The 54,950-nt window shown below is 34.4% G+C and overlaps 1 protein-coding gene across 1 annotated transcript; it reads right to left on the reverse strand.

Annotated features, from left to right (window-relative positions):
* Nucleotides 1-18,946: 18,946 nt before the first annotated feature.
* Nucleotides 18,947-43,029, reverse strand: LOC138331851 (uncharacterized). Its single transcript, XM_069279677.1, has 2 exons — nt 42,470-43,029; nt 18,947-25,841 (listed from the first exon to the last, which is right to left on the reverse strand). Exon 2 carries the CDS (start codon nt 25,822-25,824, stop codon nt 23,779-23,781), a length of 2,046 nt encoding a protein of 681 aa, XP_069135778.1. The 5' UTR covers nt 25,825-25,841; nt 42,470-43,029; the 3' UTR covers nt 18,947-23,778.
* Between the last annotated feature and the right edge of the window lie 11,921 nt (nt 43,030-54,950).

The raw sequence follows: 54,950 nt of genomic DNA on the forward strand, positions 1-54,950 counted from the left end.
GATATCGGGTTCTTCCATAGAATTATCGGATGTCGAAGATAATCCTACCCTTTCTTTTTTTCTTTGGAGAATATCATTAGATGTAACCGATTCATGCTCCCTGGCGTTTCATTTGCTAATAATCAACGGATTTAATCAATGATTTCTTGCTTGAAACAGACTTTTTATAAAGGGTATTGTCGACCTCGAGTAGACCGCTACAGCATCATTGTACATTATGGAGCTCTTGAAGTCCTTTAACAATGTATACCATGTACATCATGACAGTGGAAAACAGCAGAGCGTCACAAACACACGACAAACATACGTCCTGCAGATGGCCGTTTGTGCTCAACATTTTAATCAGAATGCCAATCTCAGCGATTTAATATATTAACAAGTGTATGATGTGACACTTGTTCCTATTTCCGATTGATTTTATATTTGTTGTATGATATGTGCATATATCGAAATAAAGAAAGTTTAAGCTAAAATACTGGTATTCCAACATACCAACACATGGTTAATTAAACATTCAAGCTCTGAAAACTGAGTCCAATTCAACGTCAAGACAACCTTTTGTTCAATGGACACGTCCTATAAAGTAAAATTGTATTAACACGAACGGAAAGCTAATTTTGCCATTAATTTCCACTATTGTAAACCACCTTTATTTTGCGTAGGTGTATATTCGCGAATTTCAGGATCATGATGAATTCTCGAAAATTTATAGACGCGAATTATTCTGTGCACAATTGAACTAAAAAGTAAATCTATTCAATTTTGAATCTGTGAGTCCCCGTGAAAATAGTTTAAAACGGAAATTTCGTAATTGACTAGCCGCGAAAGACAGTATTTTACAGTATTCTTACTGGCTATGACATAGTCACGTGGAGATCAATATTTTCCATAAACACTCAATATTTCTCAATCTCTAGAATCACCAAGACACTTGAAAAAGGTGATTGAGATCTGATCTTTTGTTCTTCTTCCTAAGTTGCTTTCACTTTCTTATTTGAAAGTTCTTTACCTAAATGCTTAGTAATTTAAATCATTCGAACCAGTTATTGACTTTCTTTGAACGATATTTGAATGCTACTTATGACAAATCGAATTTATACTTTACAATAACTGTTTTATTTAAGAATATGGTAAGTAAAGCAAACCAGAGTCATGACAATGACCCTAGTCAAAATATTATCATTCATTAAAATTTTGTAGTTGTCAGTTTTCTATAATTATTTTTTATCATTTTTCACTCTTGTTTTATAGTGCCCAAATGATTGATAACGTAAAATTTAATAGCTATTCAAATGGATATATATGCAAAAGAGATACTATTATTTAAATTCTTAAACATTTTATTATATATTAGCTTGTTCTTTCTTCGTATACAGACAATGCAAATTCAGCAATCGCGTCACGTCACTCTACCCGGAACTTAATGTACATAACTATAAAAATAAACGGACAGATAATTATCCGGGTACATCATATCGGCAAGTTGATGTCTTCATGCATTGATTTTGTCAAGTAATGTTCTTTTGATAGAACCACGCTGATACGGATGCTTCCTTACCTGCTCGCATGATCAACTTCTATTGTCGCTTTGTTATGATTAAAGGCTTGAGGAGTATCGTCTTAATTATTGATTGTCCAAAACAGTCTCTTGTTTGTCAAAGAAAATGGAAACCTGAAACAGAGATCAAGAGAAACCTCAAAGAGAATACGGTATCTAAGATACATATCCAGCGATTTTGATCAATCAATCTTGATACGCGAGGAAACGTGCAAAAAAACTAGCTTTCATTCCACTGAAAGTCGTGTTAGGTCAATAGGCAATTAGCACGTGTATTAAGATCATTTAAGAAGACTTTTGATTAAATGACTGATAGTATCAAAGTTAAAGACGTTGTATTCACATCATCAGAAATCTATTTTTATTTTAGACGCCTTACGGTCTTTTTGTTTGGTATTTGTAACGGACGAACTTCTCTGAATGAGGACATTTTCAGTAGAAACAACGTATGACGATTTAGCAGCTGAAAATAAGCCTTAAACTGGCGACGACAAACATAGAAATAAATATCTAATATTGCATTAATAAATATGTCTTTTATTTTAGGTTTTATTTTTCTCTTTAAGAAGCCAACAATATAATGTATGTGTTAAGACGGGGTAAGCCATTTTATAGAAATAATTTTTATCAGTTGTAATATCAATGCAGTGGGGTGATGAATATCTGCAATTAACAAATATTGACATATCGTAATAGATATTGGCATTGTATTTACAAGAAGAGGCCATTCGGTACAACATTGAGATGTAGACTCTGATCCGACCTACAGTAGCTGGGATCTGATCACAGCTGCTACACCTTGCATTAATTTTGAATTGAGAGACGGTATAATCTAACAATTTAATAGAGGAAGTTAAAACAAAAGTAGAGCTGTAGCGCTGAAAAACATGTTCTTGTCTTCATTGTTAGCAATTGGATTTACCACTTATACTTTCGGGTCATTTTTTTTACCCATTTCCTTCAATGTTAGCAGTAGAATTGACAGCTTATACTTTTGGGCAATTTCATTTCATCCATTCATTCATGCTTTGCAACCTTTATCCGTTGTCCATTTTTGGCTCACAGATTTTGGTAGCATTTGACTTTGAATTTGATGTTCGTGGAAGAGGAAGCATTTTCATCAAATGTTTTTCGTAATATGGATATTACTATTGTTTAACCTATTATTTAATGATTTAACTAATTATAAGGGATTCTTTAAAGATGAAAATGTATCCCAAATACTATAAATCAAATTGACTTATTTTTTAGACGAACTTAATTTCGTGTTTTGATGCCTAACGTTTTTATGGTGATTTTTATGATGGTATATATGTCGGCTGCCGTGTTAATTGAAAACTCGACTGAGTTACTAAAATGCTGACATAATGCGATGGCAGAGATATGCCAGCATAGATTTTCTTTCTCCATTCTGGGAGTATTCTTGTTCTGATAGACATGTGTTAGGAACAATTTGGCGAGTTATTTTCGCGGTTTCCAACCGATCGCGCGATACGCCGTATTTAATCTCACGCGAGAATATGTCGTTTTATAATGGCTGCTAAGTCCTGCCACAAGGCATCATATATAAAATTATGTTGTTTTCCATACTATGTAATTTACGAAACAACGTTAGATTATGGTTTGTGGTAGAATCCTTTATTACTGACACTGGTGATAAACGTACGACATATATTACGTGTTATTGATCCTTACGGCATCCCAATGGTGGGTCTTTGTAATTTTGTCTTTAAGGAAAGATTTTCTTTTCTGCTTCATTAAACTTTATGGATACCACCCCGCTGTCTCGGTGAAGTAAGATGAAGCTTTTCTAATCTAAATTATTGATGTTTGTAGCGAATGTCTTTTGTTCGTTCTCGTTAATCTCGCTGGTATACCTGTAGGAATCAATGCCATTATAAAACAGACCAAAGTGAACGGTTCAGAATCCCATCGAGTCAGGCTATCTATGGTTACAAGCTGTAGTATTATAACATCATTTTACCTGGCGGTCTTAAAGACCATAAATAAAGGGCATATTGATTACAATATTCTGTTAGGGCAGACTTCGCGACATTTTCACAAATCAATATTTTTATGAAGTATATGACGGTCTGGTTCGGATCAATTTGAAAAGGCTTGATTTGTTATGGAAATAACTCGGTCTTTTAGTACATCCGGGTACATTGTTATGTCGGTATAATACACAGCAGTCTTCCGGTTTTATCCGTAGCAGGCTTGGAGCAATCTGCAATTACACCTTGTGCATAATAGATCTCTAGCTTTAGACTATAAAAATGCATTTTAGAATTATGTGTTTTGTTTCTTTGTGCAGTATATCAATAACAATGATTTCACGAGGGGGCTTTCGTTGCGAACAAAATCACAAGAAGATAAATATTCTCAAAGAGATTTTTCATATCATGCATAATTAGAATCGCTTTTGGGAATATGTGCAATCATATGGATCCTATCAAACAAATGGTTTGAAGTTTATAATATACAGATAGAAGTCATATGAAAAATTGTTTCAAAATATCGAATATTTCTCGTGTATTGTATTTCTATATGTCTATCATTCCGTTATAGTGACCTATTAGAAAATGTTTGAAGCGCTTACATATTTATTTAAAACAGATCAAAACTGTTCTATGGGTTTCCAATACCATCATTGTTAGTTCGGTTTTTCAAACTTTTATGCAATGGGACTTTGACATATCTGTCCAACATTCCATCAACGTTTATCTTCAGTTGAAGTTAGACATTTACGAAGTTTTGATAATTTCAGCTACGAATTATCGGTAGACAATTGCGATTGATGTATAGATAAAAGTTTATCAGCATTGAAAGAGAATCAATAACTTAACTGCATACATGGTTCTGTTTCAGAGCTTGTCACAACAATGGCCCTGGCTTACTTCTTCATCATAGTGAACCCATCAGACATAAAGCGAACAACTTAGTATGGCTAGTATTTGGTTGTCTCATAGATACTGAATATCGCGCAAGATGTCAGGATATCAATGCTAAAGCAATTCAATATGTTTAATATTCATAATATTCAACTATATATAGTGTTTTATAGATATATTAATTACTGCTGAATATTCATGAAATCTTATTAAAATTGATCAATATGTATATCTTTTACTAATCCAATATAATTACTATAGTTTTAATATAATTACTATAGTTTTAATACAAGCTTCTGGTGGGACAGCCAAATTGGTTTGCTAGTTCGCTGTGTGGAATCCCTACCACAGGATAAAAAAAAATTGTGTTGTATATTGCAAAAGCTGTTATCACATATGATGAATGTTGACAAATATACTAATATAATGGCTCTTAACAATAAATTGTCATCTTTGTTATATGGCCATTTCAATTCACAGGTGGCTTTCATGTGGAGCAAGCATCTTTCACGTTTCATTAGAGCAACATATGTTGCTACTGATGTACATATGTAGGGTTCTTTGAATTTTTTTTTTCATTTTTACATACTTGTTAGACCTATTTAAAGTTTAATCGACTCCAATAAACTTGGTCATTTGCATCGTTGAAGAATCTTCCATGGATAATAGCTGTACATGATGTATTATTGTCAACATTAGACAACTCCCTGTGTTTGTGTAATATTTAAGATCTAACGACGGAAGATAATATCCCGAAGCCTCAGTAAATCTAACCATAAATAATACCTAATTGTGTTTATTGTTATAAGTATGAGTGTTATAACATACGTCTTAGTAACAAACAAACAATTGCCACTATATATATTCCCCTGTTACCACGCCGGCGTACCATTGTCGTTAGAATTCGGTAATCACGTTGTTTATAGGCCCACGTGATATGTATATTACCCGACGGAACAGTCATTCAACGCTAATTCTGTAAAACGTTACACCCAATAGAGAAATGACTACGTTACAAACACATATCATGTCATAGACTACAACCCCGGGGAGGTATTGATAACTTCCTCGAAAGTGAACCCGGTAGTCCTCGTTATACAATGGAAATATAGTTGTTATTAACACAATTACAATCGATCATTGGCTGCGAGGACGCGTAAGGTCTGGGCCGTCCAATATCGAAAACAGCCGACTAGACACGATCTATTCCGACAATGGCCGATCAGTTCCGATCAATGATGCATTTGCCTGGGATTACCATTTCATGATTAAACACATTTGTGGGTCGATTGAGGAGTTTATTGAGTATGTATGTAATCCATGAAATACGATTGGATCCATGAGTCCCGACACTTTTTCGCGTTATTTTCAGAAAACAATTATCTTTCACGAGGCTAATTCAATTTCTGCGATAAGATAATAACTTGTCATATTCGTTCGTCTGACCGGCATGGAAACTGGTCAATGATTCGACGCCTTTTCTATCACTGCTTTATATTAACAACAAAGACTGAGAGTTATGGGGAAATCCGGACACTGATATGAATTCCGTGTTGAGAGCACGTGCTAATGTTCTATTTTATAATAAGATCATCGTCAATTAATACTTAACAAAGTGAGATCTTATCTTGCTACTGTAACCCAGATCTAATTTTCTGTGTTTGAGATGTTTGTATCTCCCTTACACCAATAAATATTTAATAAATAATGAATGTCTACTGTGTACTATGAAGGATAAATTAATTTTGGGAAAAGACACATTCTGTTTAAGGAGACAGTAGAGGTGCTATTGAATGTTAGAGTGTAAATATGGATAAGGAAGATACACCTGATGTATATTAATTGTTACCGTAGTGAAGATATGTGAAGTCTGTTATGTCTAGGTATAATGGTTATGTTGATGTTTAACATCTTTGATATGTATAGTAAACTCGTGTGTCTGTGCTTTGAACTAAATATATATGATGTGTATAATATTTCTCCTGACAACCTCCTTAATCCATTTCATTAACTTGTCACGATCATCTTAAGTGATATCTCCTCTAACCCATTACCTTTTTCATTCCGTACTTGTGTGCTATATATACATTTGTATGTGTGTTTCTCTAATATATATGAATTTAATTACCCTCAAGTGTGTATCCGGAATTGCCTTTTAATGTTAGTATCTACTATTCCGAAATTTTTCTCCGGCCATCACTCGCAATTGTTTTGTACCTGTGACAGTTGAAATTAATTGTTGAACAAGAAAGACGTGTTTTTAAATCACTGCCATATATAAGCGAGTCCCCACATTGAAATACGACACTTGACCTCGCCTTGCCTTGTTTCAGCTTTAAAATTGCTTCCCTTACCATTATTACATTCGTCCCTTCCCTCGTAATTTCATTCCTCTCCACATCTCCCCTCTTCACACGTCCTCTCTCCAATAAAACCCTCCATTGGAACGAACACGCAAACACTTTACACCAATAATTTCAGTAATGACCGCTAGGTCGTGTCCACATGTGGTCAAGGAGTAGCTTGACTCGAGGCACGCAAACCAGTAATTTGAATCCAAACAAATTCAAATATTCTATTTATGATTCCCTTGTTCTTAATGGCGGCGAGTCTTTCGATGGCTTCACAACAGACGAGCTTGATAAACTGGTTTTGAAATAAGAAAAAAAGTTAATTTCGCTGTTGTCCGCATTGAACGCAACTTGATTGTGTAAGAAGACCCACAACCTATAATACCCTTTTAACTTGATGTTGGGGATTTAGATGTTGATGTACCTCGCAAATAATTCATTTCTCGGATTTACATAATTTATTGAAAACAATAAATATTGATATGAATAATTCGAGAAAACGAATCGTTTCATTTATGAGAACTGGGTTTTTTATTTCAGTTTTCAAAGTATCTTATATATATTACTGTAAAACCAACTTTAATTTTCGCGAATTTCGCGTTTGAAGTGAATTCGCGCAAGTTTTTCTCCGCAAAATACCATCTACATCATATTTATTGATATGACTTCCCATTCAGTTCCTCAATCTGCGAATTTTAATCTTCACGAACTATCTTGTTGTGAAATCGCGAATTTTAAAAGCCACGAAAGGACGTTGGTTTACAGTATTACATATATTCTTAAGCTTACAATGCTTTCAACTCAACTTTCATGCAATCCTCACCAGGTCTTTGAGTACTATCACGCTACAACACTGATTATTTCTATGACCAACACTGTCCAGTATGATTGACCAAATGCACTCGCCATTTGAAGCCATATGAGAAATTGTACATTTTTATCATGGCGACACAAAACAGCCGAATGTACACGCCGGCACTCTCGACGTGTATTGAAAAAGAAAATACTTAATATAATTTGTCCAGAAGTAAATTTCAGGGAAATTACATTTCCATGTCTGCTGTGGCTCATTAATTGACGCGCGGACATTTTTGCACCAATATAATCATAATGACCACCACGTGCGATGCACATGAAGTTCTCGGTTTTGACCAGGCTAATGGCAATTTGGTATTTCTCAAGAGGGTTTCATTTTCACGAATGATTTTACTGTAATCTGAATTACACTTCTTTTAATGGTCAAGAAATCAACACCGTCCCCCATTCACCAACAACAGGAAAACTATTGTGAGATTGAAGACATTTTGTTTGATTCCTTACAATGATTCACTGCGTGATAAACCATCTTACAAGTCTGTTTGTAATAAGTTGTACAAATTCGTTTTCTCTTGTTGATATTTCTATGTCATTAATTGTATTAAATCTATCAGTTTCGTTTATATTAACACAATTGTTGATTTTAGACTTAGACGGCGGGATACACAAAGTTATCACCAGATGCATTTTTACTTTATATCCAATATGTTTCTATCACTATATTTATCTCTGTGTCTAATCAGTTGACTAAGTTGGTAATCTCTTCACATATCACATGCCTATAAAACGTCGACTGAATAAGAAATACATACTTTTATAACTACAAATTATACATTGTATATATACTCTCCGCATGGAAGGCACTGGGTTATCCAGGTTCCAGTTTCACGAACAATTTGTAATGTTTTCCTTTTTTCCTAAGTTTTAATTGTGGAATTTCTTTGCGTTCATGTATTTCCATGAAACTGGACCTAGGTGGAGACACACCAGAACATAGAAAATGCGGTTGTTGCTGAGCATGGGACGACTGGTTCTGCAATTAGCAGTATAACCTAACTAACCACTGGTGTCCTTCGTGATGTCATTGACAGTATGCTTCAGTGAGATAAAATGTAACACTGTAAAATAAGATATAATAAAAATATTGGTAATGATACAAGTGAAGTAGTGACGACAAACGTTTTATATAGTGAGAAAACCAATGGGATTTGTAATATAAAGTAATGCAAAGTGGAAACTCGTGAATAAAGCAATGAAAGATTGAAACCTGTTCTAAGACTCCTCTTAAGTGTAAGCGTCCATCTACGACAGGAAACATACAGATAATGTAACATCTATCTCAAAGGCAAGCTATTTTATAAATATATATTTACACTGTTTTAGTCATACAGAAACGAAATCGAAATCAAATATTTATCAATAAGTTTATAAAACGGCGAACAGATCAGCAAAATGTTCTAGATGGAGAAGGTATATTCTGCCATTTTGTCAAGGGTCAACATGTATGTGATGAATGGAGATGTCTCCACTGGTAGATCAGATCTAGAATCTAATTAAACATGACAAATGGAACGAAGATGTGGCATGTCAAAGACTCAAATGACAACAGGTCGACAGGTTAAAGGATCACATACCAAGTGATCTGACCACATGTCTTGACCACCACGCGTTGCAGTAATCAGGGAACTGGTATGATATGGAAAACTAATGACCAATGGTGACAAGTCAGGATACTGGACAGGGGTCATTATCACCCACTGCAGTAGTCTAGGAAACAAATTAGCCGTGTGGTCAGTTCAATCCGAGTGGTCAGTTTTAATTTTCTTACTGTCTAGTACGACATCAAGAATTATCTGTTGATTGGATTCTATTTATGTATAATGACTGACTGCAATGTGAATAATTTGTTTCAAATACAATACGTTCGATTAACTAGAAACAGTAGTAGGCACATGGCTTTCAGACCAAAAATATCAAACACAAAAATCACGTCAACGGAGGTACATTTTTGCCTGTCCACTATAATGCATTATAATGCGTCCCTGTACAAATTAATTATTAATTCCGAGTTTTGCTTGCACCACTCTTACAATTCGTTATATTGGTCTAGCTTCACGAGTATTCCTTAACTTTAAGGATTGTCCTTAACTAAAATTCCCTGCATTACAAAAGGAAAAAGGGACGAAAATTTTAAAGAACCGTTTTTTTCTGGCAAAAAACTTTAATGCGTTCCTATAGAAAATGTTAAGTAAGGGAATTACTTAAACCTAAATAATGTTCGGGAAACTTATAAAACTCAATTTTTTTTATGAAATTGGTTTCATAAACCGTAACTCTCTATCTCAATACACCTTACCTTCTTTACAAATCATGTTTTAAAATATATGCGAACGCTAAGTTATGTCCTTTCAAAGCATGAACAATATTCCAAAATTAGATTATACTTTTTCAGGCCGCCAACAATTGTATGATTTAATGCCAAATGGCAATAAAATGCAACGTAGAACGAAAAATGACACATTCAATTTCAATTTCTAGAATTTTAAAACTTAAAAAGATAAGACACGAAATAAAAATTCAAAAACAATTCGGATCAGGGGATTTGTGGAACTCTTGATCAACAGACGGGAGGTAATTATTGTCCCGAAAGACAAATATTGCTGTTTTTTAGTGTAACACATAACAATAACGTCTCAGAATATAACTAGTTTATGACGTGTGGTGCCGGTGTAAATTGTTTAGTTATGAATTAGGTCATCAAAATTTGGCGAGCACTCCCCAAAGACGTATAACTACACCCAAGATTTATAATCTAGAACTAACCTTAATAACAAATGTTGTTCTGACTTCATCTTATAGGAGACGCCAAATATCGCTCGTGGAAGGCGTGAATTGTTTGTGTTCCTGTCAAAAATGAAACGGACACGGCTATCTGCCAATCAAAATTATTGATCCGTGGCAGGAAATGGCATTTTAGAATTAGTTATTTTTTCATCGTAATCAATGATGTATGATATTAAATTCATCTGGTCTGTATCAAAATGTTGGCTTGACATCAAAAAATCATATCGTCTTCTAAAGATAACACGAACTGATCAAACTTGTTACTTTTCAATATATGTTCATTTCACAAAGATGATAACTTTCTACATCTCCCCTTGATGGTGACAGGCAGGTTTGTTAGGTTATATTTTAACATGTTTGAATTAGTTTTATTGATTTTATTGATACAATTGGAGTAACCAGCAGCATAGTAGACAATCAGTGATTTGATTTGCGAGTTTCGTAGAGGAAAAAGTGGAAGTTTGATACTATCTAAAAAAACGTTTTCAGCTTTTAGGGAATTTTCGTACAATATCCTTACATTTTGCGATTATTTCATTGTCTTTATCGACTAAACACCAACATCTCACTTTTTTTGTATTTAGTGATGCCCCTTTTCACCACTAAGTAGTCGCTTTACTTCAAGACCAAATCAATATTTCTCCCTTCTTCAATATAACGTTGTCCTCCTAATGGCGTATTTAACGCTCACTGACTACGGAAGTCTGGTAATTCCGACCATTTTTGGCGCCCCCACATAAAATATATTCACATGTAGTAGTCTTCACAGCATTATCTGAACATTTACTGTTCCAAGGTTTGATGTCTGTCCCTTGTGCGTGACAAATCTGGTAACCATAACATCCCTTGTGGCTACTTTCTTGGCTCCAAACACTAAAATGAATACAAAGAAAATCCTAACTACCCATTCCCGGTGTCATTACAAGGACCGGAAGTGCCGACATGCTGATGTGTCCGCAATGTTACGTTTAGCTAAAACGGTAATATAAATCGGTACTTGAGTTAGTCTCAGATGAACGCTATGTTAGACTACAAGGTGATAAGATGTAGCCGTGTTTTATAATTTGTTGTTTAGTTAACCGCTGCGGTTTTTACTGAATGTCTCCTTGGTTTTCAATGTCTATTTAGGTGCTTGTGGTACTGCGGATATATTGTCTGGTTACGATAATCTTTATCACCATTTTAAATTTCTACCATGAATACTTAACGTTCAGCAGAATGAAGACCTGAGCAGATTACAAAACCAAAAGCCTCCATCACAGAGACGAACCTTTTACTGAAGTCCAATTCGTGGTCGGATATGTCGAATAAACGTTATTAGGCCATGGGCTAGAAGGGTCCCACATGACCCCACCTCCCCAAAACCTACGAACCAATATTTTTCGTAACCCTTTTGTCCCACTGATCACAAATCACAATGTTAACATTGCATTAGTTGGGATGAACTTCCGGTTATGACGTCATCAAGATGGCCGCCATCTGGAATTTCACTAAAAAATGAAAAATAGTCATAAAATCGACATTTTTCAGCTGAAGACAAATGAGATATCGAAATGACCACAATAGAACAACAGATACATATCAGAACCAAATAATCCAATATATGTAGTGAAGTCTACGCAGAAAATAAAACAATAGGATTTTTAGCTAAAAATTGGTGATTTTTTCAACATATTTTTCATATTTGGCTTGATGCAGCAAAAATGTTTCCCAACAGTAATCTATTATTTCTAATCAGTTTTTTGACCACTTATCAATCAGTGTTAACAAAAACAACAACAAAAAACTATGCTAACATTGTATAAATTACGGTTATGACGTCATCAAGCTGGCCGCCATCTCGAATTTTACAAAATAATGAAAATAGTCATAACATTGACATTTTTCAACTGAAGTAGAAAAAATAGGTATCAAAATGACTACAATAGAACAAAAAATACATATCAGGACCAAATTACCCAATATCTATAGTGATTTGTACGCAGGAAATGAAAAGATACGATTTTAAGCTAAAAGATGGTGATTTTTCAGCAATTTTTTCATATTTGGCTTGACGCAGCTTAAATGTTTCCCAACGATATGTTATTATATCATCAATCAATAAAAACAACAAACAAAAACAAAAAATATATAGAAATGCAAAAGAGAATTATTGTTATACCCTCATTAGGTTTACAAAGCATCACCGAGTGCGTATTATGGGCATATGCTAGGCCTATTTTTCGAACTGCTGACACCACAGTTTCCTGGTGTATTATAATTTCCTCAAATAGAACATTGCCTATTGACGATTTATAAGTAAAAAAAAATAATGTAAAGCTGACAGATTATCGAGGTGGGACAAGTCACAGTTTCACATAATCCATTTTCATGTTTGAAATTTTGGAGATTATAAAAAATATTTATTACAACACAATACCTACTGATAGCGTAACAAATGTAACTTAAGCTAAGCCTGTGTTTCCGTTAATATCATTAACAGTTTCCAAAACGTTTGTGTCTTTGAAAATAAGCAGATTCGTTGTTTATTTCCTATGCATAGCATAAGCAAAATGTCAGATGATTACTACAGTGTCACATATTTCTTTCACTGGTTCTTATTGATATCCATTATTATTATTATCCACTGAAGAGACTCGGCATGTCTGGTAAATGGTAGTCCAAACAGAGTAATCGAGATATCAGTATTAAATTCGTGGAAAGCCAGAGCGTCGTCTTCAACGTCGATGAGCTGATGTGACACTACCTTACCACTGTTGTTCTAGCCAGTCATCTTTCATGACCCATATATGGCCAGAGTTCATATCAGGAGCAACAGGTTCAGAGATGTGGGGTCTCCCTCAGATTCTTACATATCGTATATGCTGTTTCAGACTTCTCCGGCATTACTGAAATTACACCAGATCCACATTCTTCGAATGGTGGTATTGGTTCTCCTTAGCACATAGCTCCGTATTACGTACCATTCATCAAACTTGTGGACCCTCGTTCGACCATAAATGGCACAAGTGATATCACCGAGGTCAAATGTTAAATGTTTTTCATTGGTATGACTTTTCCCACTCCCTTGAAGGCGCTGGTTGTGTCACATCTGGTGTATGCGTAAAGAGACCATTGAAGACTCTCCAGAAAGAAGTTCTCTACAGTGCTTTCCAGACTTGGCAAATAGTGGAACTTCACTGGAGACCTCATTTATGACCTCAAAGAATCCACTTGTGTCATCTATGGTCAATGCGGGTTCACAAGAATGAGGAATTGTGCTTCATACGAATTGAGGAGAACCAGCTCAACTCTTTGTAGAATGTGGATCTGGTGTCTTTTCCATCATGCCGGGGAAGTCTGGAAAATCATATACGATATGTGAATCATTAGGTTGGAAACAGGAAGAGCTCCCACATCCCTTAAACCGATGTTTCCTATGTTAATTCTTGCCATTGACAGTTGACAAGTTAGAACCACGATGGTAATACGGTATTGTAATATTACATCAGCTCATCAGCTCATCGCCATCGAGGACAGAGATCAAGTAAAAGAAATATGTAACACTGTAGTAACCATTTGACATTTCCTTACGTATACACAGGAAATAATAATGGATGTGCTCATTCTAAAAGACGCAAATCGTTTCGAAAAGTGTCATGGTTTTATGGAATGACAGGCTTACCTCAGTTTTAATTTGATACCATATAGCTTTTAGTTGGCATTCGCTGTAATAATTCAGTTTGAGGCGCTACTGGTCTACAAAATTTCGAAAATGAAAATGGATTATTTTAAGTCCCACTTAGATAACAATCATATGCCCTGTATACGCATCCGATGATGTTTTGTAAACCAAATGATGGTATAACAATAATTCTCTTTTGCATTTCTATAAATTGTTGTTGTTGTTCTTACTGATTGACAATAATAATTTGTTGTTGGAAAACATTTTTGCTGCGTCAAGCCAAATATGAAAAAATACTGAAAGATTACCATTTTTTTCATTTCCTGCGTACAAATCACTAAATATATAGGATTATTTGGTCCTGATATGTATTTTGATACCTCATTTGTCTACTTCAGTTGAAAAATGTCAATGTAATGACTATTTTTTTACTTTATAGTGAAATTAGAAATGGCGGCCATTTTGATGACTTCATAACCGGAATTTACACAATGTTAACATTGGTTTTTGTTGTTTTTATTATTTAAACTGATTGATAAGTGGTCAAAAACTGATTAAAAATAATAGATTGCTGATGGAAAACATTTTTGCTTCGTCAAGCCAAATATGAAGAATTTGTTAAAAAAAATACCATTTTTTAATTAAAAATACGTTTTTTTTCCTGCGTAGAATTCACTACATATATTTGATTATTTGATACTGATATGTATTTATTGTTCTATTGTGGTCATTCGTCTACTCCCGTTGTAAAATGTCAATGTTTTGACTACTTTTCATTTTTTAGTAAAATTGGAGATGGCGGCCATCTTGACGACGTCATAACCGTAAGTTCATTCCAACTTATCCAATGTTAACATTTTGATTTGTGATCAATGGGTCATAAGGATTAAGAAAAAATATTTGTTCGAGGGTGGGGGGATGCATGTGGGACCCTCCTAGCCCATGGCCTATATATATATATATATATATATATCCCATCCTTTAACAGTCTAGTTACATATGTTTTATTAATAACTATCATAATTGACATATACATTTGAAGTAGCTTTTTGTCATTACTGAATCAGCGTATAAATAATATGACTATATAGTTATGATAGCATCGTAGGCAAAACTCCTTATCCAAATGTTTTTTTCAATAATGCAAATGCAACGGTACTTTCAGTAGGCATTGTAAAAAAAATGAGAAAATAATGAGTCCACAAACAGCAATGTCTATTAGAATAGATTACGTAATTATAAGACATAGTTTTAAAGCACATAATGAAATATCAGATGCGACTGTTAGATGTAGTGATGTAAACTTTGGGAATCAGCTGCAAAACGACAGATCGAGTATAACTTGAAATTTTAGATAATCCTCGGAAGGGGAATATCAATTGTGAGTTTACACCAGCCATAAGAATGTGATAAAGATATTGTAAAGTGCTTTTATTTCGCGGTGTTTAAATCTCACGTTTTCGGATCTGGAACTTATTCGTGGAGTCTAAAATTCGCACAACACCCGTGTTTGGAATATAGCCAACTATCTATTAGATTTTGCTGGTGTTTGGATTCGCGCTTTGAAAGTTTAAATACATATTTTAATGCTATATTATGACATAGATATTATTTGGACTGTGGTATTTTTTAGCATTATTTCTTATATATAAATTACACCGATTGTTTGGTTTGTGAAACCATATACATTATACATTTAAACACTAAAAAGCAGGCTATCAGATCACGAAACTTAGACTTATGTTTGACCAGTCACAGTTGATGTATCAAAACCATACGTCATTTTTATTGGCTTAGCAAAAACATAAGTCTAAGACTGTTTTATAATCCAGTCTAGTGTTTAATGTTGCTGTTTTGATCTTCGTTTAGCTTATTAGCGTAAAATTATTACAATACCTCCAGAAAAAAATGCTTTCAGTATAATTATATTTCTTTTATATTCAGGCAATGTTTTATCAGGAGTCTGTAATTAGATTTTACTCTCATGTGATGTAGAATTATATTTTTAGTTTGGTTACAAAACACGACGATAATTGATAAACAGATTTCAAGGTCAGCTATCCAATCACCAGGTGCATTGTCGGCTGTCATTAAACATATGAACAAATCGTAAGTGAGAAACAAGACTTAATGTCCGCAATCTTGCATCAAATGATACTTGTGATACAGTCTTTAATGTTCAAGCTTATTAAATGAGATTTCTACTCATGCAATTTCATGCCTAGTTATAGTCTGCTTAACACATAAGACACGACAATACTACATTACATCTATACTGTTGTAGAAGTACTTTGGAATTTGAATTAAGTAATCAAATTGTTTAGTCTTTTACATCGGATATTATCTTGCATTGATGCCAAATCCATTTATTGAAATCAAAAATTATCTTGAACCTAAAACAACATTCAATCATTTCTTACGTTTGTTATCATCTGTTTCATTTTTCATTGCGCGTTGAATACGTATTACTATGAATGCCATTCTACTGGTGAGCTGCCATAAACCAGCTGTGCATTGGTATTTTCCTCCGGGACCTCTGGCTTTCTTTTATGAAAAAAAAGGTTCATAGATAACCATTATTTTATGTGATATGCATTAAGAAAAATAGCAACATTAACCATACAGCTATGATATATCTCTTATCAAAATTCAATTAATATTTTAGGTTGAATAAAATCTGTTTGAAATAGACGCATTTTCGGGTCGGCATTTATATTGACCCCACTGCCATTTCCAGCTGATCTATTTTCACGTTCTCGTATGTAAGCAACTTTACACTGTCCGGTATTACGGTTGCCATGGTAATATCATTAATACGAAAGCATAGTTTTTCTTGCATCCAATTATTCGAAACGGGCGTGATCTGAAGTTTAAATATACATGGATTATTAACCCATAGTATTTATGAAAAAGTGTAAAATCACTTTGAACAAAATCTAGGGTTTTCGTGAGATCGGGAGTTATATGGGATCAAAAGAACGTCTCGCATGTAAGATAATCATTTATATGTTAGTTCATGTAGAACAAAAATACGTTTACAAATGTAAGATGTAACGCCATTCACTAGATGTTGTATTGTCTTTTGTTTTCTTTTTTTTTTTTTTTTGCTATTGACAAAAATTAAAAAAATAAATCAATGTATATACAGGTGTAGCTTACCCTTACAAAGATCAGAGAATACCAGAAACAAATCTACTGACTCCATGTTCTATGTCTAAACGATCTGTGAGAAGGTTTTATATAAATGATATTGTGATATTTCTGGAACTATATTGAATTTATCACATTGACGGTTACCCTGTAGCAGGTGTCATTCAGCTGAGATGCAATCAACATCCCTCTGGTTGCTAGGCGATGTTCGATGTTTAAAGAGGCGAGACCCAAGGCACTGTCATTATTTTACGGCAAAGCATGGCATGGTATCATTTAGCAGTTTTGATTGAAGGCGTTCTGTTCTGTCGACATATTTCTTTGGTTGTTTTCACCTGTCTCTGTCGAAGTTAGCAATGAGATGTTGCTTAGCATCACCCTAACCTTTCACACGAACCTTTGCTGCTGATATTATCTCTAATGGACGCAATGTCGGAATCGCCCAAATGATGATAAAAATTGATGTTCCATTTCAATGGTGCCACCTATGTACGGTGATAAGACACGACTTCGGCCTTTGTCTAATTCTTCTCTTGATCATTTGATTGACGACTACTTTGTCCGCACCAATGATAAGCTGTTCCAAAATGACCACAACAACAGTTCTTTGTTTTTCCTCGTATTAATCATCGGGGTGTTTGTTTTATCTGACCATTAACGTATATATTAAAAACGTGCACATTGAAGACGTTCAAGTGAGGAACACTATAGCAACTACTTTATTTCGTCTGATGAATAAGTTTTAGATAAAGCACCTTACAAGAATGGCTATGTAATATGAAATATATTAAACGAGTTCAATAATTTGATATGTTATGAACCTTTAGACGAGTGGCATATCAAATTCTTTAACCAGTTTCATAAATTTCATTGTCAGGAGTGTAAGATTACATTAATCACATAACTACTATTTATAGAAATATAGGCAAAACTTTCAATTTTGTTTCTGGCGAAATCAGGCTCAAATTTTTAAACGCGTGTCTTACGATATTTATGATATGGCCGTATTACATGGCTGAATAGGCCAGTTATGTAATAAAAAGTGTTCTATGTGTTCTAATGTACATGATTGCCCCAATGTAGCCACCTGACTGTTCTTTGAAATTACAATTATGCAAATGCCGTCGATAAAGCAATGATCGTTCACTATTTCAAAGCACCTAGGTTTATGTTTTGTAAGGCTTATTACAAAATAAACTGTTTAAATGGTTGACTTTGTTAGGCAGTTTTTTTCAGTAACGCGTCAGAATTTGCTTTAATGTCGGTATCGATAATGTTTGTTTATATTTCCCCTTTATCAACTGATATAGATTCTAGTTTGATTCACATGATTAACCATATCGATTACGAATATCTTAATATGATATATATAAAAAGAAAAAAAATCTGTTTTGTAATTTCAGCCCAGTCAAAGGAACACCCAGAGTTTGGGGAATCAGTGATGACTAATAAAACTAAAATTAATAAAATCATATACTTTATCATTATAGTCACATCAAAAGACCACATGTTTAGTAAGGCAACTTTTCCAGAGTTCCAAGTAACCAATTTTGATGCAATTCAGTCTGTGCATAAAGACCACCTGGCTATAAAGACATTTTTATCTGTCGCTTAGGTGGTCTTTATAGACAGGTTTGACCGTACTTCAAAAACAACAACATTCACACAAATATAAGTTAAACATTGCATACACTTTATTAGCACTTGTCACTTCCATTTATCGTAGACATTCAACTTATGACGATAACCTGCTGAACAATAAATAAAGCTCTAGGCCTATACATACACATCGTGTACAAAAAACGGATTAAAACAATAAATAACATCTCACACACTTTCCTATATTAATCATATTCATATTTGATCTACATTCATCCTCCATGGTCTATGGGTTACTATCACTGTCGTCATATCCACCCCCGGGCTATGTCTTAGCAAAACTGAATGCTCTGTGTGCAACAAGAGATGAAACGGTAATCTAATAATGCTACACTGCGTGGCTTTAAAGTAGGGCTTAACTGTCTCTGTAGTCTTCAAAAAAGTCTCTGCAAGCCTGTAATTGGCCAGAAGTTTGTTTTTCTCCTAAACTACCATTACTTTTGCTATGACATGTTCTAGGGTTGGATATAATGACAGTGATAGTAAACCTTGGAGTATTATGGATGCCCTGCTGTTCTCCTTCGGACAACAAAGGTGTTATTAATGATTTTTTTTTTTTGACAAAAAGGAGTAATAACATAATATTGTAGCATACCCCCTTAAATAATATATTACACATATAAATATCCATATAAAAATGTGTGCAGATGTTATCTTTTCATTATGTATCAAATTTTGATTTATTCTAAATAAACTTAATATAAATGCATTACATAAAAATAATACATATACTCTTTTATTCATCATAAACGGGAATAGTTTATGTGTTTATCATCATGAAAACAGGATTTCAGGCTATGAAATTCTAGTAATGAAAATTAAAAAGTTAAAACAAAAGTTCTATACCATATCGAGATATGTCTAGAAAACACTACAGAGCTCAGTTATCAGTTGATACCAAAGAGTAAATTCACATGCAACGAAATGACGCATGGAACTGCAACCTTACATACATATAAACACTATTGCACTCTCATTATAATATATATTACAAAAATAATTATGGAATTGTTACACTTGTTTTCGGCGGGAATAAACACGCTATATGGCCAATCAATGGAAGTCTGGAAATCAAAAATAATATAAGTTGATTTTTTGTGAGTTTTATATGAATAATGATACATATAAAATTGTGAGGCACTGTAGATTACACATATGATCAAGCCTATTTTGAATACATCAAATAATTCAATTGATTAATCAATCAATTTTTGTCATTGTACTACATAGTGGGATCTTTTATTGTTCATTAACACAAATGTGAGAACGCAAAGCGTATATAAAACACGGGTGGAGTATGCCTACACCGTCTTACATGCCGTGTACAAAAAACACAAACATCCTACATTTTCTGGGTTATTTTACAAGATAGAAGGCTATGTTTCTCTGGTGGTGTAGCATATTGAGTGATTGAAAATTCTAAGTACTGTAACAACATTTCCATTTTTGTACTTTTTTGTTATTGATTGGTCGATATACTAACCAATTTACACATGTTGTTTAATCACCAAAACAAATTGATCAAATCGATATCTTCAGCATAATTTACTGCCAAAATTTCTCTCAGTCGTTCATTCGTTCGGTTTTTGTTTTGTTTTTGTTACGTTTGAAATCGTGATTAAAAAAAAATTTAAACTGCTCTCAGGTAAATCCTTACACGGGTTGTTTAGTACATGTCTGCATTTGTGATGATTTAATTACGTTTGCAGGGCAATTACACGAGAAATACCTGATAATATCAGAACGTCATGTCAATTACCTAATGATTATCTGGTGTATGACTATAACATTGTCAGAAATAGCATTGTATTGATATAGAAAGAGAGATATAAATTAAAGTGTTAAGAATAGATCAATTATGTCAAAAAATCTTAAAGCATACATCATGTCTTATGATTCAGGTCATTGTTATTTTACCGTTTCAAAACACTCACAGAAGGACTTATAATGTTATACTTTAATCGATCAATTATCTCCCCCCTTAAAACTGTTGGCGCAAAAAATGCATCAATACAACGTTTACAACACAACTATTTTATCTGATGCACAGGAAACTGACGAGTAAGACAAAGTGAATAAAGATATTTCGTTACAAATATTTTTGACTAAAAGAATCTAAAAATAAAATTGAAAAAAAAATCCCCCTTGGCATGCAATTCCAATTACATTGCATTAGAAATCAGACACGATGGTCACATGATAATCTCCGAAACCGAAATACCGTTAAGCACATCCGGAAATTAGTCTTTGTGCTCCCACGTGTGACGGGAATTGACGACAAGATTAAACCTCCGCCCATTTCCTGTCACTGTGTCTTAATCTTCTCCGGTGTGTAGTGGTATAAATTGGGTGACAATGTCTCTATCATTTCGATCAAAATAGATACTGTATTTGTAGTTGAGCAGACGTTAAATGTTCGTATCCAATGGCAACGAATAATGTCGGTATAATCACAAATAGTTATTTTATAAATATAACCGATTTCATGTTTAGCTTATAATAATTTTAAATGGATGACTTATCTGGCATAAATTCAATATGTCGTTTTATTGCCCTATTATATAGGCATTTAGCCGATTGGCTCACGTCCTACACAAAGCATCTAACAAGACGCTGCCAGTGCAATGTCTTGATTAAAAGACTAAGAGACCAGCAGAATGATAAGGACTACTCAGGCATATACAATGTACACAAATTAATGTAGCTACAAAAATGCATATTATATCAAAAAGTTACACTTTTGCTGACATTAAAAAACGAATTAATTCCGTTTTCAATTAATATTCATTTTATAGAGCAAGTACATAAATCAAAGGCTGTGCTTACTAAAACTCAAAATGAGTCATGTTGTGCTGTTGTGTAAAGAACATTAAGATAATTTCAATGTTAGGTACTATACACCATATGCAAGTATATAGAGAAAGATACTATGTAACATTACCTAACAAAACAAAACAATACAGAAATGCGAAAGGCCTCGGTATCATAGCAGTTTCCTATAGACTGTAGTAGGTATCGGTATGTTTTATCTACTTCATCAATGGCAAGGGATTTTGACAATTTTTATTCCATTACACGCGTTCATATTCAAAAAAAAAAAAATCCCCATGGCGTTAGTAATGTACCATAATGTCTGCAACCCAATATGAAACATAACCCCTTTGCCTTTTCTTCGTAACAGAGAAGCGATCGATATCAGAGGCGTTCTGTGATCTGGTCTGACCTGGCTTTCACTTGGCACTGCCCATTGTCCAACAGAAACCACACAAGTTCTGCTTCCATTAGACTAACAATGCCCCGATACTCAAGACCATAACATGGTATCAAAGAGCTGCTGGGATTCACAACATTATCTTGATATTCTCTTTCGATAGCAATGAACATTTGGAGTGTGAGTAGTGTCGACAATTTACCAGCAGTGTATTAGGAAAACATAATGGCTTCAGATTGACTAGACAATGTTTCATAATGTTATATTTCAGAAGTGAGGAAAAACATGGAAATCTGATGACGTTTTCTTGTACCATCCATTAATATGACAAGAATCTAGATTCAGAGTGTTCACGAATGATAATAAGCCTAATGATTTAAGTCATATCGCAGAAAGCATATTCCAATCATCTAAATAATATCTAAGGGTGATGGAGAAAAAATTCTGAAAATTAGAAGAATGAAACGTTTTTCCTGAAAATATGTTTTTTAAGAAGTATTGGTAGTAGACAAAATAGTGAAATTATTTATAATACATAATACAACTGTCTTAACTAATAAGAATATTCTAAAGGTATATCGATGAAACTGAAATTGAATGATACCTTTTAAATACATTACGAAGTTTTACAATCATTAATATACATTTTGGCTTAGCTTAGCTTTGAAGTTTAAGTTTGACAAAACATTATCAATGTATATGTACATATACATGTGTATAGACACTCATTCTTTTTAAAAATGTCGTTGGTTTGAAAATACACAAAACAAACATTGAAATATTGCCTTCATATAAATAGACATGATCTTTTCATAATTATTTTTCTAAACCTGTCAATGATCAAGTGATTATTGCAGCCACAACAAAAATCTACTTCCGGTATGGAGGCGTGTAACTAGGGAGTTAAACGTCTCAAGTTGCAATGAACAGGAAACGGACAAATCTCGTCATACACGAGACTTCATATCGATTGCCTTGTAAACCAAAAAAGACGACGTTTTGATTACACTATCAAATCTATTTAAACCAAAACAGGAAGTAACTAGTATCATATGACGATTTACAGGTTGATCTCCATGGAAACAGACGCAAGCGACATTTTGATTACAGTATCGTGCACAAACAGACAATTTTCATCAGAAAAAATGAAGTTTGTCCATGTCAAAAGAAAAAAAATTGAAAATAAAACCCGATATTACATTCTACAGCTTGCACACAAATACCTATGCATTTTTCAGAATAAAACGGTACTTACATTTCTATAAAATATACATACAAAATAACAAAATGTTCATGGCAAATATTTTAACCAAAAACAAGATATTATTTTACAATCCATCTATAAACATTCATAAAGAAACATGTTCTTTTAATAAATGTAAAAGTAAAAGTAATTATATGATAACTAGATACCACCTATAGAAATATATAACTATTTCTGAAATTAAATAATAATATAATGTGTTGCTAAGCAACATCATAATTAAATCTTATTATGGCGATGAATAAATTATTGAAAGTCGTGCATTTTATCATATAAAATGTATATCTGAAAGTGCATTCAATTGGATTTACTTGATATTAAAATACATGTATCATTATAATTTTTATTCACACAAAATATATGGGAATTGTCATTTGAAATACCATGATAAATACAAAAGAGTAATAAATAATGATACAAATGGTACTGAATGAGATGACGCGCTATTATGTTCATCACTAATTACTTCCCCTTTATTCAAATTTCCGGAATTTTTCGTTTTTGAATCATCCGTTTTATCGTGTATGTTATATGTTGGAGTTGGAATACCATCCCTCATTAAGGAAGGTTTTGGTAAGTCCTCCCCAGGTAGGGACGACGCCTCTAACATTTTATTTGCCTCTGATATTGCTGGAGGCACTGTTGTGGTAGGAAAGGGGATGTCCTTACAGGTTTCCTCTTGTGGATTAAGCTGTAAATGCATGTACGCCGAGCGTATTGAGGCGTCGTAGTACGACCATGCGTACATATCACACTGACTGGATTGTAAGACCAGGGCCTCAGACGGCTTCAGTGACGTAAACGCCAGACACTTTGAATCGTAAAGATTATCCAGGTTTACAAGGATAAGTAGTTTCTCCCAATATCGACCTTTGAAAGATGCAACACACATGAAATTCAATGCTTCTTGTTGATTACGACACCTATTGAATTCCATTCGAATCAATGATGAATTTTTACAGTCCTGATACATCTGCCCTCTACACATAGTGGAGCCTTGAATCCGCGCAAGGTAACTATGTACAGATTTTAGATGACATGACGTAGGCATAAGCGTCCGAGAGACCGGGAGTATCGGTTTTATTGCGTTTGGTGACGATCGGTATCGATCACCAATAGGTTCGTCGTCAGGTTCAAACCTTTCGGGGCTGCAGATTGATTTTCCAGGAGTGTCATCGTTGAGAGGCCAAACAAAACTTTGACTTATTGAAAAGCCAATCACTGATGGACTTACACGTTTTAAATCCAGACAGGTATACCGCGGACGACAACCGTTTTCAAACTGTGATACCGTCGTATATACCCGTTCTTTTGAAGGAGGCGAATCTGGAAACGCTACGCATTTGAAATGGCCAATAGATCCAATTTGCATAACCGATTCAGAGATGTTGATATGTTCTGGTCGTGATGCTCCAAGATACCATTCGCCTCTAAATCGTCTCGGAAACGAACAAATCGGTAACGGTTCATCTACCTTACATTTTCCACATGATTTGTGACACTGGTCCCGGATGTAAGACATACATGGTTTACGTGAGCATTGAGAGTATTCATCCCCACATAGCTCCATCTGGACTACTTTTTCAAGATAAAGAGTAAAGAACTGAACATTGTGATTTGAAGGCGCATCTTCCGGGCATATCAGATCAGTGAAAAGTTCCACTTTGAAATTTTTCCCTATCCTTCGACGAGGAAACCGCAGACACCATATATTTCCGGTTTCGTCTTTTCGAACCACCACAAACAGATAGTTGCCCTGTACCCAGTGTGTAACGCAGATGGTTTTCTGTAAGATTTCAGTGGATAGAAAACTAGTACATTCATGTTTCCTAAAATCAAATACCATCCCTTCTCCTCCCAAACAATCACTTTCGAATCGCATTGGAAGGTCCATGAAGTTACACCCATGGTCATTCCCGGCTCGATCGACAATTTTCATGTTGTAGCCAGCATTTAATGGGCATGGCGCGAAATCCGACATTAGATTGGTGTATGATATCACTATCCATGGGTCCAAAACGAGGTTATTCTCATTACACAGTGACGGCGATTTGGTCGACTGACCAGCAGACTGTCGAAACTGCAAGATAGACTTGCTTCGCTCGAGGATTTCTAAACACTTAAACTGCATCGTGTCGTCATCGACGAAATATTTCAAAATGAATTTGTTCATATCTGCTACTTCTTCACATTTATACACAGTTCGTTCGGTGATGTATTCGCTTGGTAACTGTTGCCGGGTGAATGTCACTTCGGTGTTTGTGAAGAGGACGTTTGTCCTCTCTGGTGTACTCACTGTTACCCTGGTGTGCCATTGTATATCCCGGAAGATGTATGGAAAAACACAGTCCGCATGCGCAGAACAAATAAAAGTCAGGACCAAAATAATGTAGACATGGGACATAGTGTTTGCCATTTTGTTGTATCGTTACTCTGAAAAGATACGAAAAATTCATTAAAATTAATACTTAAGAACAACTAACACTGATTTTAGCAAACTAGTGTTTTGAAACCTAAGAATTCGAAACAAATTGAAAACAGTGTAACATTTATGAAACTGCAAATGCATGTTTTATTTGCATCATAAAATTTAATCTTCGCCAGGATACAGACTTACATATTCAATGGTAATAATTCACGTACCACGTGATACCCGATAACGTTTGTGCGGGACTACTGTATGTATTGGTGATGGAATTATCTTAAAAGATTTTTATTTCCCGTCCTTATGTCATTTTAGTGGGAAGATTTAAAATAGTTACCTTCCATCACCACTGGAGACACTAGTCCCGTACAAACGTTATCGGGTATCATTTGGTTCGTGAACTAGTCCCATTACATGGCAATGTATCCGACAGTGTAGTTGTAGAGCCTTTCCTTTACTAGGTTGTATAATCTACCGGGGAATTGGTTCAAAATGTATGGTGTAATTGATAACTCTATTTTATTTCATTGTCTGATTGATTGATCCAATATTTATTACTGTCCATGTTCATCCCTAACAATGATCATAGGGCTTAACAAAGGCATACAATGACACAGAAAGTGTTAAAGATAGAAACTAAAATCATTTTAGGTGTATCATATAGTGTTAACGATAACTTAGAACATATTCTGTATTTACATTGAATTCAGTTGAGTTGAAAGCTACTTTCATAAAAATACATCTTTAACACTCTTCAATATGGTGTTTACTTTGTTATAAAGAGTTTTCTGTGTTTCCTTCCTTTTTTGTTGGGGAGGGGTGTGCGGTCGGCTATACACTGTAGCTGCTTTGAATGTTAATAGAAACAAACACATTTTCGTCACAAAAGCGTTAATCGTTTGTTAGTATATCTATGTCCTTACAACATCTATTTAAGGACGGTTTTCGCTGTATACAATGTGTTGTGTGTCTGAATGTTGGGCGGCTGCGGTATGTTCGTCTTATGTCTCTGTGCAATACTTGAAAACCTTGTCCATTTTATCAGTGACAGTAGAAATTCGTTAGATATATAATTACATGTAACATGTGTGTCGGATCCTTTTGTACTCTTGATTTAAGTCATATAACATCATTCAGTGAACATTATTGTATTTATTGATACGCCGTGCATTATCAAGGTCAAAGATTTGTTATATGTTGTATAAAGTATAGTACATTTAACGGCATTTTAAGATTAATGGCATGTTCCATACAGGATAACTACATGTATATATTGTAATGAAATAACAGTGCTGGTTTAAATTTTTGTAACAAAGATTTGTAAGGCAGTAAACACAATATCGAAGACTATATTGAAGAACTATCGGTAAACTATAGCAAGCCAGTATTGCTATATGATTTTTAAAGAAACATGTTCAATACAAAATAATTACATGTTTTAATGAAATAACAGTACCGGCTTTACTTTTTGTACCAAACATTTGTAAGGTAGTCAACATAATATTGAAGACCTATCGGTTAAGTATAACAAGCCAATGGTGTTGTCACACGCCGCCATATTGTACGGTTTGATGAGGCATGACTGACTATGATCACATCATCAGCTGTAACATCTGCATTGTATTTAACTGTCGATACGGCTCGCCGTAAAACGGGCACGTCTCTAGAGACAATGCAATTCATGTGCACGACCTCTGCATGATTGGTCGTGGTGCTCTCTCTGATAGCAATTCTAATATTAAATTTAAAGTTCCGTTCAGTACACGTACTGGTTTTCCTTAGATATAAGTGAAAACCTACTAACTATTTGGGTAGGTCTGGCTGATTTCTTTTATTGAAAACAAAGTTTTTAAAATGAAGTTTATGTAAATAATTTATCCTAATGGTTTCAAACATGATAAGCCTGATGTTCATTACAAATTGATGTACATTTTACACTGATGTTAATTAAAATATTTGTCATTTTTACCTACATTGTAAAGTAATATGTGTCAATGATAATTGTGAGTACGTACTGCAGTGTTTTTCGTGGCACCATTTCAATAAGTTCGTGTATTTAAAAGAATTTAACACATAAAGTGCAATTAGCATTGAGTTTGCCAATGTGACGGGAAAATGAGCATTGTATATACATTCAGTACTAGTATATTCTATCGAAGTCAAAGAATATTGTTCATCATATGGCTCAACAGCTCACTTCAGACCATACCAAATGTACCTAATTTATAACTACAACCTTCATTAAAGCCTACATCTATATGAAAATGGTGATGCTCAAAATTCTAATAGGTGCAACTCCATCGACAATTCAGTTAAGGAGTAACATATGATATGACTTACTAACATTTCGTATACATGTATGTAATATGTGACCATGGCATCATCCTCGGTATCCGAGGGGTTATTATCACTCTCGTTATATTCATCCCTGGACTTTATTATAGTGAATGTGAAGGCATTTCGGGGAAAAACCTGACCAATCATACTACAAAGTCTTCCGTTAGATATTACAGAGAACGACGTCCAATTACAAAGTCATACAATATACCGTTATACGATTCGTTTGGTGCACATCAAAGAACCCAACTAGCCTTTCAGTTTTGCTATGGCGTAGTCCAGGGGTGGATATAACGACAATGATTGTAACCCCTTAAATTCGAAGATGTCACGGCATGACATTACAGAAGCCTACTTCTGTATTAGAATTGCAATAAAACAAACGATAGGGCTATAAGCATTGTTGTGATGCCTCAAAATGGTTAAACCCCGTGGATTTTCTGTGTATTATTTACATCATGTAAGGAAACATACATAAACAAAATGTTGGTAGAATTACACAATGTCTACATTCTCACTATCCAGACAAGATTTAGGTAAGAGGCTTTCCCTAGTTTAAATAACATTACAAGTTCGGTGGTAAGGCTCAAACATACACATCACAGTTTGAAATCAAAACGCGGCTCTAAAGCTTAACATAACGTTCCATATGGTTGTGTACTATGTTTTACTGATTAACCGTTCAACTGAGGTAAAATTACCGTTAGTGACGTATGCGATAAACATACGATGATGTTTACAGTTTTCATTTTAGTTTTTGTCGAACCTTTGTTCTTTTCAAGACACATAGATATGTTACAGGCACCAGAAGAAAATTTATCGATGTTATTTTATCGCAGTTTGTTTGTAATATGACAAATAGCATACTTTTTAATATATAATTCATGTTACTTCTTTTATTATAGCAAACTCAAATACTACTCAACTTTCTGTTTCACATTTGTGGCTAACGAATAGAATAGGAAGAATGCATTTAGTTAATTTACAAAACACACAGGTACAGGTATGATTTTGTGTGCACTAAAAAAGTCTAGTAAAACATACATTTAATTATAATCCAACAACAAACTAACGGTACATATCTGTGTTACAATGTAGACACCAATGAGGCGGACAATTGTCGGGCGGTGCTCTAAATGTGTTGTCACTGGTTCTATACGATACATTTTATAGTAGAGGAAACTAGAATTTCATTGCTATTATTTCTATTGTTCACTCTCAACCTACAATGGAGCATTGGTTCTGTATACACCCATTGTAGCACTTTGTCAACATTTGAATTGATTTCCTTCGTTCAGACTGGTACTCAACAAATCGAGCGACAAACTGGACAACAACAGATTTTGAATTATTAAGAGTGGTTCATTTTAAGTGTGTAGATTGGGCTGCATTTAAAATCCGTATATATATGGTATTTTTCATGCACTATAACAAAGGGAAGCTCGAAAACAATACAGTTGATAGTCATTCTGACAGATTGTAATAAAACATGACAAAGCCTTTGTTCTTTCGTAACGAAAAAGGACAAAAGATTTCCCCAATATACAAATTGTTCATTCATACCAATATCAAAAAAGGAAACACTTATGGTGTATGATAATCTCCACTAACTGGGTTGACTATATAGCATTGGGAAGATATATCGTAGAATCATCTGTGTGTATGGCAGAACTTAATTTCAAAATGGTGTGTAATAATGTTATATCGGATATCTTATCTAATTCCCTTCTACCAGTCATTGCTGTTTTGTAAATCCCCATGCGAATCCTTAAAATATTTTCGTATTTAAAATAATTCATTCACCGGAAATATTGCCTTGAAATATAAAATGAGTTACATGTATTTGATAAACGAGAAGTGAGTTAGAGAGACAATTCGGGAATTGGCCTCATATAATACAAACACTATCGTGGTCATCACTATACCTTTGAAGTGTGCCCACACAGAGAGTAATTGTGTCATGGATGGTGGTAGGCGCAATAAATTTTAATAATTGGCTCTTATTTACATAAACATGATACAAAAATCTCGCATTTGTGATCAGCAACATCCGCGAGTTATCATAAACGCCGTTATATATTACTCAGTATATCTACTGGTAAATCGGTACATCAGTGTACATGTTGGAAGTTTGGTGTAGTACAACAGTCAGGGTCATTTAAGAATATACAACGCTTATATTAGATGTTGGGGGAAAGTCGAAGTACCCGGAGAAGAAACATCGACCACTGGTCAGTACCAGGCAACTACCTCAAAGATGGGATTCGACCTCACGACCCCGAGGTGGGTTTACAGTAATATGGTTGGTTTTTGGTTTTTTTTTTGGGGGGGGGGGGGTTTCGTCAAAAGGGGCCACGGCGGGGGGGGGGGGGGTTTCGTCAAAAGGGGCCACGTCGGAACACTTTAACCACTCAGCCACCGCGCACTATCCCTATATTTGAAGTGAAACCATCATGTGCATGTGTTTAGCATGTGTTTTTAAGAATTTTTACGACTGATGGGTTAAATTATAGTCCAACATTCACTTGCTGCTTGTAAATTATATAATAAATAGCATAAAAATATCTGGGTATAAACATGTGGTTCCCATAATTTGGTTATTTACGTAACGTGGTCTAATTTCTTGCATATGAATATTTTTGTTTAATAGAATTTGATCATATTTCGGTAAACTAAAACATGTAAGCTGTAGAGTATCGCTGTTAAAATTATATATGTTTAAATTGTACATGCGGTTTGCTTAGGCTAAGTTTCTGTTAGATTAGGCAATCAATATAATAACGATGCTACACAGAAAAGTGAATTTCATGTCAGATTAACGCGAGGGAAAATATTCAAGTGAATTTCACGTGTTAGAAATATTGCCGGTATATATAACAATTATGTAGTACTGGAAAAAGGTTGGAAGATTGTCTTCGTGAACTCTATCTAATTCTCCTCATCCTTAAATGTTTATACTGGACATGGGACGTCATGTACTGTACCTACCGAATCCAGGTTATTTAGTGTAAATCGAAATCTAGCGAATGTAGATATCAATGCATATAATTGTGTCATATTGGTGATGCATCCCTGAAAATATTCCCGGAATGCAGAAAATATGTCTCCTGGTGCAGTTACACATGTAATATATCCATTAAAAGAAATCGTTCTGACATACACTAAACGACCCTTTCAGATCTTACTTTCCTTTTAAGTGCATCTAATAGTATAAAAGGTATACCGCTATAGATGGTAAATGTGTACTGGCTTTTTACTTATATCCACGTGCGGGTCATAATAAAAAAAAACATTAATATGAACTTATTCAATAAAATATGGTCGTTATCTTCAAAGGCAACCATCATGTCGCTGTCATAAAATTTACAGAAAACATTATATTTAATTGACCAAATCGCCCATAGCTTTGGCGAATGCTGCTTGTATACACTGATGCAATATTACCAACTTCTCAAGAGTTCTCCAATGACCGCCATTGATTAATGTAATAGAGTTCTAGTCGCCTGTATTTTAATGACCAGAATATATAAGGTACTGTAACAATACTTTAAAATCTTAAATACAGCCGGACAGAAATCTTCAAAGAATTTGGAGACAATTTAAAGGTGATTAAAATTGAACATCAAAGTTACGTATAATAAAACCTCTTTGTAACTGAATAGATCTTTCGTAATATTATTCTATCAAAGAACTCTATCTACAAACCCAAGAAAACTCTAATCCCGTATCTTGCTTCTGGCTCTGTTAGGAAATGTTTTAAAAGACGTAATTTAACGACCAGTGCCTCTAGCAACGACACTTCCTTCATGAGAAGTAAAATTGATTAGAATTTGTGTTTGGACGTGTAACAGACTTACAAAATATCAGGGTTGTTAAAAAAAGGATCAAAGGCTGAAAATAAACAAAAAATTATGAACTTTTTTTATTCTAATTTGACCAAATATGACGAGCTGAGTTAATATCGATAAAGATTATTGCCGCTAACTTATCTCAAAGGCGTTGGATGGTGTCATTTATCTTATCTTCAAACAAGATGATCTTTGTTAAAAACAGTGAATTACGTAATTAACGTTACGTTTTGTCATACTTATGGTGATCAATGTGTAATTAAAGGTAGACCTTGGGATGAAAGGTTCACCTATATCGAGATAAATCCCTGATTAGGAAGTGTTACCATCATTAGGCACGCGACAGGCACGCGACGACACATCCCGCTGTTCGGTAGATCGATAGGATTTATACAATCATACAGCGATATATGTATAATATCAAAGATAACGTTCCATATTTACGATTACGGGAACGTTGACGTCAAGCTGATATGAATTGTACAAAAGGATTAAAGGATCTAAAATACCCTAAATTTAGACAAAATAATCTTCGTAAAGGCCAACGCAAGATTTTATAATATCATACAAAATCGAACTTTGAAATTGTAGACGTCACATTGCGACTTACAATGGACGCAGGGGAGTGCTGTTCCTTAAAAGATTATGATGTATGATCTGCGGCGTCACCATGTTACCAGATAAGTCTTACATTATGGTCACACATAAGTGATATCACTCAAGTAAGTTATTGTATTTGTGTTCTCGTACTACTGCAGGGTCGGTCGTAACGATCTAAAATCTCTTAAATACGACCGTCAAAATCGACGTGAAAAAGATAAAATCTTAATTTGGATAACAAAGTGAGCACTGTTTTCTGCGATAAGTATCATTTTCGTTTAACAATATGTCGCCCCTATTATCGAAATCCCTTCTCCAAAGTACTCCAGGCAAAGTGAAAGTGTTGCAAACCTCCGATTAAATCGCCTCTAATCGGTATAGGCTTGACATCATCATGCTGAAGACACATATCTGTATCGTTAACATATAGAAACAATATCAACAAACTGTAAAATGATATTTTTCATTATTTGTTTATAGAGATTAAAATCAGACCGAACAAACGACATAAAATGTGAGTTAAGTTCTTGCTCTAATCTGTTGGGAAGATTGGATATATTAATTATGTCCGTTTGTAACGTAACTCGGTCGTAACATATTCTACATTACCAGTAATTATAAACGCCATGTTCACCACAGCTGTCCAAAGTTAGATAATAACTGCCAATCCTATTTCGGATTACAGTTTTATTAAATTACAAGTAGTTATAAATAGCTCCGACACATTCACATGCTTGATGAGGTTACAGTGAATTCATGTCATATTTCGACCTCTCTTTAGTTTACATAAAAAATATAATTTTGGTCTTTAATCTATCAGATATGGGATGGATAGAATTTACGACTAGTAAAGAAAGTTTTATGTTACAGCCAGATGTAAAATTTAAGGCATACAATGCTATTTACTATATTCCATTATACGAAATAACAATTGCTCTTAAAACCACTGCAACTTGGAAAGTTTACGTTTGTCATGTCTACATTCTTACATGAGGGACATGAACCCAGGATGGCAGTATGTGATGACGAATTACGTGACAAAATGTACAATAAGATAAGATTCTCGGTTATCATGACCCAAAGTCGACCGAACAAAAACAACAGGAATTTTAATGGTCATCTTTAACCATTTCAAGACGTAAACTCTCACCAGAGGCCATCTGGAACACTAAACTACTCAGCAGACCCTTTCTCAAACCAGAGTATCACCTTTCTCCTCTGAAGAGTTTTATTATAGATCAGTCTTTAGAGCTAGACAACTTCGGGAAAACATGTGCATCTTTACAGTTGCTTGAGATAAAAGGACGTCACTTTCAGCTCTTGATATAAACATAATCCTCCTCTATCAGATGTTTAATGTGTTTAGAATCGTGCGAATCTTAACTTGTTTTCAATACCGTAATGAGTGATAAAATGAAGTCCTTATATGTGAATAAATTATAAATAACAAATACATGGTGGATTTTATGTGTTGCTTGGTTGTATTTTTAAAGTAGTTTTTATGTTCAATTAACAACTAAGGTTGATTGAGAACGTTCTACTCTGTATGCGATATCAATGTGTTGCGTGCTTGAAGTGCTTGATGTTTTACGGAGACTGCAGTATGTTAGTGTTGTGTCTCCTTGTGATAGTGGAACTCTTGTCCTTTTTATAGTGCTATCTCACTGAAACATGCTGTTAGAGACACAAAACAAACACATTTTAAACACCCCATCAATATCAGTTAGTTTAATGGAAATTTGTCGAATATATAATCTGTCCCTTCAGTTGCCGTAAATTCATTTTAAACTAGATCATTGCATAGTTAGAATAATGGTCACTTATACATTGTACATACTTATATTTTGGTTTACATTCAGAAATTGACATTGTTGTTCATTTTGTAACTTTAGCGCGTATTCCAATTTTACCATTTAGTCTACAGTGCATAATCGATAAAAATCATAACAACACACACCATCAATGCATTTTCATTTTAATGTAAATAATTCAACAAAATAGTTTTAGAAATTGCACAAACATTTTGCACTCTTCGTTGCTCCTATGAAAACGTGTCCTATTTTCTTTTGCTGACATTATGTTGAGTCTTTTTTTCTTTATTATCTCTTTTGTGGTGTACAAAATTTACCATTAAAATAAAACTATACTTGGTCTTCTTAAACCATAACTATGCACGCTTTCTTATTTAATTTTCTGTAACCCTTTTATAAGATCCACCGCTATTGTCTTATGGCAATACTATCTTTGTCGGAATCTTTAAAGCATACTAATTCATCGAGAAAGAAATGTTGGTACGTACGTTATGACCCTATGTTTTAAAGTATACACAAAGAATCTAAAATGTTTTATATATTTGAAGAAAAGTTATTGCACAGATAAGCCTGTCATATTGTATTAGATTCTGAAGTTTTAAGAACGCAGTTTGCTTGTTCCCGTATTGTTAACGTCATTGACAAAGCCAATAATACATGAAGTATTGAAAGTCTAATTATTTTTAAGTACATGAATATTTACAGGCTTGTACTGTATATAGCCTTGTGAACAGCAGAAAAGCTATCAATGGCAAACTCAACCCTGAATTTACACAGAAACGTTGAAATTTTGCATATGGATCTTCTATAAATAAATGAACTTTTACATTTAATTTACCTAATCATCAGGAATTGTAAGAAAGGAAAGGACACCGATCAGTCCTTAAACCAAGGAAATGTTCATAATTGAGTATGTTAAGTAATGATAAATATAACGTGATGGTCCCGGTATTAAACCATGATGTTATAGCTAGAGATATCTTGTCGCTACACGTTAAGAAAATATTCAAATGTGGTTATTTCACATTCGCACGCGGAGCGTGAAGCGATAAAGACCGGAAGCGGTAGTCTTTTGAATCGAAATTCAATAGGTTATTTCAGCAATTAGTTTTGTAAACACTGGACGGTCAGGTCGATTAAACTTAAATCAATAAGCATGACGAAAAACGAACAGTTCTCATCTCCCTATCAATCGGATAAACTAATGAAATCTGACAACAGAAGCATTTGTTTGTCAACAAATATTTGACCAATCACCATACACCATAATCGATCGTAATCATCGGAACTGTCCGTGGAGATGCATATACACAGAAAACGTGTTCGTAGTCCACATTATAAGAAATACATCAACACATATTTGTCACACGTGATTCATTTAACAAAGTGAATGTCAATGTACACCAGAATACTGACCGTGGGTATTATTGCGGAATAATGACTAAGAATTGTATTTATTTAACCAATCACAACCTCGTAGAACCGTTGGCATTGTTATCGAATTCCCTGTCGTCGTGCAGTTGTGAAAAGACAGCAGCAAATATTTTAACAAAATTGTGTACAAACATTTAGCCAATCAATAACTCGTATGATCGATTTCCTTATGGCCGGAACTGCAGGTTTATGCGGATTTCCCCCAGTTATTTTCTGCCATATTGAAAACGATATTCCGTAAAGATCTTTTTGTTGTAATTGTCCAATCTAAACGTTTGCTTCTGAGTAGAGACAATGCATAGCATTTCAATAGACTTTCTGCTTTAAGAACATTGCTGTTATTTTACTAGTCTGAAATTGCTCCATGTTAACGAACAAAATGTTAATAAAAGACAACTATTGTTTTTATTTCTCCATTATGATAAGCAAACTTCCAAAAATGAGGTAGATGAGCTTATTCATTTTGTTTCTTGTCTCAACAACCTTTCTATAGGCCACTGTGTTGGTTACGCGGTTGAATATGGTTAAGAACAATGGAAAGTGTATTGTAGCTTTAGTCCCTTCTGGTGCTTAAATGGAAAGTCATATTTCCAATAATTTTTTTCAGATATAGGTTTAAACAATGAACTGTACACGTGTTGCAGCCATACTGTTCTAACTGTAACATGTGTCCTTGGCGAGCTGGTGAGAACAGCACCATGTGACATGTTGTTTGACTTTAAACACAAAACAGAAGTCAAGAATGTATATGTAGTTTCAGAAAGATGTCTGTACAATTACATGACGATTGCTATTAGTAAAAACAAAGTGAATTTGTAATTCTATGTGTGTGTAAATGGATTAGTCAGTAGTAGAATTGAGATATCAAAAGTAAAGATTGTATTAATATAAAAGAATCGTAGATATTGGCAATCCAAAACATTTTTATAGATTTGTATTTGCTCTTTTTTAAGCAGTCTTGAAAACTCACAAATACGAGAGAGTCCAAATCAGGTTGACAATGGAAACTTCAACTCTGGCAGAACCTTTGTTTGTAACATTTAAAACATAACACTTTCTGTTATATCATATACTGGCGAATACACATGTACTGCCTCGAGCCGTTTGTTATTATGACGAGATACTGATGTAATTAGGGAGTAAATCTGTTCTAGACATTGCTGAACTTGCAGTATTGAAAGGTCACAATGGTGATTATCTTGTCAATATCACAATAAATCGCCAGACCCTATACCACACCCATACAATACAAATCAATAGAATCGATACTAAGGCCAAAGGCACTTCCGTACAGCTAAAACTGAAACTTCATACCAACAACGCCGTCCATTAAGCTCTCCAATCGCGTATTCAATCAATTAAGATATTTCTCTTTCACAATAATCATAAAAAAAATCTTTGTTCACACTTTCGTAGGTCATCTAAGTTGAATTTTTACAGTGCTATTTACCTCTGACCGTAAAATTTGGAAAGATTTCATTTTAGGACCATATTTATTTAGACATAACTTTCCTTTTTCATTTTGAAGTGAAACTGGATCTTCTATTCGCGTTTTGTTACGATCTATTGTTGAGGGAAACTTCTGAAGAAAATTGTACTTTAATGTTGAGCCACATTGTAATTTTATTGTTCACGAACGTGTAGCAGAAAATTTTTACGACATTGACAAACCCGATAGCCGCCCAATCGCTACCGTGGTATCCACCTTGACATTTTCCTATAATAGAGAACGCTACCTTCATTTCCCTAGTAAACAACAAAACAATGAGTGCCATACGTGACTTTAAATCAATTACCCCTGTTTTGTTATTGTTGAGACACTAAAACCATATGCCAGTCTGATGAAAAATGTATGACAACACAAAGCATGAATATAGATTAACTGCTGTATTAATATTAGAAGACCAGATTCCTCATTGTTACTAAAACAATTAACCGATTATGATATGGCAATCGTCAGCAATAACGATAGCACATACAATGTAACTAATATGTAAAGTTTTCTAAATAATCTATTACGTTATCTTGGAATTCAACCTGGATTATAACGATCACTTCCATTGGCATAAAAATATTTTATCAGTCTATGGAAGAAAACATGACGTTGCCGTTTGTAACGTTATTTATGATTGGTTACAAAACGCCGTAATGATTTCATAGGGGAAACAGAGTTCCTCGATGAATTTGGACTTTTGAAGAGATAGCCTATATATAAATATAATAGTTCAAATCATACAATATAAAGATCGATTGGAATAAATTAAAAGAGTTAAAACAATAATCTGAGCGTGCTCTCACCATACAATTGTAAATCGCTTCGCGGTTAATGAGAGTATTCTCGGATTTTCGTGTTATATCTCCATAACATAAAAACTTATTCAAGTTCATGCTTAAAGAAAACTAACATTTTCACAATTTGAACGATATATATATGCTATGTATTATGTAACGCAGCAGAAAATTTAAAACTGATAGGTGTAAACTTATCATAAAATGTAGTCTATTAGTGATTCTTTATAAAATATCGCACATGTACAGCTACCTCAACATTGGGGTTTTTTTTCTTCTTTTTTTTAACATTATATTTAAATGAAGACCGTCCCTGGAATGTAGATCTACCTTTTGCGGTTCTTTAACATATTCATATCGTTGTCTGCTCCAGACAATCTCCTTGGTACGTGTGATAGACAATACTGATCTGGACATAGAATGTACTGTCCTCTAGTATGATGTATCCATAGACATTCTGTTACGTGTTTAAGCTACATATTTCATATTTTATAATAACTACGTATACCTACTCGATGGTATGACGAATAGGTCAAGGAGATGAGGTGAATAATCTAAAATATGCTTCACAAGGAAAATATTTACAGATGCTATAGAAGATTATCGCTACACTAAATTAATTTTAAAGACATTGTACATCGATAGGTAGGATAATATAACCGAAACTAACGTTGGAAAAATCTTAACCGGATCGCATATTGGCGGAAAACAGAAACAGCTTAATGTAAAAGTTTCACAGTTTCATACAGCGAAAGTATCTTCACTATTTCGATCATTATTATTGGCTCATTATTATCAAGAACAAATATTAGCTCGCTGAAGAATGTTGTCGATTACTCTGCGTTTGTACACAAGATGCAATACCTAGCAGGTAATAAATTATTGACGATTTTATCGATCGCCGTGAAATCAACATATGCCATAAATCAGTTGGCCCTATCTCCAGTAACGATCTCACCTCTAACCCTCCATTGTTAACCAATTTGCTGAGAATGTGTCGCTACATTAAAACTTCATGAGCATTTTGTCTTCAGTCATTGTGCTCCTAAACGTCACAACCTTCCGTAAAACATATGCGATTCGTAAGATATATCAGCCGATGTCATCATGCGTCGTGTCAGAGTTTTAAGATTGTTTTTGACACCCATTACAATTAAAAGACACTACAGTTTTATTTTATCGAGGACGATCTTGTCATTATTCATTTAACAGAGGCTGTCTCTCGCCTTGTCGCTCAGACGATGGTCGGACACAAGTGGCGATTTTGAACAATAAACAAAACAACAATACCGAGACATTTTTTGGTCACTCTCTCTAGCTTAAAGGTCACAACCTACCTCAAAGCTAATTACAAAGGTTTATTTCTGTTTAAACGTTTAATTGTCCAGTTTCAATATCACCGAATTTGTCCAGACATTGATAAGAGCTGTACACACAGGATACGAAGAGGTGGGTGGTCGAACTCGGGGTGTGAAATACTTCGTAACATATCAGATGTACCGTAAAATTGTAGCTTTGTAAAATAGATCTAATTTGTACGGACTGGTAAATTGCAGGCTTTTATACATCCACTTCGAAATAAGGTAAATCAGATTTTTAATGTTAACAATTTGATCGCAGGTACTGTGGGATGTGACTAGGCAATTCACATGAAATCTAAAAGGAAGTGGTGTGAACAGGACAACCGAATACTGACGAATCATGTTTAAACAGATCAAGATTGGAGCAAAAGACAAAATAAACAGGTGAACAAATAATAAAGTCATTTGTAGAACAAACAGCTAGGAAATAGATATGTGTAGACATGGCGAAGAATGGGGACACTTTTCTGGTCAAAATGATTGATATATGGATAGCAGGTGGAATAACGGATGTACGATACATGTACATGTATATATACAGAATGAACTTGTAACAAACTAACGCCCCTAAATCACACCTTTCCAATTCGTCACCAGCCTACGTACATATGTATTATATGATGAAATTAACACAAAACTCTCCACGTCTTCACCTGTCCGCTATTCGACGGTTTTCGTAAATGTACCTTCACGACCTGTGAATGGCATTTGATTTTTTTAGTGATTTTTTTTCACCGATTCCAGAATATGAATTAAAATGAGCACGATCAATCTGCACTCAGGCTATAGACCATCTGGTAAAATTTCGCTGGAGCATTCAAAATACCACGACGAACAAATTTGTAAAATGTTTCTGAGTTTTTATTCTGACTTTTGATCGAATGACATGTAGAATCCAATTATGCATACGAGGAAATCATCAATTAGTACTGTACAGGTGTGGGATACAGGAAATAGTCATCCTTAGCCTCTAACCATAGTTTGTTTTTATTCTAGTGTATACCGACACCCCAATACCGATGCCAAGTCCTAACCCAGTATATATAACGTATAATTAGAATAAAATTCTTATGATCTAGCCTGATTGAGTTAAACGGGGGAAAACACCAACACATTTTCTCATACAGTCTTATAATTTATCATTTGATAAAGATATATCTATTATAGCTGTAAAAAAATCATCGTTTGTTACGCAATGGACTTAATGAATTGTAAAAACTCGTGTACAATGCTTTTTAGTTTCAATGAAAGATGTTTTCATTCATTTGCTAGTTCGGGCTTGGAGAAGGATTTGGAAATAAAGCTGAAAGTAATGTCATACCGTACTTCAGTTTGAGTCTAGAGATATACTTATAAACGGGTTTGGCTTTGACTTACATCATAACTTAAGAAATTTAAATGTTAAGTGGGAATTAGACCTACTATTCCATTTTAAAATTCCTGTTATATAATTTAATACGATAACTTTCTCTAAAACCAGGATTACACCATACATAGCGTGTGTCGATTTCACAGTTAGGCCCATTTACACCTCCATACGAATGGTTCATTATATACATAAACGCAATAGTAATGTTGTTCATACATCATGAACGTGTTCGATAACAGCGCGCCCTTGTTAAAATAAATATACTTTGATGTGGGTTGACCAGCATAATGCCGGCAGAATTAGGCTTTTGACGACTCAGATTTCCTCTGTTTGTCAAAAATGTGGATTATCAATAAAATCATGGGGTCGCGGCATTGGTAACACTAGAAGTACGAGCTACAGTGTACACAAGGCGCTATGTCACGGTATAAACCATTCCATACTTTAATGCCGACACAATGCCATAATTGCAAAATTATAGTTAAAGTGTCAAAACAATACGTATGAGGACGTCACGGTCACAATGTTTGTTGTACATAATAGATGTTGTCTTACGTGGAGTTTTCTCTTCATTTTTATTCAAATGCAAGATATATTTTAATTTAATAGTTACAAACTAATTTTCATGTATATGTGGTATTAACAACGCTTACGAAATTCCACATCACGTATCATATTGCACTGTAGGTTGTAAAAGTATATTGTACATGTGAATCATATTTCACCCTTATGTGTCATAATGAGTGTGACCGAGCGTCAGTTTCGTGTGATGGTATATGTAATACCATTGTAGTTACATATATATCTTCTGATCGGGACCTCATATAGTGTCACCTTTCACGGGTACAGGGATTGTAATATGTGATTCAGAATATCGATATTTTAATGTTGTAGTAATGTTTTATCATCCTTCAAATCTCGACTATTCTTAGAAGTCATCAACATCGATCTGGCTCCATCACCGGAAATATATAGTTTTAGCACATCACGGATTGTATCTTAATATTCAGAGATAGACTGTAAAATGATTAATAATTCTTGTGAACTGTTGATAATGTATCTATTTAAGATGGTTTTTGTCTTAATATCTTTTTCAATATGGAGTCATGCAGGCGATAAACACCCATAAGTACCTGTGTAGGTATTGTCGCCTAAATACACTATCAAAAATCGTCGTGAATATCATGTATGTACAATGTATGTTAAAATTGAAACTATTTTCAATGTCACTAGACTAAAATGTTCGGTAGGTGTAAAAATATATTTCAAAATAATCGTTTATCAAATTGTTTCTTTTCCTTTTCGTAGGTATGCATGTTACGTTTATTGTACTTCAGTTAATTGTAACAAAAAACCATGAAAAGTAATTGGAAAACATGATAATATATGCGAAGGTTTTGAACGATTCAAAACAACTAGTACTGGAATCTAAATTTCTTTTTGCACGTTAAATGTGTGGTTTTTTTCGGACTTTCAACCCAGCTACACAGGTACATGTATAACTATGTCTTATTAAAGAGAATCACCGCAGTGTTAGCAGACATAGTTTACGGATAAAACTTTGAATGTCAAATGAAAATAACTTACCTGTTGTCTCTTAATCCATCCGAAAAGTAATATAATTTTAAAGTTAACACTCACAAAGACATCTCTACGTCCTTAGTAGCTACATCTACATCTATATAAACAGATCCGTATATCTGCCAATGCCTTATATAAATCCACAGGTACAATGACGTCAGACAGGTCTACCTGTAAATCCAATTAGCATTGTTTTCCTACCTGCAGAACACCTGTACAATAAACATATGTTTTACCCTCAGGTATATATATAGGTCAATCTCCAGCCACTGGTCAAATCAAGTTGTGGTCAAACACAAAAATCAAGTCTTATAGATGTTAATTATGTACACCTTAATCCGCACACGGTTTTAATAATTTTTGCCAGGTAAAACTACCTGTAATCCTTTGAAGTTAAAATCGGCGTATCGCAAGTTAAATACCGATTAATTAATCCCATTAGCAGTCGATCCGGCGAGGCAGGTTTCTCCCTTTTCACTTTCTACACGGTAATAATTCTGTTTCTATACTTTAAATCAACGTGTGCTTGTTACTGGTTAAAGAGTGACTACGCATGCTTCAGCTGTACCGTACGGTTAAATTTCATATAGCGGTCGGAAAATCGATCACGGGTTGTAAAGTAAGACACTGTTTATTGAATATCACGGCTCGGTAAAACGAGTTTTAAATATTATAACTATTAGTGAATATATGGGACAGAGAAGTAATTCTAACAGTGTGGATATATATTTAAAACTAAAGATATGATAGTCCGTCCTTTCCTACGAGCTATTAAAGGAGTAGTGAATTGAAACTTAGGCCATTTGTACATGTATGTATGGCAGACGTCATGTTTACATTTCTCCCATAGCTGACAGGGTTATCCTGCGGTTGCTAGGGAAAGATAACTCTGTAACATGTACAGCTCACACACGCTAGATAGTGACGTCATCAATACATGTGGCGACCATTTTTACGGACAGCGTCGTCCGTATCAACTGAATTTTCACCATTTCTCTTTAAAGTATGGTAGAAAAAGAATCAAACATGGGCCTGTCAGGTGAACAGGGATATCTCAAACCTCGTGAAAGATTGTGACCGATTAGCAAAATTTTTCCACTCGGGCTGAGATATCCCTGCCCACCTGACAGGCCCACGTAAGATTCTATTAATCCTGCGGTTGCTAGGGAAAAGATAACTCTGTCTTTTGGCGGAGTAGGGAAAAGACAGCTCGTGTAACACGCGCTAGACAGTGACGTCCCCAATACATGTGGCGACCATTTTTACGGACAGCGACGTCCATATCAACTGATTTTTACCATTTCTCGTTAAAGTATGGGAGAAAAAGAATCTTGCATGTGCCTGAGAGGTGGACAAGGATATCTCAACCCTCGTGAAAGATTTTGACCATCAACCCTCGGCATGCCTCGGGTTGATTAGCCAAAAATCTTTCACTCGGGTTGGGATATCCCTGTCCACTTGACAGGCCAATGCAAGATTCTATTATTCATGTACATGCACGGCGGATGTACTGTATCACTCTCATTCTATCTTGCGTTATGTCATACTTATAAACCATAGAGGTGTTTGTAAGTCATAATCCCCATAAGTTCAAAATAATATCTATAATAATAACATATGTATTTTTGTTGTAGTTTTTGTCAACTTGGTGTTACCCCAAACTGAAAAAATGCCTTTTGTGTTTAAAATCCAATGGCGTCTGGGCAATGTTTGAGGTTTTTTGTAAATTTTATTTCTTATCAGAGGGAGACACATTGAGTTGCCCTCACACAGGAGGGGATCCATTCGACATATCCACTTTCATACTTAAATTTAAAAAGGCACATTGTTGTAGATTACAGGGTTCAAACAGAGAAAAAAACTTGAAACATCATAATTTGGCATTTACAATCCATCCCAGGTCTTTTTTTCTAATTGAAGCAATGTAAGCTGTAAAGTTTCAGACAGAGTTAAGCAAAACCAAATATAGATTCTAGGACTATTTTGGAATTATCTGTCATTCAAAATAGTTTAAACGAATATGAAATGTCCTCAATCATGACTACTTGAACCCTGTTTCAAGAAAAACATTTGAGTGTTACTAACAAATTCCATGGCATCCTATTTTCGCTGTTTTGTATCTCTGTTTAATATTTTTAAATTTTAAAGCATATGGATTAAACTATCGATAAAAAATGACGTTATCTGACGTTATATCCACATCAGTGATAGTAACCCCTGGAATATCGAGGATGACCAAAACGTGGAGTGTGCTCTTTTGTCCCTTTCTCAAGCAATTTTTTACAAATATTAATGATGTACGTATATAGATGCTTTATACACATTACTGTCTGAACAATCGGATCTCGAACTGTTACATCAGGTATATCCAGTAAACAGCAAAACAACAAAATAAGAGAAAGCGTAAACATTACTATATATTGTCTGACATGTTTTGGAGAGTATTCATGATTATAAATTATTGATATAACACATATGTTATTACATTTTTTTTATAAACTTGTCATCTCATCAATCCGAAAAAGTGAATATTGTATGAGTGAATCACGAAGATGAATATGTACCACGGAATATTGGATAGCTCACGAAAAAGGCGCACTATATCAGCTGATCGTACCGGGAACGAGTGGTGTTCCTTCTATATGGTTATCATCTCTTACGTGTTGATTAATTTGTATTAATCACACTCATGGTTCACACAAAGCTGGTGAAGATCGTGTCGAGAGGTGTGATTTTTGAGAATGGTAACTACCGAACGGAGCGCGTGGGAACATTCTCGTGTGTCCTTGACGTAATAGCAACACCTCAATTTCAATCAATGCTGTTCGTACTTCGTTTAGAATGTAACTTCCACAACCAGTACGTAAAATATGGTAATGTACTATCGGGGAAGTATACAATTTCACTAATCATTAATACAGTGAAACATGACAAATATCGTGTTCATGACTTTCCTCGGATGCGTTATTTAATTTTAAAAAAAAATGTTCATTAGCTTCTTTTCCCATCCTAGCTGTATACATGTATTGATATGTGTATATATATCTTCATTGTTTATTTAAATAAAAAATAATGTTTAAACTAAATTGTGCTTTTTAGCCACAGTAACTTTTTTCTAGTTTGTTTATAGAGTTAGAGTTGCTAATAATGACGATAAAAGGACAGCCAGAACAGGCATTTGGTTGTAAACGGAAACAAAATGTAAACGTTCCTGTTAACTTCTGTACAGGCTGTGTTAGTTTGTATTGTTGACCTACAAAACAAGATTGGCATTAGTATTTTGACCTGTTTCCATGATTTAGACGTATTTGGCATATAGTCATAAAGCTGACATCCCGTGAACAATAATTAATATAGTCCACGGCCAGTACAAGATGTGATTTAATCAGGTAGGTCAGGCGCGTTGTTGATATGGATTATTATACCCTATCGTCACAGACCTCCATGGGTTATCGTCAGTTCATTAAAATGACCAGTTATTAAAAATTCCTACATTAATAACTGACCATAACTGGCCAGACTTATCAATGAAAACACGCGACTTGACCGTGATTAGCGACTGACCATTGTTATTGGATTCGGCGCGGTTTGTTTGGAATGTCAGTCAAGATTTTTATCGAATTTTCTTAATTTCCACACACTATTTCAGCGCCATATTATATTACCGTATTTTGATATGAGCGTTTTATAAACACCTCGGCAGATTCGGTGATAAATAATCTTATTTAAAATCACATTTCCTGGCGATTTTCACCTGTTCACACATGTGTGTTAGGTGTTAGCTATAGTCTCCATTTCACGGCCAGGTAGATATTCCTGACATGATGACTTATAGCGATAAGCACGAATAATATAAACACATATCAAAATAACTTGTAAGTCAATGTTTTATACTTTTCACGAGAAATGTAATTGTTCTTTTTTTTTTTTTTTTTTGCCTCGAGGATGAAATCGACACCGAGTGAAATCTGAAACCATCAGATTACATGAATAGATATAAACATCCATTTATAAAATATGAACTTAATGCAAAATACCCTTTAACTAATATGAGTTATGCTACAATTCCTATTTTTGATTTCCTTCTATGAAGACACTAGCTGACGTGTTTGGAATCCGAAAGCATATAGATACATTTTTATATTCATTTCAACGAAACGTATCAATAAACAAAATGTACAGTAATGTACTTTTGTTATAAGCATGAACATCTGAAATGCAACATATACAGTATCGTCGTACACTAAGATATGTACATTTATATGAGTAATTGAAGAGATGCTTATTTTTTTATCACCCTGAATACTCAGGGGGTTACTGTCACTGTCGATATGGGGTGTATATTATGTCATTGACACAAGATATAGAAACCCATGGGTTCGACACCATAAAAGTATTCTCAGACAGATCTGTTACTCAAATATATGATTTTACATAGACTTGAGTAAAAGATCTGTCTGAGAAAGTTTTATGGTGTCGGGCCCTGGAGTATCGAGGGTGATTTTTATATTTGTTTGTTTGTTTGTTTGTTTGTTTGATTAATTAAAGTCCTATTAACAGCTTTGGTCATGTAAGGACGGCCTCCCATGCATGCGGTGTGTTGCGTGTATGTTGTGCGAGGTGCGTGTTTTGGGAGACTGCGGTATGGAACTGTTGCCCTTTTTATAGTGCTATATCACTGAAGTATGCCGCCGAAGACACCAAGCAACACACTCCACCCGGTCACATCATACTGACAACAGGCGAACCAGTCGTCCAAATCCCTGTGTGCTGAGCGCTAAGCAGGAGCAGAAACCACAGGGACTTGTAACGTAGGTTGTGAGAAAGTCTGCTGTGTATACATGTGTACTATATACTATATAAAAGGACAAGGGAACCAACGGCTCGCTTGGAAGAGGTACACCTGCCTCTACAAAAGTCGCCCGTATTCCGTCAAACATTGATAAATATGTACATATTTAATACCAATATATTCTTAAATAAATTTTCGACATGGAAAACACAACTTCAAACACGAAATAATATATTAACATACCTTTATTTCACTATGAACGTGGAAAATGCAGTCAGATATCACCGATGTCGTTTTGCCTGTCCACTGAAATCTAGGTCAAAAGCACTCATATCCCCTTGTAACAAATTTTGTATGCATTCATTTCACTTTCCGGTGATATTTTCCCATTGCAAATACAAATAGGCTATCTCTGATAACTCTTTCATTAATCCAATCCAACAGCTAAGCGAGGAATCACACTTTTTTTATCCAGCACTCAACTCTTGTTCGTATAATCCGCCATATTGTAATTGATGATGGGTACCTTTTTGGTGTACTCGCCCTTACCCGATACTACACTGAAATTCTGTACTCAGACTCTGTATAAATTAAGTTTCACGGTTTAGGTTCTTAGAAGAACCTTTATTTGAGATGCATATATCATTAATTGAAGAATCTAACTTATATGGAGACTCTAATGTTGTACTTGACCGTTACCACATTGATATTGTAGCGTTTAGTGTACAGACACCGGGTATATGGTGTTTCCAGTCCGGGTCCGGGTATGGGGTACACAATATCCACACAAACGTGTTTAACCTAGATTTCAGTGGACAGGCAAAACGACATCGGTGATATCTGACTGCATTTTCCACGTTCATAGTGAAATAAAGGTATGTTAACATATTATTTCGTGTTTGAAGTTGTGTTTTCCATGTCGAAAATTTATTTAAGAATATATTGGTATAAATATGTACATATTCATCAATGTTTGACGGAATACGGGCGACTTTTGTAGAGGCAGGTGTACCTCTTCCAAGCGAGCCGTTGGTTCCCTTGTCCTTTTATATAGTATATAGTACACATGTATACACAGCAGACTTTCTCACAACCTACGTTACAAGTCCCTGTGGCAGAAACTACCACTTTTATAGACTTTGGTGTGTCTCGGCCAGGGGACAGAACCCAGAGCCTTCCTCACAGGGGCGAACGCTCAACTCAAGACCAAAAGTGAGGCGGTGCCAAGGGAGGCATTAGGAAAGATAAAGTCAGTTAGGAAGTAAAGAAAAGATAAGATCCTAAATTTAGTCGCCTTTTACGATCATGCAATAGGGGCAGCAGGTACAATTCTAACGTCCTACCTGCAGGGCCGATTTATATATATATATATATATCGATTTTTATATAAAAGTAAAGATAATCTCCAATAAATGATTTATAACAAATAAGAACACATTACCCATATACCGTAAACAGATCTACTTACTGAATGACCTTTCGGTGATCTGATCCCATAATCGTAACAAAACACCTTGATATTTTGACCTTTATGTGAACTTTTAAATAGCTGTATACAGGTATATCATTATTGTACTATGTGCCCTCATATTGTAATTAAAACCAAATACCGATATCGTGCGTGAGGTCCTTATCTGTTATAGATCTCTGTCAATCACCTAATCAAGGATCGATAATCAATACCTCCCCAGTCATATCAGCGCTAACAGACAGACTCATAATAATGTTTTTAATGCGAAAACGAAGTAAATTATCTGTAGGGTGACGATACACGTGTAATACCAAACTTTATAGACACATGTAATACCAAACTGTATAGAAACATGTCAAACTAAATTTTATAGACACATGTAATACCAAACTGTATAGACACGTGTAATACCAAACTTTAAAGACACGTGCAATACCAAACTTTATAGACACATGTAATACCAAACTTTATAGACACGTGTAATACCAAACTTTATAGACACGTGTAATACCAAACTTTAAAGACACGTGTAATACCAAACTTTATAGACACGTGTAATACCAAACTTTATAGACACGTGTAATACCAAACTTTATAGACACATGTAATACCAAACTTTATAGACACGTGTAATACCAAACTTTATAGACACGTGTAATACCAAACTTTATAGACACGTGTAATACCAAACTTTAAAGACACGTGCAATACCAAACTTTATAGACACATGTAATACCAAACTTTATAGACACGTGTAATACCAAACTTTATAGACACATGTAATGCCAAACTTTGTAGACACGTGTAATACCAAACTTTATAGACACATGTAATGCCAAACATTGTAGACACGTGTAATTCCAAATTGTATAGACACGTGTAATACCAAACTTTATAGACACATATTTACAGTCAGTGGTGAATTGATAGTATAAACCCTGTTGATGAACATGTACATGTATCAAAATAGGTTTGAAAACCCGAATTGACGGGTATCTTTCGCCATGGCATTGTCGCTTTGTCGCGATCTCGCGTTACAAGCACATTTGATTAATGAAGCACGAAAGGTTTGCATCTTAAATGCACCTATTGTCATTGGAGCCAAAAAAAAACATAAATGTGATGAGTAAAATTCATTTGATTATTGTAATACTTTCATACATTTTAAAATCGTTTTAATAATTCCTTGTTCCCGGAAACACGATCAAGAAAATTTTCACAAAAGTAATGGGACATATAATATTGTTTACCATAGTAATAAAATCACTTAACTTAAATAACATTTCTTATGAAACTCATTTAAAGTGTGACTATATCTACACGATTCTATTTAAGACACTATTTTAACACCATTCAAATGGAAGAGTTCGTCTGAAATAATTAGTCGCTAAATACCGTACACGTATACATATGAAGTGTAAGTCATGGTCAATGGGGCGTTTGAGATAAATGGGCTCACGCTAGTTATAGCTGAAAACTTCAGACATAAAACCAATCGCCTGGTAATAAATGGGTGATCATTGCAGTCATTACTGGTCATTATTAGCCTCAGTTTCCGGACTAAACACCGCCCGTCTATCTCTTAGAGCTAAAATGAAGAAGAATTCGTCATAAATCACTTTAGTTTTTCAATATAGTCCAATCGTGGACTTTACAACTGAATATGTGTTAGCTTCGTTACTAAAAAGTGAAGTCATTTATCAATCGTGGAAATATCATAAAAATACTAAAATTAATATAGATTATTACCTTCTGATGGAAGAATGTTAAAATACTTAAATTTTGTTCTTAAGACGCAACAAAACAATTCTCACAAAAAGGAAGAAATTGTTAGAAGTTTTAGTCCATTCAGAGGTGTTCGTTTAACACATGTAAGTTGATATGGCTTCGGACAACTGGACAATGGCGTTAATCTGTGACGCATGTCCATTTTAATGTCCAGGAACGAACCTGACATCGCTACATGTCAACGGTGTGTTTCAACAAAGGATGGATTTCACTAGATGATACCATTGTATGCAAATGAGATGGTGATTGAAGGCTTAAGATTTCAGAATCAATCACGAGTGTAGTGTATTAAGAGAATTAGGACCCCACAGGAATAATTATTGACCGTTTTGATGGCTTCATTATCACGTACATGTGCCAAAATTCCATCCCATCAAGCTGTTTCCCGCCTTGTCGGATGTTGGTGACTAGCGAGAAAAGTAATAAAACGACTTGGTCTGCAGATTCCGGCTTTGACTGATTGGATTTGGTTGCCATGGTCAAAGGTCATTTGCGATAGTCAAAGGTCATTTGCGAACCTGTAGTTAGGGCGTGACTGGTCAATTCAGGCACTGGACATGGGTCATTTGCTGTTTCTTAGAGTTTCGTGTCGCTTAACATTGATACGTGCTTAAGCCACTGTACTTTTGGGTGGGCTAAAATTAAGTTAAAAAATAACAAGAAAAATGTATAGATTGCTTTGATCATTTATGGATAGAAAAATAATAATAACAGGCATGTACGATTGTAATTGATATATCACATTCTAATTTAAACATCGATACATGTCTTTTTTATTGACTGAATTCCTTTACTGTAAAGATTTAAATTGGTCATGATATTGGATAGCAAGGTGAATGATTTCAGAATGGTAAACTAAATTGGCAGCATCTCGTGAAACTACACGTTGGTGGTGATCACATTAAAATGACGAGAAGTACAAACATGGTTTGGTTTGTATCATAATATAATAATATATTATTCAATCTGGGTCATAACGCGAGTTTTCATTATCTTCACTTTTCTGTATATAGGATAATGTATTCGAAAATAAAATTTTGATGACGTCATGAATGAAAGATTTGTTCTTCAAAAGTTATATTGTTATTTGACGCATTTTGATACTTGTACACATAACTTTATCTAATATGACTGAAATAAAAAAAATCCAATTATTTGGACAAATCTCTTGATTTTTCAAATGTTTTGAAAAAAATGAATGCACTTCGTTTTCATTAATATACAAAATTGTGTAAACGGTTTGTGTTTTGATCTTTTTCTGATGGCATGCATATATGGCGTCTTAAGATACATTTGTAAAATGTACGATGCAATGGTATATAATCCCTAACAATGTACGTACACATAGATATGAAATTAATATCATGCAATGATGTACATGTACGTTTAATGGCTTTGAGATGAAAAACATATGACACAAGTTATCAGGAAAACTATAAAGTCAATCTCTCTGCTGATCAAATACGCTAAAGAAAAACAATTTGGTTTGATTCATTTAACTATAAACAGCCAGGGTCATTTAAGGACATGCCAGGTTTGATGATGGAGGAAAACCGGAGTACTAGGAGAAAAATCAACCCGACCAGTGATCAGTACCTGACAACTGCCCCACGTGGGATTCGAACTCAGAGGGGTCATGGTAATATGTTCGTACATCTTTATATCCCCAAAGATAAAAGTCATTTTATTTTCCCGTCAATAGGCCCCAAAAATCCAACAATTAACAATGCTTTATATCTCGAAGCTACATTTTTTGTATTTGTACATATAATTAACATTCGAAATTCTTTCAGTTAGGAGAAGATTGTAGGGACAATATCACATTAACAAAATGACGTGAAATGTACATGCAGATTTTACAACCATCGGTAAGACGCCAATCACTTGATTACACGAATCTGACGTCAGAAAGAAGCACGTGGACATGTTCCGTGATGTGATGTGCACAAGCCGGGAGTGAAAGACGGCACGCGCAGTGTGAATAAACAAACACGTGACATTTATGTAAATATGGTTCAATAAGGACCTTTAATCAGTTCTAAGTTGATCAATCGTACTTCGTTACTCAGCGTTTGAAGTTCTTTACTAATTGCAGTCGTTTCAATAGGTCACGTGATAGAATTGCCTGGTCAAGTTTTGAACGCAGGATAAACTTATTAGATTGATACAGTCATGTACAACTGATGAACGGGAAGGAAAACTCGAATTATAACAGTACCCACTAAATACCGGTACTATGAAACCTTTTCAATAATGTTTTGTTCAAAAAGATAAATAAATGTATTTTTGTTTATACTCTTTATATTCTGCAGAGAACATTTTATTATATGTTGGTTTCATCTGACCCACCAGGGTTATCTTTTTAGTGCAAGGGGGACAGGTTTGATGAGGAGAGTGAAAGAGAGATAGAGAGAGCAATTTTACATATATATATATTGATTGATTCGAAGTAGTTTCATTTCAAGTTAAAATTGATACATTAAAAGCAAATGTAATTTAGTTTTATTGTAAAAAAATCCGCCAAGGTCATTGAAACTTGACAAAAACAATTTATATTACTCCTAACATTTTAAACACATTGAAACTTTTTTGTTTCCGGAATAGCCATATGTAAAACTATGGTGTTGTCATGTGGAAATCATTTATCAGATATATTGTGATATGTATGTATATGTACATGTGCAATGTAAATGTTTACGTTCTTTTCAACTGTCAATAAATGTCAAACGAAGAAAACAACAATATGACTAAAACACATATCTTCACTATACCCTACATTACACTGAATATTTGTATTCTAAACAGACTGAGAAAACAAAAGGACATGGTTAACGAGAAATTGATCTTTTGTGACGACCTATCATGGTATCTATCATTCCAATAAGATATTAAAACTAATGAGTCAATGTTTTATGATGATTTGTTCCTGGGAACTAAAGAGACACACGTCCGTCTCCTAGAAAATCTCAGGGACAAAGCCCCAGACAGATGGATTAATTCCCACGGACAAACAACGGAATGACATACAAAAGGAAACATTTATGACTTAATTATTTGTTTGATAATGCTGTTTTGAATGGTTTTAATGCGACCATCCGTTAATTAAAAAGCCAGTTAGGCCTACGGCAGAAACGACTAAAATGTGATTAAAGGGAAGTAACTCGGATAGACTTAATGAGATAAAGCTTAAGAGTGGTAACTCTGCTATTTTATAATGTCTCGACTAAGCCATAATAGATATATAAAATACGAGGATTTTCAATTGAGGAGAGTAAAAATAAAATCCCTGATCGACTCGAAAAAAAAGTGTTGCTTCTGTGGTTTTTACTTCAAGGACACTTCTTTGAGAAAATAAAACAAACATATGAATTAGTACACTGTATGTACAAATACTATCTGGTAATAGATACGTCTAAACTTATTATTTATTCTCGATACCACATGGGGTTACTTTCACTATCGCTATATCCAAACCATCTGATGGAAGGCAGTTCAGTAGAAAACTGACCAATCACAGTCCGACACATCTTCTATTCATTGGAAACCTTAATGATCATATAAAACAAAATTACTAGATACGACAGATCGATCCCCCTTCCTCCAAAATAATCTATATGTGTTTTTTGACCCGTTGCATGGTAAATTCACGTGAGATATTGCCTGCGAAGGAGTCATATTTTCAGCAGTGACACAAATCTAAAGACCATTAAGCTCAATTACATTTCCGTAACTCGATCGCAATATGAATCTAATGAACTCAACTGTAAAGAATAAACAATATCAATTCAAATCTTTTATTACACCCAACAAGTAATAACAAGAGGTCATACATGTACAGCTGTATAATTCAATTTTTAAGTAGACATTGGCTGTCTTCATCAAACCAAAGAGTAAACACTTGAATATAAGATATATATTTTTTTGTCATACAACATTGTTCCCCACCTACAAACAATGGATGTACAACTGTGGTTCAGTACCAGGTAGTACTGATATCTTTATGTAAATAAGACTTTAGCAAGAATATTTTTATAAACGTTTAAAGACAGGTACTAGATATTGAAACATGACCATGGTATTATCATGAAGGATATTGTTGTAACAATAAATTACACACGAACATAATGTATATATACAATATCATACACACTTAAAGATGCTCCACCGCCGACAGAGCATAAATCATATTCGTCATTTGAACAATATTTGGTGTTAAATTGTGTATATATATATGTCTACTTAACACAAAAAAATGATATGAAATAACTTATTTTTCCTTTCGTGCATGCGCAATAGGTACTTTATTCCTTATAGGATATAGCGCCACGGCATTTTTTTGGGATACTTTTTTTATGTTTTTCACTTAAAATAAAGTAAAATTAGAAATTGAAACTGTTCAATAGTGGAAATTTTGTAAAGTGAAAAATACTAAATCG

This window comes from Argopecten irradians, chromosome 9, assembly GCF_041381155.1.
Source record: "Argopecten irradians isolate NY chromosome 9, Ai_NY, whole genome shotgun sequence".
NCBI lineage: Eukaryota > Metazoa > Mollusca > Bivalvia > Pectinida > Pectinidae > Argopecten > Argopecten irradians.

Coding starts and splice junctions, on each gene's coding strand:
- LOC138331851 (XM_069279677.1), bottom strand. CDS start 25,824: ATGGCAAACACTATGTCCCATGTCTACATTATTTTGGTCCTGACTTTT.